A 72,089-nucleotide genomic window follows, 5' to 3' on the forward strand; every position below is an offset into this window, starting at 1 on the left:
AGACATGGGTTCAATTCTTTGTAGAAAACCCTGTTTTTCATATATTACCAAAGGCTAAAACAGATACTACACACATCCCAGTTGAAGGGAAAGGTAAAAGTATAATGGATACCACATCTACAATTTTGAAAAATATTAAGATATTAGATATTGAGCCCCTGATAGAATCTAATGTATAGAACACAGAGACAATACCAACAAATGTAGATATACTGGCAGATTCAAAGAGTGTACAGGCTACTAATGTTGAGGACAATAGTCCTCTGGATCATAATGTATAGGTTGGAGACCTAGTTCATAAGGAGGAACTGACAGTTACTATTACTACACCAAGTGGCGAAGCCATCGATGCAAGTGAGGAAGCTATAAAAGATAAACCATCAAAGGAGAAGAAAGGAGAATCCGGAAAGGAACCAATAGTGAGCCCATCATTGTTGTCAATTGACACCTCATAGGTTGAACATAAAAGAATTACTGAGATGAGTTCTATTAAGCTCGTGATGATGGATGCACAAAAAATGATGAAGGAAGGATCTATGGACAAAGGAGTCATTGATCAGTCAATCACAGTATTGCATAGACATGTCTCGGAGTGCAAATTTGATAAAGAAGCAAGCCTATCCGACAAGTTTAAAGTAATTACAGAACAAATTTCAAAGGACTTTCAATCTTTATAGGAAATATCAAACCAACAAGCACTGGAAAGGTTTACACGGGCCAAGAGAGCAACTTTTGATCAGATGATTGAATCAGAGAGGAAGGAGATTAATGATAAGATGAAGTTGATTGATAATGCATTAATGCAGTATAGTAATATCTACAGAGTATATTGTAACATAAGTTTACTTTCAGCATATTTAGATAAAAGGATTAAGGATACTTAGGAGGAGATTGTAGGTATAGTCAATTCTTTTGACAATTCACATTCATTGACTACATCTATTGATGGTTAGATTTTGGTTTTGGAAGCTCAAGTTTGAGCTCTTGAGAGGGATAAAGATAAAATTATAAGGAGAGCTAGAGGTCTTAGATGATTGGTGAGTCCCTGGTTGGATTCATTAAGTGTACATAAGGAGTGTATAGATTTGGTTGGTAAGCCTACACTGATAGAACTTAATGAGAAAGATTCATATGCCCATATGCTAAATGGACTTGTATATTTTTTGACACACTCAAATCAGGATGGAATACCTATCTAGAGCTTTTGGAGAAAGCCTATTTGGAAATCTTTTAAGTATATTCAGCTTCGGTAAGTTATTTTGGGATATTCTTTGTACAGTATTTCATTCTTCATCCTAGTTTTTGGTTTTTTTTTGGCATTGATGTCAAAGGGGGGGTATAGGTGAAAAATATATTCTTGGCATTAGGAGATATGGAGGTATGGATTATTTTGTATTGATCGTGATCTCATATGGATATTTAGCTCAGGGGGAGCAGTCTCAAGATGAAACCGGTAGATGGAAACCACTATCATTTTTCACATGAGTGTTGCCATCAATGCCAAAGGAGGAGATTGATAGCAATTGACACTCAATTGATTGGTTTTAATATGTTGTCATTGATGGAAACATGTCTCGGCTTCATATTTTTGTTTGGTTGATTATCGTTAGACACTTCACCGACACCAACACCAGCACGGATAGGCATCCTCATTGGTTGGAAGGAATTCTTTGGGTACTGACATTGCAGGCTGACATTGTTCACATTCAGGTTATCGATATTGGAGGCCGACATCATTTTGGGGGATCTGACATTGGCAACTAATTTTGATATTCATGTATTTATGTAATTGAGCTGACATGTATATTCATATTGTAATTATCTTTTAAGCCGACATAAGGCATGATGGATTGTAAAGGGGTATATAGGTCAGTTGATTAGATCATTTTGTAATATATAAGGTTATGGATATGTAATGTTATGGAATGTAATGGAGATGCAAAATATTTGAGAGAGATCAAGTATGTGAGGATATTTATGTAAGAGCATATTCTGGTAAGGGTTTAGGGTTTCAAACCGGAACAGACAGAGCTTAACCAGAACTGTTTCAAGCATAGAAGATGTTATCATTGCAATTCAAGCATTTCTCCAGATTGTAGTCTGGATTTGTATGTAGTCAGTGAGGCTCTTTTTGTGATTGAGTAGTGTGCTCTAGGCTGTAAGTCTTCCTACAAGTGTAGGCCCCTATATTTTGTAATATCTTTTCATATGTCTAGTGGAATGATATTGTGGATCACAAATCCCACCATGGTTTTTCCTCTTTGAGGTTTTTGAAATATAATTCTTTGTGTTATGGTATTCATTTGTGTGATTGGCTTGTTGGTTTCTTTACTTCTTTCAATCTTATACGTACCGGTATACCGATTGGTGAATGCATATTTTAATAAGGTTAAAATTGATCATTTCAATAGAACACTGATTCACCCCCCTCTTAGTCTTCTTGGATTCCAACATTAAATCCACTCGACATAGTCTATTGGTTTAATGAAACCCACGTCTAACAACTTTTGTAGCTCAACTTTGACTAACAGGGCTATTTGAGGATGCATTTTCCTAAGCTTCATCTTGTAAGGTTTTGCCCCAAGAAGTAGCAGCAAATGATGTAAAACAAGTTCGAGATATAATCCAGGCATGTCAGCATAGGAGTAGGAAAAGTTTATCTATCGCTCCTTGAAAAACTGCATATATTTCTCTTTCTCTGTTGGTTTCAAGGATTATTCCAAATAGATTTTACATACTATTTCACCCTCACCAAGGTTGAATTCTTTTGATTTCTCAACCAATAGTGGTGATCTTTCTTGCTCGATAGGTAAACCATATAATTTATCTTTATGTTTTATTTTGAGTTTTTTGCAATCATTGTGACTAGAGGAGGTATTTGCTTCCCCAAAGTATGTCATTCTTTCTAGATCAATTGCAAATTTGGCCTTATGATCACCATAGGGTAACCCTTCACATGCACAAATAAAATTTACTATTACTTTGTCATTCTAAAACCAATCTAGGTGTGGTCTTTCCCATTTCCCCCAATCTACGAGGTCTGGAAATATGAGAGGTAGATTCTACCTTCATCCGCATAAGAGACTATGGTTATAGCACATATATGAGCATTAGTGTTATCTATCAATGAATTTGGATAAATATTTTGTCTTCACAAGGAATGTTCTCCTCTATCTATGTCTATGTATCTGATGTTTCTTCTTCATTTGAGTGTGCAATAGGTCATGATGAAGGTCTTGTGTTTACTTTGATCAAATTCATAAGATTGTGATTGATCGATCCCAATTCTATTTAAGTGATAAGAAAATTATGATGTCTTGCATGATATTCCTTCTCCAAATCTAGATTTAAGCCATCTGATTCAATCAACTCAATAGGGATCACATAAACCATTAATGCAACTTCTGCTTGGTGTCTTGTTTTTTAATCCCTTATGATACCTTGGTAATTCCACTAAATTTGTGGTGTATGAACATGTATACCCTCATCAGCATCTTACTCTTGTTGGCATTCTACACTCTAGTGAGAATTAAAGGTGTTGTCATTGATGGCAACCTTGTGGCATTAATCTAGTAAACCACCGGTAGGCATCGGCACCGGTAGACACTTCACCGGTAGCGGCAACAATCTATACCAGCACTCCAGTCGACATGAACAAACTTTTGTTTATTGTATTTAATTGTAAATATATTTTGTAAAGCTGACATGGCATATTGTAATAGATTCATATATGTATGAGATCTTGTAAATCATTTTGATATGAGAGATATGAGAGATATGAGAGAAGATATATAAGATGAGATATATGTGAATGCATAGGACAGATTTTGTATAAGGTTTATGGTTATAGTATGAGCTTAAACCGGTACTGAACCTGGCATAGTTGATGCTGATTTGAAGCAAGACATTGATTCTCATTATCCATTTTGTAAGTCAATGAGACTTCTATTTTGTCGATTGAGTAGTGAGCTCTAGGCAGTTGGCCTTCCCACATGTACAGGCCCCTCATTGTAAGTAATATTTATTCATTGGCCAGTGAGTGAATATTGTGGGTCACAAATCCCATCGAGGTTTTTCCCACACCGGGTTTTTGCTAGTATTTCAGTAAGTTTGTTGGTATGAGGATATTGAGAAGGTTGTTGGAGATTAATGATATAATTGATAAAGGATGATTACTGTCTTAATATTATTATTTTGTCATTGATGTCAAGCAATTGATTTTCTAATTCTGTATGATGTCGCCATATCTTAAAGAGTATGTGTTGATGAGTATAAAGATGTCGGTAAGTGACACTAAAAGAATGTGAAAATGAAGGGGAGTAATAAGTTATTCAATGGGAAACTATTACCAAGTTAGATAGTGATGAGATTATGATATTTTGATTGTTTTGATATCGTATATATGTGTGTTCGAAGACTGAATAAGAAGGAGAAAAAATTTCATGCAATAGAATGAGTAAAGGTTTGATACTATTCTATTTTACCGAGCAAGGAGCCAGTCGGTAAACTCCAAGGTTATCGATGTCAGTTAAAGAAGGAAGAATGTCTACCGAGTAAAGTTCAGAACTAACCGAGTATCAACCGAGCAGTAACAGAATGCATTGGATGAATAAATACATTATTAAATGAAGGATGCCAATGAGATAGAGATTTATAGAAGATTGGAATGTCGTGCAAGAAGTTTGTTAAGGATCAAGGGCAATGAAAATTTATAGAGTTAGATCTAGAGCACAGATTGAATGATCATAACCGAGCACAAGTACCAAGGAAGGAATACAAGTTTCAAGGCAAGATAAAACATTTTTCAGTTTGAAGGATTCAATGAACCTAGTCAAGTTTGAAGATCTGATGGCTAAGATTAATCATGGGAAATGTGATTAAGGAGATTAAGCGGTTAGGAATTGCTTATAAATAAAGAAAAGTTGAAGAACAAAGGATGCGGGCAAATAGAAGAATAGTGATGCTACTGAAGTGATAACCAAGTACATAAGATTGAAGATCTAATTGAAGAATAGAGTGAGAAGCCCAGCATGGAGGAAGATAAGTCTTATGACAAGATTATTTTGAGCACATAGAATCTGCTATAACATTTCAGATGTGAAGTTGCAGATATATTTTATTACTATTATTTATTTTTGTAAGTGATAGGAAATCTCCTAACCGAGTGGACCTAACAGTCTTATTTGTAAATCCTCTAGAAAGGTAACATTCTAATTAAGTGTTTGAAATCCTTTGACAAGGTCACTTCTAACAAAGTGCAAGATTCTAATAGATCTGAGGGAAATCCCTTGACCGGGTCACATCTAGCAATGTGTTTATGTAATCTTTAACATGATTGGCTTTTAACTGAGCATACTCTAGAAGAGTATATTTTCTTAGTGGGTCTGAAATCCCACATTGGTTTTTCCCTATTTGGGTTTCCATGTTAAATCTGGTGTTAAATGTGTTTTGATGTTTCAAGTTTATCTGTTTATGAGTTTGAATGATTTATAGTCATAGTTGCATATCAAGTAAGTTCTACCAAGGTTGAATCTAATTAGAACATTGTATTGTGATTTTATCTGATTCACCCCCCCCTCTCATTTAACTAACACTTTCCTCGTTAAACATCTTGTGTTATGGTGTGTTTTCTATGTTGTCTTTATTGTTCCTATTTACTGCATTAATTTTTATTTACCGATACACTATTTTGGAATGCAAAATAATCAATAAGGTCAAATATTCTGATAACCGGTTAGATACTAATTCACCCCCCCCTCTCATCTTGGGGACTGCCATCAATCCTAACAATTGGTATCAGAGCTTGGTCCTCTATTTTCAAAAGCCTAACAACTTGAGGAAGATTTTGACACCAGTACACATGGAGAACTTAAGAAAGTAATTGGAAGGAGCTCTTGTAGACTATGATTCAGATAAGTTGAAGAATATCAAACTTGAAGATGATCTGAGGACTGCACATGAATTCATTCAAGGAATTCAGGAGAATCTTACTATTGTGAGAAATAAGAGAAAAGAACTTCATGAGAAGATGCAGAATGACAATGATGAAAATGAAACTCTTAATGATGTTGTGAACAAATTGAGGCAAGAAAATAGTACTATGAGGAATGAAATGCAAGACATGACTATGAGATTTTGTAAAGACATTGAAGACAAAAAGAAGAATGAAGATGACTTGACTAGGAGACTCAATGATGCTGGTAATGAAAATCTAAGACTCAGTCATGAAAATGATATGTTAAAGACAGATTTGATTCACATGCAACATGATAAAACTGAACTTATGAGAAAGATGGGAATTCTGGAAAATGAGTTGGCTACTGCAAATCAACATAAAGAGAAATTCAAGAAAAGTTCAGAAGAACTTGATGATATATTGAAAAGTTGGAAACCTAATGGAGATACTAATGGACTTGGATTTGAAGTTGGTGAAAGTTTCGGTACTGCAAACAATCATGATCACAGTAAACTGGTAAGACAACCTAATGCTTATAAATTTAATGGGAAATGCTTTAACTGTAACAAGTATGGTCATAGAGAAAATTAGTGTAGATCTAGAAACAATCAGAACATTAATGCACCCACCGGTCAATGTTCCAAATGCAACAAAGTTGGTCATAATTCAAAAAACTGCAGAATGAATGTGAGATGTTATGTTTGCGGAAGATTTGGGCACTTATCTAATCAATGTAGAACATAAACTGGCATAGGATATGGAAAGGCTATTCAAAAGAATAATGTGACTTGTTATGCTTGTAACAAGATTGGACAAATTGCAAAAAAAATTAGAAGTAAGACTTCACCGACAAATAATAAAGGACCCAGTTTGAAAGGCAAAGAGAAGGTAGATGAGGTAAAGCAAGAATTTTCAAAACCATGGATTAAAAAGAGAGATCAGAATGTTGATGAGTCTATTCCTTCATCGATAGAACATAGTATTACTCCACCGGCAGAAGATTCTTCATCCAACTAAAAACTAACCCTTTGGGGGTATTGCAACAAGTTGAATATCATGCAGTTTACCCTCGGTTGATGGTGTGAAGATGAATTTCTTCTCTACCGACAAATGTGTTAAGTTTCACTTAACCAGTGAGCATTTAATGCGGTTGTTGAAAGAAAAGACATTATAAATCATCAATTTTCCCTCTTTTTCGATTCACCGAGCCTTCAAACTTTCAGAGAGCGTGAAATCTAAGCGAAGGCATTCAAGGCAAAAAAGTGAAGCGGTTTATTTCAAGCACTCAACCTTTATCAGACAACTTAAGGTATTTTTCAAATGGCTTCCTCTTCTGCTCTAGAATTTATTGAAAACCCTACTATTGTGGAAGTTGTAAAATGCCCTAGGCCCATTTTCAAACTCATTCCCAAAATAGCTAAACAAGATGATTCCATAGGCGCATTTTAAAAAGTTCCTAAAGGTGTAGCTTATGTTGAAGACCCTAGAATTTACATTCACTGCAATATTGAGGAATTAGGTTCTGAGGAAGTATTAAAGATGTTTAGAACTGTTATCTGTGATGAAAATGTCAATGTCAAACCCGAGAATAAAATTATTGAGACCTTAGGTTTTATGGAAATCTTGGACATCGTTGATTTCCTAAGGAGGTAGTGAGAATTGTCCTTAGCAGGGTACATGGAAAATTTCTTTGGCTAGATTCAGTTTGCAAACTCACCAAGGAAGCAATTAGGATAGTGACAGGTTTACCCTCCACTGGTAGTAGGCCAGACAAGACAAAGAAGGTACCTAACAACACAGTCATGACCTTAACAGGAGCAACATCTGATAGTAGATCCCTGAGAGTAAATGACATCAAGGATATAAATGTCAAATTCATAAGTATGATCTTAGGTTACAAAACCACACATGCAAACCGATTCAATTTAGTTTCTAGTCTTTGCATTAAAAGTTCTTATGATATAGTAAATAATGATGCAAAAATAGATGTGTGTGAGTAGATAAAGGATGAATTAATAGACAACCTAAAAAAGATAAAAGGTGATAGGAAAGGAACATTTTGTTTTTGGTAATCTTTTGGTATGTCTTATATTATATTTCTCAAAAGAAGTTCCTGGTAATGGAAAGAAAGATTTTGGATATGACATACCGATAGGCAAATAGTTGCAAGATGCCTTCACCGGCATGGGTACTGATAAGGAAAACAATATAACTGAGTATTTCAAAACCTTGCAAGCCAAAATGAACACAAGAGAGAGACTACCACAAAGTATAGTAGACAAATATGATAAGGAAATCTGCTTTGTGATTAAAAAGGATGAAATATGGATGGAAGCAGTTCTTCCTAGAACTGTATGGGTAACTAAAATGGGGTATAAGGCTGATGTAAATATTATTGAGACTTATGTTAAAGCCCTATTAGAAGCACCTAGAGAACCAACAAAAGAATTTTTTGGTAATGCAGAAACAATTAAAAGCGGTGTACACACATTGAAATAAAGAAAGAAAAGAGAAAAGTACATAAGGAGTGCAACAAAACAAGTAAAGAAAATCAAAGAAAACATCATGAACATTACTGGAATAAAGGAAAGTGAACTAGAAGGATTACAACCGGAGGCACATATCTCACTAGTTGGTACATCATCTGAAAGTGAAATACCTGTTGAGTTTAAGAGAGTTGATAGGAAGAGAAAACCCTCACCGGTACCCTCTCCTTCACCAAAGAAAACAAGAAAGAAGCAATAGGCAGTAAGACAACCGGTAAAGAAGTTGACACCCAAGAGGAAACAAAAATAGTTTATACTACCTTTGGATAACTTACTGAGTGAAATCACTGATGAAGGCAAATTGGCAAATGTGAGCAAACTGTACAATACATTCACTAATTCTAAGAAGGAAAGTATTGAGATCAACATAATTCTACATCTGGACATTTACAAGAAAGTGCTAATAGAAGTTGTAGATGATTTGCCAAATGAATTGTATAGAAGGTTAGATGCAAAGAGGATTGCAGTTATGGAGTTAGATAAGAAACTTAAGATTGAAAAACTACTAGATGTACATCCGGTTAACTCTAAAGAAGAGATTGATGAACTAATTAGTGAAGATAATAGATCAGTTTTTGTAAGCGGCCACCGACATGTGAGCCTAATGACTAGAAGAGTCAATGAAATTACAGAGGAAACAACAGATAAATGGGATCTTTTTTGTAGAAAAAAAAAATAGGAAGAATTGAACAGACCCAAGAAAACTTTCAAGGTATATCAAAAGGACAAAGACAAAGGAAAAGGTAAAGTTGGTGGAATACCAAACATAAAAATAATTGACAACCTACCACCACCCTTGGCTACTACATTGGTAAACACTGATGACATATCGGCTACTAAAAATATTGGCACAACACATGAGGACACTAACCCTGAATTAGAAATTCTATTCATAATGAATATTGATACTCAAGAAGTAAACATTGTTGTGGATAAGGATAGCATAGAGGTGAAGAATGATAATATTAGAAACGTTGTTGAGAAACTGACATAAAATATTGAGGTTGGAATACAAACAGAGAAAGAAGAGCAAATAGAGAAAACAGTGCATACAGAGCAACCTTTGGACAGTGGAATAAATGCTGGTAGTGTAGATGCTGGCACAAAGAAACCCAAAGAGATAGAGATATCGGTAGTGGATAACATAGAGAAACCAACAGAGAAACCGACAGAAGCACAGATACATGAGATAGTAAAATCAGTAATCACTGAGAAACCCAAATCATTGCTAATAGAAATGCAAACTCAGACTGATCAACTGGAGGTTGATACAAGCAAATTGGTTACTAATACTACAAGCACTGAGATAGTTAAAGAAGTTGGTCAAACATCAGGTACTTCACTAAGTGAATTCAGACCTACAAATGTGATTGAAGTACTTCTGGACTCAATCAAAAAGATAACTAATTGTAATTCTTTGGCCTACAAGGCAATTGATGATACCATACCTATTCTTAAGATGATTGCACCAAAATGCAATATAGATAATGTAAAGGATTCTTTAAGTCACTTAGACACATTGTCTAAATTCATTACTGGAAATGTAATAATAGTTGATCAACTAAATGAGGAATCATTCAAAGAGAAGATGAAAAAAGAAATAATAAAATTCTCTAAGGAAACAATAAAGAAATGCACGAAACACATTAACACACTTTTACCGGCACTGAATACAACAATTTTGGAGTATAAGGAATTGTATAGAGAAACATGCAAGCCACATTTGTTTGTTGGGAAAAATGGTGTCTCAACCTTGCATTTATGCGAGGTTACTATTTATAGTAAGTTTTCATTTGAGCACGAAATGGTGCGAAACTCTCCCTGAAGCTTCTGGTTGGCTAGATAAGCATTCCGGTAAAGTTGCGTCGCAAGGTCACAGCTAGTTTTGAAGATATTAAAGTTTTCGTCTTGGAGGGGTGCGATAAAATGTTTAAACTTAATTTTGGGGGCTTTAGAGGCTCCGAAATGCCCTAAAAAGTGGCTGTAACTAGCGCAGCGGGTTACGAGGTGATAGAGCACTTCGCGAGCTTTCCGGCGCTTCAAACGGTTCGTCAATCGGACACCCGGTTCTCAAGTTATGGCCTCCGGAAGTTTGTACTCCTGAAATAGGAAAAATAATTTGTATCGGATACATAAATGAGCTGTAAAAGGGAGCGAAACGTGTTGATGTGTGCTTTAACATGTCATAGGGTGTCTAGAAGGGAGATAAGGTCGGCTACACCTTATTGGGTGGTTTTAGCCCATGGTTTTGTAATACCGTTTGACGGTTTCTTGTATTGTATCTCCTATTTATGAGGTGTGTGAGATAGAGGTTGTGTGTAAGAGTCTTATGGCTATTGAGTTGCCTCTGAATCTCTGATTAATGGTACTCCTGCAAAGAGCTTGCTCTGCAAGTATGTTGTAATCTGTTTTTGATTGCTGAATAAAATATTGAGCTGCTTTTGGAGTGTGGGGTTTTTCTCCCGAAAGGGTTTTCCCCACGTAAATCACTGTGTTGTGGTATGAATGCTATTATATCTATTTCTATTTTTCTTTAACTGTTGTAACAATCTGAAAATTTTTTGCATTACCCTCCTCTCAAGGTTAGTGTAGGAAGTTGTTTCCGCTACTTAACTTCCTTACAAGTGGTATCAGAGCCTGATCACCTTTGGTTTCAATTGTGGGCAGTTGGGTTTTTTGAACTAATCTAGATTTGAGTGGGAGCTTGTGCAGAAGACACTTTTTGATCTTGTTGCAGGAATATTCAGATGGCAAGTTCGTCAGGGAGAATAGAGGTGGAGAAATTTAATGGAAGTAATTTTGAGATGTGGAAGCTGAAGATGGAAGATCTGCTAATAGATCGAGATCTTTGGGATGCTGTTGATGCGAATGTCCAAAGGCCCTCAGATCCTACTGCGGCAGCTCAGTATGATGTTATGGACCGAAAAGCCAAGGGTCTGATCAGACTGTGCCTGGCAGACTCTGTTCTAATCAATGTCCATGAAGAAAACTCTGCAAAGAAGCTATGCACTAAGCTTGGTGAGATGTATCAAGTGAAATCTTTATTAAATCAAATTTTCTTAAGAAAGAAATTGTATTCCTTGAAGATGGAAGAGGGTGGACGAATTGCAGACCACCTGGAAGCATTTAATATGTTGGTGGCTCAATTAGTATCTGTCGGTGTTAAGATGGACAAGGAGGAGAAATGTCAGATCTTGCTTTGTTCTTTGCCTGATTCGTGGGATTCTCTTGTTATGGCTATCGGTAGTACTTCTGTTGTTTTGAAATTTGAAGATGTGGTGGGTGCCCTACTCGGTGAAGAGATGCGAAGGAAGGTATCCATTAGTTCAAAGGAAGCCCTAACCATTCATGGAAGACCTAAGGAGAAAGGCAAGAAGAATGAGAAGCGTGACAAGTCCAAATCCAAAGGGAGATCGAAATCTCCTGGAAAGTCCAAAGTCATTTGCTGGAACTGCGGTAAACTGGGTCACATCCGTAAGGACTGCAAAGAAGAAAAGAAGAAGAAGAAAAAGAAAAAGTTCGATTCTGATTCTGAGTCCGACAAGGAAGATGGCGATGCCTTTATTGAGGCTTTGGTGAATCATGCAGGTAATGATGCCTGTCTAATTGACTCAAGTGCATCTTTTCATATGACTTCCAATAGAGATTGGTTTTTTGAATATGAAGGATTTAATGGAGGTAAGGTGTACTTGGGTGATGATTCACATCTAGACATTGTTGGTCGAGGTAAAGTTAGAATCAGGTTTTCTGATGGTAGAATAAAAAGGATTAATGGTGTGCTGCATATCCCTGGATTAAAACGAAACTTGTTATCTATGAGCAAACTGATAGATGCAAGTGTGCAGGTAGTCTTTTCTGAAGCAGGATGTAAGATGATTAAGGGTGCTATGGTAGTTGCTAGAGGTGTCAGGTTTGGCACTTTGTATAAGCTTGAAGCATACACTGTTGAGTGTAATAGCACTTCTATAAAAAGTAAATCTGCGGATACTTCACTGGAAGATTTGAAGGTTTCACCTTCAGTAGATGGAAATGGTTTTTGGGCACCTAAGGGTGCTCTTTCGTCTGAAGCAAAGTTACCTGCAGAGAAGACTATGTTATGGCACCAGAGACTTGGCCACATTGGAGAAAAGGGTCTAAGGACCTTGAAAAATAAAAACCTTGTTGAAGGTTTGAATGACTGTAATCTTGACTTTGATTTATGTGAGCATTGCATTTATGGAAAACAAAACCGCGTTCAGTTTTACTCGAGTTCTCATAAAACTTGTGGTGTTTTGGATCTTATCCATTCTGATGTGTTTGGTCCAGCAGATGTCTCTTCGATTGGAAAATCCACATATTATGTTTCATTTATTGATGATTTTAGTAGAAGGACATGGGTTTATTTTCTAAAGAGTAAATCTAAAGTTTTTAGTCATTTTAAAGAATTTAAAGCAATGGTTGAGTTGCAGACTGGAAAGAAAATAAAATGTTTGAGAACTGATAATGGCGGTGAGTTTTGCTCTAATGATTTTGATAGATTCTGTAAAGACTGTGGAATTAACAGGCAGAAGACAACTCCGTATTCTCCACAGCAGAATGGAGTTGCAAAAAGAATGAACAGGACACTGATGGAGAAGGCTAGGAGTATGTTGAGTGGTGCTGGTCTCGAACAAAAGTTTTGGGCTGAAGCTGTTGCCACTGCTTGCTACTTGATTAACAGGTCTCCTACATCAGCTCTTGTTGATAAAACGCCTATGGAAGCATGGTCAGGTCACAAGCCTTCATTGAGACATCTTAGAGTTTTTGGTTGCGAGGCATATGCACATGTGCCAAAGGAGAAGCGAACAAAGTTGGAGAACAAGGCTGTGAAATGTATCTTCATCGGGTATAGTTATGGTGTGAAAGGATACAAGCTTTGGGACCTTGTTGCACAAAAGGTAATTCACAGTAGAAGTGTTATTTTTAGAGAAATTAAGTCTCCTTCTGTTACATTGCAGCCAGAATAGACTAAAAAAGAAGATGTGATTCAACTTCCTTCTACACCTGAAAGAGTTGAATCGAGACCCCTAGATAGGCAAGAAGTTGAGGAGAGCTCGTCTAGCTCTGAATCTTCAGAAGAGGAGGAAGAACCTCCAACTCAGCTTGTTCGAAGGTCTACAAGACATAGACAACCACCTGAAAGGTATTCACCTAATGATTGGAGATGTATTTTTGCTTTGAATACTAGTGTGGATGAACCGAAATCTGTAGAAGAGGCATTAGGTATGAATGATGCAGAATCCTGGAAGATTGCTATGGAGGAAGAAATGGCAGCTTTGAAAAAGAATGATACATGGGATCTTGTACCATTGCCTAAAGGACAAAAACCTGTTGGTTGTAAATGGGTGTTCAAGAAAAATATTGGTTCAGATGGAAGCATTGAGAAGTATAAAGCAAGGTTGGTTGCAAAAGGCTACTCTCAGGTTGAGGGTGTTGATTACGGTGAGATATTTTCTCCTATTGCAAAAATGACGTCCATTAGATTTTTGCTTTCTATTGCTACTGCTTATGATTTAGAGGTTGAGCAAATGGATGTGAAAACTACTTTCCTTCATGGTGATTTGGAAGAAGATATTTATATGACATAGCTGGAGCACTATGTGGTGAAAGGCAAAAGTAATTTGGTCTATAAATTGAAGAAATCTTTGTATGGCCTCAAACAAAGTCCTAGGATGTGGTACCAGAAATTTGATACATATGTGTTGAGTTTGGGATTTGAACATTCTAAATCAGATCACTGTGTTTATTATAAATCTGATGGTGATCATTTCTTATTCATTGCATTGTATGTTGATGATATGTTATTCATTGGTAAAGGGAAAGGTATGATTTCAGAACTGAAGTCTCAGCTCGCTGCTAAATTTGAAATGAAAGATCTTGGTGCAGCAAAGCACATTCTTGGGATGGAAATTAGAAGAGATAGGGTGAACAGAAAGCTATGGCTAGGCCAGAGTAAGTATGTGAATTCAGTGTTACAGAGGTTCAACATGCAGAATTGTAGACCATTGAGTGTTCCTTTTACAGTTGGAATGAAACTATCTATTTCACATTGTCCTACATCCCCATTGGAGATGGAAGACATGAGTAGAGTGCCTTACCAGAGTGCGGTTGGAAGCTTGATGTATGCTATGGTCTGTACTAGACCAGATATTGCCCAAGCAGTGGGAGTACTTTCTAGATATATGTCTAATCCTGGTAGAGTTCATTGGGATGCAGTCAAAAGAGTCTTCAGATATTTGAAGGGTACTTCAGAGTATTCTTTGTGTTATCATGGTAATTCAGTTGGAGACATGACTTCCCTTGATATCCATGGTTATGTGGATTCAGATTGGGCAGGTGATATTGATAGCAGAAGATCCACCAGTGCTTATGTGTTTACTTTGTTTAGTGGTGCAATTAGTTGGATGAGTAAGCGACAGGCTGTGGTTGCTTTATCCACTACTGAAGCAGAGTATATGGCAGCTACTCATGCTTGTAAAGAGGCCATTTGGCTTAAGAGACTGTGTTCAGATATTGGAATAAAACAAGGTACAATGACAGTTTACTGTGACAGTCAGAGTGCAATTAGCCTAGCTAAGAACCCGACATTTCATGCCCGGACCAAACATATTGATGTTCAGTATCATTTTGTTAGAGATATGGTCGAAGATGGTAGGGTGAAGCTAGTTAAGGTGGAAACTTTGATGAATGTTGCAGATACTTTAACTAAGGTTGTGAGTACAGAGAAGTTCAGATGGTGTTCAGAGTCTATGGGCCTTATGGCCCCTAGCAATTGATTCATTGTGTTGACATTCCCTTCCGCTCCTACAAGGTGTTCGACAAGTGGGAGATTTGTTGGGAAAAATGGTGTCTCAACCTTGCATTTATGCGAGGTTACTATTTATAGTAAGTTTTCATTTGAGCACGAAATGGTGCGAAACTCTCCCTGAAGCTTCTGGTTGGCTAGATAAGCATTCCGGTAAAGTTGCGTCGCAAGGTCACAACTAGTTTTGAAGATATTAAAGTTTTCATCTTGGAGGGGTGCGATAAAATGTTTAAACTTAATTTTGGGGGCTTTAGAGGCTCTGAAACACCCTAAAAAGTGGCCGTAACCAGTGCAGCGGGTTACGAGGTGATAGAGCACTTCGCGAGCTTTCCGGCGCTTCAAACGGTTCGTCAATCGGACACCCGGTTCTCAAGTTATGGCCTCCGGAAGTTTGTACTCCTGAAATAGGAAAAATAATTTGTATCGGATACATAAATGAGCTGTAAAAGGGAGCGAAACGTGTTGATGTGTGCTTTAACATGTCATAGGGTGTCTAGAAGGGAGATAAGGTCGGCTACACCTTATTGGGTGGTTTTAGCCCATGGTTTTGTAATACCGTTTGACGGTTTCTTGTATTGTATCTCCTATTTATGAGGTGTGTGAGATAGAGGTTGTGTGTAAGAGTCTTATGGCTATTGAGTTGCCTCTGAATCTCTGATTAATGGTACTCCTGCGAAGAGCTTGCTCTGCAAGTATTTTGTAATCTGTTTTTGATTGCTGAATAAAATATTGAGCTGCTTTTGGAGTGTGGGGTTTTTCTCCCGAAAGGGTTTTCCCCACGTAAATCACTGTGTTGTGGTATGAATGCTATTATATCTATTTCTATTTTTCTTTAACTGTTGTAACGATCTGAAAAAGTTTTGCATTACCCTCCTCTCAAGGTTAGTGTAGGAAGTTGTTTCCGCTACTTAACTTCCTTACATTGTTGACCCAGGACATTGAGAAAGAAATAAGCAGAGTACAAAAGGAAATTGATGATATAGCTTATAACATCATTGGTTCATCCAAACCTATATTAGTTATAGAGCAAGAGATAGCAGGATTTGAGGAAAAGTTGGAGAAATTGGAGAAAGAAAAAGAAAGGATCAAGGCAAATGCCAGAGAGCTGAAGTATAAACTCAGTCCTAAATTGGACAACCTTATCTCTCTGAGGAATGACATCTCAAAGGCATTAATTCAAGGGGAAAGGTCACTAGAGGAGCATATGCATCATCTCACTGGTACAATCCAAAGAACTGAGGCAACCATGAATGATAGCAATAGATTCATGCAGAGTTTAAACTTGGTTTTGGCTGATATATTTCAGATTATAACCAACCGGTTACAAACCTTAAGGTGAAACTTTGCACTCGTTTGACAATTTTTGACAACCTTTTTCATTGATGTCAAAGGGGGAGTAGTGGATAGATAAAAATGGCTAATTAGAGGAGATCTTCTGCTCAGGGGGAGCACATATTTTTGGAAACAGTTTTTGATTTTTCTTATGAGTGTTGCCATCAATGCCAAAGGGGGAGATTGTTGGCATTCTACACTCTAGTGAGAATTGAAGGTGTTGTCATTGATGGTAACCTTGTGGAAACCTGTAGGCAACCTTTTGGCATTCATTTGGTAAACCACTGGCAAGCACCGGCACTGGCAGACACTTCATTGGCACCGGCAACAATGTATATCAACACTCCAGCCGACAGGAACAAACTTTTGTTTATTTTATTTAATTGTAAATATCTTTTGTAAAGCCAACATGGCATATTGTAATAGACTCATATATGTATGAGATCTTCTAAATCATTTTGATATGAGAGATATGAGAGAGGATATATAAGATGAGATATATGTGAATGCCTAGGACAGATTTTGTATAAGGTTTATGGTTATAGTATGAGCTTAAACCGGTACTGAACCTGGCATAGTTGATGTTGATTAGAAGCAAGACATTGTATTGGATTCTCATAATTCATTTTGTAAGTCAGTGAGACTTCTATTTTGTCAATTAAGTAGTGAGCTCTAGGCAGTTGGCCTTCCTGCATGTGTAGGCCCCTCATTGTAAGTAATATTTATTCAATGGCCAGTGAGTGAATATTGTGGGTCACAAATCCCACCAAGGTTTTTCCCACACCGGTTTTCCTCATTAAAAATCTTGTGTTATGGTGTGTTTTCTATGATATCTTTATTGTTCATGTTTACTGCATTAAGTCTTATTTACCGGTACACTGTTTTGGAATGCAAAATAATCAATAAGGTCAAATATTCTGATAACCAGTTAGATACTGATTCACCCCCCCCCCCCCTCTCAGTATCTTTGGGATTATCATCAATCCTAACAATTCTTGTTATGTATTATTAGTGACTTTTCTAGGAGGAGTTTGTGTGACCAAAGCATGATTAGGTGGGATTTTTTCACTATCTTCTCTTGATATTTTTTCCCTGCTCCGTTGTATCCCAAACCTTGATTTTTGGGATTTTTTGATGGTAAAATTGGTTCTACATGTTGGACACAATGGATCACTGAGAGGGGGGTGAATCAGTGATTTAAACACTTTTTCTTAAACTGGGATATACTGGTACAATATAAAACAAACAGAGTGATGACCAGTAGACCAAACAATGCAAACTAAGTGTGTGAAGGGATTTGTTATAACATCAATATAATTCATACACAATAATGCATTACTTAGCACTAGATATATGAGGAAAAACCTTGGTGAGAATAGTTGTTGGAGATCTTTTGCTCCAATCTAGCCTCACAATGTAAATGATCTGTGTATGTGAGGAATGAGGGCAAAAAAAGCATAAAAGTCGGATTCAAAAGACCCACAAACCAATGAGACTCTTGGTGCAAGTTATAAGAACTATATTGAAATAGCTCAACTTCCCAAGGGGTGTCCCATTGTTCTCTATCTCACAGGATCCCTAAAGTCAATGTCTTTGCTCTCAGATTACTAAGCAAAGTGACTTAGGAATGAAAACTCCAAGAATGAGTGATGTTTGATTATTATGCATGTATGCATTCCTAAAACATCTATGATATATAAATTATTATGATTAAGATAGTATGAAGATGATGCTTATGATAAAGGATTAATAAATTTATCCTAACATGATATAGTAGTCTAACATGGATATTCTATGATATAAAAAGTGCTTCTAAATGCTATTATGATTATTTAACAAAGAGAAGCTAAAATGTTTAGTAATTAGACTATAATTTTGATGCATAAAGACTTGGATATATGAAAATGAGAGAATGAGAGCTCTATTTATAAGGAAAATAGGGCAATGGATGGTCAAGATTGGATAATCTTAACAAGGGCCAAGATTGGAAGTTAATCAGTCCATGTTTACAATTATCACCAATGAAATAAATTGTCAACAAGAGGTTGCTTGAGAGGAGATGAAAGAAGAATTAAATGCTTGAGAATAGATGAAGGTTACCTTAGGAGGTAAGGGTTAAGGTTAAGTTATGGTCATCCATTGGATAAAGCTTATATCCAAAGGATAAACTCTTGTGCAAGAGTTAAAGGGTAACCAAGGTTAAATCCATGAATGTTTGATGAGACCCTTGGGTTAGATGAGGGTTGCGTTAGAGAGAAAGTCTCTAATCATGCAAGAAGGTTGAGTTAACCATTAATGGTTATGTAAGAGCCTTAAATGGTTTGGAAGACTTTGGAGGCTTTGAGAAGTGACTTCTCTTTGCTTAGGATTGTGACAATAATTAGGAGATGGATTAGGATAAATTGGAAGGGATTAGAAGAATCTAGAAGGGGGTTTAGGAAGCAAGTGGAGGGAAAAGGATTTTAATTAAAATAAAATTACTTTATTTCAACTAAATAGATGAAACTTGTATAAATACAAGTGGGGGATTTAAATAAATAAATTAGATTTATTTATTTGCAAGGATCAATTTAAATAAATGTAAATTTAATTAAAAGGGGAGAAAGGGTATTTTAATTAAATAGAATGATTTTATTTAATTAAAAGCTAGAAAAGGTTCTGGTGAACTTAATTTAATAAATTGAGTAATTCATTTAATCAAATAGATGAATATGAAGAAAGTAATTAAATAGAATTTAATTAATAGGAGGAATGGTGTTAAAATAAATATTAAATATTCATTTAGGAAAGTGGTCAAATTTATACGTCCACATTTTGCCCCTCTTTGAAGTGACGTGTGAGCACATGTTGATTCAAAGAAAATTTGTCGGATATGCTATCAAAATTTGATCAATATGATGTTTGTGTGTCGAAATGTCGATATGATGCCCCAGATTTGATGAACGATATTGATGATGCCCCCTTGGGAGATGAATCAAGGTTTTAGTGAAAAATTGTCAAGTTCATGAGCATTTTTGGATTAATTGCATTTTGAGAATATTGACTGCGTTGAATGTATGTTATTCATTCATCTCCTGAAACCGATGTTGATAAGGTTAAAAAAATGAAAAATTGAGGAAAATGCATGCCCCACCTATTAACCTTTTTTATTTTATCCTATAAAAAGGTAAAAAGTGACATTGGAAAATCATTTGCACACTTTTCTCTTTGTGATTGTGATATTTGGAGCTCTGACGATGATGCCGATTCCATACTCCTCGCACCTATTTGAGCGCATCAGGTGACATCGAAGACCCGTCGCCTATGGCCCACCAGTAAGTGGTTGAAATTTCTTTGCGATTTTGATTGATTTTGTTCATTTTGATCACGCTTTGCAAATTTGGGTTGATTTTTGTCGGGTTAGCACATAGGTTAATTATCTTAGCGCATATGATATGAGTGTTAGTGCATAGGGTTAACCTAGGTGTTTTAGCATCTAGGGAGCACACGGTAGCGTGAACGGGGAATAGGCTAGCACATAGGTTGTTCTAGTGCTTGGGGCCTACATAAAAGTGCAATGGGTAGGTTGGGTAGTGCATAGGATAGTTTAGTGCATAGGGTTAAGAGTGTAGCGCGTAGGAGGTTCCAGTTAGCACGTGGGAAAGGGTTAGCGCATAAGGTTGTATTGCTAGCGTATTGATAAAAAAGGCTAGTGTGTAGGTGGCAGTGTAGCACTTAGAAGCCCTGGTTTAGAATGTAGGGTCCAAAGTTGATGAAAAAAATATTGTGAGGAATGCGACGTGAGTTTAATAGATTAGATAGATGATGTAGATGTTGATATTTATCTATTGATTGTTCTGATATGGTTCCTAATCCAATGTGAGTCCTGCTTTGTGATGATGTATAATTCTGATATGCTGGGATAGGATGATCTGAGTCTGTTGCTGTCAATATGCATTGCTTTTGATGTGGAGTGCCGAGTTGATTAATTTTTGATGTGGATCCTAATTTTGAGTTTGATATGGATCTTGATGTTGCTTTCGATATGAGGCCTAATTTGATTTCTGATATGATTCCTAATGTGATGCTTGTGATACAAATTTGATGTTGCTTTCAATATGGGTATTTGATGTTGTTTGCGATATGATTTCTAATTTGATGCTTGCGATATGGATCTTTGATTATACTTTTGATATGGGTTAGTGATTCTCGATATGGATCTTGATGTTGCGTGATTTTTTGATATGGGTCTTGGTTTGATTTCTCGATATGGGTCTTGGCTTGATTTCTTGATATGGACCAATGATTCTCGATATGGATCTTTTCTTGATTTCTCGATATGGGTCTTTGATTCTCGATATGGGTCTTTGATTCTCAATATGGATCCTTATTTGATTTCTTGATATGGGTCTTTGATTTATTCAAGGATTGATGTGAATATGTTTATGATGTGTTCTTGAGATGTTTCACTATTTCAAGTTGATTTTGGTTTGATTTGATATATCAAATGGATTTGGGAATTGATGGTGGATACTTGTTATTTTGTAGGCAGATCTTGGCGTGCTCCAGTCTTGAAAGTGGTTTCTGAGGCCATGGACATTGATTCTCCGTTTGTCACAGGATGACAGAGATGTGATCAAGAGATTTGGGTTGTCTTCTTTATTAGACATGCCTCGGTATATCATTAATTGAGGTCTATTGATAGCATTCCCAAAGAGGTGGCACAATGATACAAACACCTCTCACTTGGCTACAGGCGAGATCATGGTCACACCAGAGGACTGTTATCAGATTTTACGGATTCCTATGGTTGGGCCCTTATTACCTTATGAGAAGACTAAGGAGGGTGGGACAGAGGCTCTCTATCACATCTTCTAGGATGATCAGATTAGCAGGTATGAGATTCCATGGTAGGAGTTTTTGGATTTTGGTTACGCTCTGCCACCATTTGTATTAGCGGGTTTCATTGGTGGGTTTCTATGTCCCGACCATAGGTCGAAGGGACTAGTTGTGGGATGGGGATTGGTGTTGGAGGACATGGTTATGTAGGGACATAGGTTTGCATGGGGGTCTTGTATGTTGGCTCATCTATACAAAGAGCTTCACTAGGTGGTATATCTGGGACATAGTAGTTTATCATCTGGGGTGACATTTTTATAGGTGTGGGCCTAGGAGCATATTTTTGTGTCGAGACTGCAGAAAGGGATAGGCCAGTTAGTTGGTCTTATGTTTATGGGTATATAGGTGTAGTTGTCCAGCGTAAGCTGAGAAAACTAGAGAATTAGAAGAGGGCACTGGATGATATTGATATGATCATTTGGAGACTGTACATCTATTGTGAGGTGTGGGTAGACGATAGGCTAGAGATTCCCTATGTATATATGTCGAGGTATCTGATTGGGCGGACACCCTTTATTATTGAGTGATTATTGCATAGCCGTGTTCAGTGGCAGTATGGTAGAAAGTAGGGGATGCCATAGGGAGCCTATTTATATGCTCATCGGTGATAGGATGTGTCAGAGTGGGGACCTACCCTAGATAGAAAAGCAACTATGGAGGAGTACATGTCGCTAGGAGGAAAAATTTGGGATTATGGGGCTGGGGTTGTGGATGCTGGGATGACAGAGGAGTTATCCACCTACTTCATGGCACATGCAGTGGCACGTATATCTGATTCGATAGAGATGCTACTTACTTTTGATGATGAGGAGGATGAGCAGCAATAGAGGTGGGGGGAGTTAGATGGAGAGATGAGGAGGGAGAGGAGGTAGGAGAGGGAGGTGGAGATGATGGAGGAGGTGGTGGAGGAGGAGGTAGAGGTGGTTTTGATAGATGGAGAGGAGATAGAAGAGGTGGTGGAGGAGGTGGGGCATTAGATTGTTAGGATTATTGACAATCCCAAAGATACTGAGAGGGGGGGTGAATTAGTATCTAACCGGTTTATAGAATATTTAAACCTATTAAGAACTTTGCATCCCAAAATAGTGTACCAGTAAATAAGAATTAATGCAGCAAATAAGAATAATAGAGACAGCATAGAGAACACACCATAACATAAGATATTTAATGAGGAAACCTAGTGTGGGTAAAACTTCGGTGGGATTTGTGACCCACAACATTGACTCATAGGCCAATGAATAAATATTGTTTACAATGAGGGGCCTGCACATGCAGGAAGGCCAACTACCTAGAGCACACTGCTCAATAAGAGTCACACTGACTACAAAAGTGGATTACGAAATCCAATACAATGTTAGGAATCCCACAGATACTAAGAGGGGGGGTGAATTAGTATCTAACCGGTAATTAGAATTTCTTTACTTAAAACATGCAGAACATATTATAACAGTATACCGGTATGCAAGAAATAATGTAATAAATAGAATTAAGAACATCCACATGAAAAGAACACCATAACACAAGGATTTAACGAGGAAACCGGTGTGGTAAAAATCTCAGTGGGATTTAAGACCCACAATATTCACTCACTGGCCAATAAGAGAATATTACTTACAATAGGGGCCTGCACATGCAGGAAGGCCAACTGCCTAGAGCTCACAGCTCAATGGAAAGTCTCACTGGCTTACAATGTGGATTATACAAATCCAATATCTTGTATTGATTTACAATAGCATCTATAATGCTCGATCCAGTACTGGTTGTTGCTCTGCTTCTTATATAAACCCTTCAACCTATATTTTGCATAATAGGTCTACCTTAATATTTTTCCCTTATCACTTACTTCTCTACTTCAAAATGTCTACAATGATCTCTTTTATATATAAGAGTCATTTTACAATTTGCCAAGTTGGCTTACAAAGTTTTTACAATAATAAACAAAATATAATATTGTAGGTCCTAGGGACAACTGAGAGGGGGGGGGGGGGGGGGTGAATTAGTTGTCTAATAAATTCAAACCAAAATCTTATTAACCAACATAATGCTTAGTACCGGTAAGATAGTTAAGTATGCCGGTAAACAGTGTTAACAAAAAATTGCTATACCGGTAAGAATTAATGCATGAAACATAAACATAAAGTCATCCACAACACATGACACAAATATTTGTATGTGGAAACCCTGTAAGGGGAAAAACCATGGTGGGAAACCTTACCCACAATCAAATGATACTATTGCAGATAGTAAGTGTACAAAGAGGGGTCTACACATGCAGAAAGGCCAACAGCCTAGAGCTCACTACTCAATCACAGATGGGAGTCACACTGCCTATAGTTGGATGGTTAAATCCAATGAGAATGTACTGCACAAAATAGCATCTTCATATGCTGGATTCAGTACCGGTGTAATGCTGATATGCTTCTACAAAAACCTAACTTCACCTTCAAATGATATCTTCGTGTATATCTCTTCTTGATCTCGCATATACCCTTCCTTAAATATTTTTCACATTCCACACTTGATCTTACAAATAAGATCTTACATTTATACCATACCCTAAGACCAATTTTAGTAGGTCGGCTCTACAAGATATTACAATAAAACATTTTACAAATAATATAATATCCAATGCAATAACCGATTGAACATGTCGGCTTAATGCATTTACAACAATAATAAATCATCTCCATAGCATGCCATGCTGGTCTGGAAAAGATAAACCTGTCAGTGTAACCCTAGATAACCTGGACCTATTTGCCGATAAAAGAAAATATGCAAATAAGAATATGCCAATAATTATTACTTCAAAGAAAAGTGTCCACATGATGTCTTCAACATTACCAAGTGTCTTCCATGTCAATGCAGGTACTGGTGAACATTATATCCCATCGGTTAACCATATACCAGTGACTGTTGAACAGTTTACTGATTGCCGGTGAATGTTGCTGGATCTCCAAAGTAGGTGTATTTAGTAGGTGTTGACATCAATGACAAAACGATACCAAAATACCAACAATCTCCCCCTTTGGCATTGGTGGCAACACAAGATGGAAAAACCATCAAAGTGCCAAAATAAAAATGCCAAGTACAAAAATCAACAAACTCCATTTCTCCCCCTGAGAGTAATTATACCAAACACTCATACCAATCTCTCCTCAAAAAGATAATACATTTTTCAATATATCTTTCCTTAATGTTTTTCCATATATCTCTCCCCCTTTGACATCAAATGCTAAAGTCACAAAAAGTCAAGTTCATACAAAATACCAACCAATTCAATATGCCAACTACTCCCCCTGAGAAGTAGCTTCCTCATCAAATACCGGAATAAAAGATTTGTCTATTTAATTCTGTCGGTTGATGAAAATCATCAACTGTCTAAGTCTCTACCAATGGAGGTAAGACTCGGAGCTGATCTCTGAGATACTCAAAAGTTTCCTTAGGCAAAGGTTTTGTAAAAATATCTGCAAGCTGTTCTTTAGTATTCACATAAACCATTTTTATTTCCTTTTCTTCAACTTTTTCCCTTAGAAAATTTAGTTTGATAGAAACATGTTTTGTTTTAGAATGTAATACTGGATTCTTAGATATATCAATTGCTGCAGTGTTATCACAATATATAGTAATAGGTTCCTTTCATTTTACCTTTATGTCTTTCAACATTTGCTTAAGCCAAAGTACCTATGTACAGTTTGTTGCTACTGCAACATATTCTGATTTTCCTGTTGATAAAGATGTACAACTCTGTTTCTTACTTAACCAAGAAACTAATCTCTTTCCAAGAAAGAATGCTCCTCCAGTGGTGCTTTTTCTATCATCCACATCTCCTACCCAGTTTGCATCTGTGTATGCATATAGATCAAAATTTTCATCTTTAGGATACCATAATCCAAGATTTGTTGTGCCTTGTAGGTACCGAAAAATCCTTTTTACTGCTGATTCATGATTTTCCCTAGGATTACTCTGAAATCTAGAAACTATACATACTGCATTCATAATATCAGGTCTGGTTTGTGTCAAATACAATAAACCTCCTATCATAGATTTGTATCTAGTTGGATTGACAGGTGTAGATTCATCCCTTTGAGATAATTTGTCATTTGTAGTCATAGGTGTGCTTACCGGTTTAGAGTTTTCCATCCCAAATTTTTAAAGTAGCTCTTTCAAGTACTTGGATTGACTCAAAAATATACCTTTATCAGTCTGTAAAATCTGCAATCCTAAAAAGAATTTAATTTCTCCAATCATAGACATTTCAAATTCATGCTGCATTTTAAGAGAAAATTCTTTGCATAATCCATCTTCTCCTCCAAAGATTATATCATCAAAAAATACTTCCATAATCAAGATGTCATCATTAGTTACTTTGTAGTATAAATTGTTATCTACATTTCCTTTAATAAAACCAATTTTTAAAAGATACTTATCCAATCTTGCATACCAGGCTCTTGGAGCTTGTTTTAGTCCATACAGAGCTTTTCTTAATCTGCAAACCATATCATTGTCATCTATCAAAGAAAAGCCATCAGGTTGTTCAATATAAACTTCCTCTTCAAGATCTCCATTCAAAAATGCACATTTAATATCCATTTGATAAACTTTGTAATCCTTGTGAGCTGCAAAGGCCAAGAATAATCTAACTACCTCAATTCTGGCTACCGGTGCAAAGGTTTCATTGTAATCAACTCCTTCTTTCTGAGAATATCCCTTACACACTAGTCTTGCTTTATTCTTGACAACCTTACCATCTTCATTGAGTTTGTTTCTAAATACCCATTTGGTTCCAATTACATTTTTATTTTCAGGCCGGGGAACTAATGTCCAAGTATTATTTTTCTCAATTTGTCCTAATTCTTCTTCCATAGCTTTAATCCAAAATTTATCTTCACATGCCTCACTGATAGATAATGGTTCAATTTGAGAAATAAGACATACCTCTTCATTTGCCAATTTTCCTCTTGTCATGACTCCTTTAAATTTGCTTCCAATTATCTGAATCTTTAGAATGATTCAGTCTTACATACCGGGGTGTCTTAGTCTGTTGTTGTTCTTCAATTACTATGGTATCCTCTAATGATACCGGAGTAACTAGATCATCATTCTGTACCGGTGGATTTACTGTTGGTTCATTTGTAATAATTTCTATTACCAATTCAGAGTCTATATACCTTGAAGTTCCTCTGAATTGTTCATCAATCTTTACATTTGTACTCTCAACAATTTTTTGTAATCTTTTATTAAAACATCTATAAGCTTTACTCTTAGATGAATAACCAAGAAATATTCCTTCATCACTTCTAGGATCAAACTTGCCAATATACTCATCTCTTCTAATATAACATTTACTTCCAAAAATTCTGAAATACTTAAGAGTAGGAGTATTACCAAACCATAGTTCATGAGGGGTCTTACCGGTTTCACCTTTGATGTGAACTTTGTTGAATGTATAGACAGCAGTGCTTACTGCCTCTCTCTAGTACACATGTGGTAGATTTGCTTCTGATAACATACTTCTTGCTACATCCAAAATAGTTCTGTTTTTCCATTCAACAACTCCATTCTGTTGTGGTGTCCGAGGTGCTGATAACTGTCTTTTGATTCCATTTACTTCACAGAATGTATTAAAATCTCTGGATGTGAATTCTCCTCCTTGATCTGATCTTAAACATTTAATTTTCTTACTGGTTTCATTTTCAACCATTGCTTTGAATAGTTTGAACTTCCCAAGTGCTTCTGGTTTTTCCCTGAGAAAAGTAACCCAACACATTCTAGAATAATCATCAATGATTAGCATGAAATATCTATCACCTTGTAAGCTTTTAGTTCTAGCCGGACCACATAAATCAGTGTGAATTAAATCAAGAGCATTATTGGATTTTTCTGGAATACTTTTGAAACTAGCTCTAACTTGTTTTCCAAATTGACATTCCTTGCAAATTGTATTATGAGGTTTCACAATTTTAGGTAGATCTCTAACTGCCTTAGAAGTATTGATTTTTACCATGCAATCAAAATTTACATGACATAGTCTTTTATGCCATAGCCAACTTTCATCTATATGAGAAATTAAGCATGCCTTTTCACTATTATTCAAATGAAAGATATTACCTCTAGTCTGATTACCGGTTGCAATTTCCAAACCAATTCTATTCATGATTTTGCATTTTCCATTTCTGAATTGTAACTGAAAACCTTTCTCAACTAATTGACCAACACTTAAAAGATTATGTTTTAATCCTTCAACATAGTAGACATTGTCAGTGTTATGTTTACCATCAAGAGATATTGAACCCTTACCTTTGATTGAACAGGCTTTGTCATCTCTGAATCTTACTAAACCTCCATTGTATTCTTGAAAGTTCAAGAATTTACCTTTGTCTCCAGTCATGTGATGTGAGCATCCTGAGTCAATAATCCATTCATCCTTTGATTCCACTTTAGCTACTAGGGCTTGTTCTATCGGTTGAGCAATAGGTACCAGTTGATCTTCTATTATAGCAACAAAGACCCATCCATTGTCTGCTGGATCCTCATCAGAATCATCAGTCACACCTTCATCAGCAATGTAACAAGATTTGTCTTTGTTTTTCTTAAATCTGTATCTCTGATATTCAGGATTAGGTTTGTATGTCCTTCTAGCTTCTTCTCTTAGTCTAGCATGTCTATCAGGGCATCTTGACGCCATATGACCAATCTTATTGCAGTTGAAACATTTAAAGGGTGCTTTACCTTCATACTTACTTCCAAATGGACCTTTTGGCATTTTTCTTGCAAATAGTGCTTCAAGTTCTTCAAGCTCTTCATTCTCCTTCCTGGTTTCTTCAAGTTCTCTTGCATAAAAGGCTCTCCAGACTGATTTATCAAAAGATGGAGCAGATGATGTTGACGCTTTGAAGGCCAAATCAGTTTTTATAGTAGCAACAGGACCAAATTCCTCAATTTCAAAAGCTGAAAGTTTTCCAATCAATGTATCCCTAGTTACTAATGTATTAGGCATTGTTCTCAACTCATTAATAGTAGTAACCTTCATTTTATATGCCGGTGGCAAACCTCTTAAGATTTTTGAAACAATCTCATCTTCACTCAAGGTTCCTCCACAACATTTGATACCTAAAACAATTTCATTTACTCTTTCCATAAAAGTAGAAATTCTTTCATCTTCTTCCATTTTCAGATGTTCATACCTGACTCGGAAGCTTTCAAGTTTTGCAATTTTGACTGTGGAATCCCCTTCATTCAGTGTTTCCAAATGATCCCAAATAGCTTTTAGAGTTGATCTATCTGATAACCCCATGATTTGTTGATATGATAATGCACTCAAAAGTGCTTCTCTTGCTTTGCAATCATTTTCTTCATCTTTAGCTAAAGTAGTAGGAGCAGTCTAACCAGCTACAGCAACAGTATAACCATTCTTAGTAACTTCCCAGATATCTTTACCAATGCAATTCAGATGTGTCTCCATTCTAATTTTCCATATTCCATAGTTGGTTCCATCAAGTTTTGGACTATCCTTTCTGAAATAATTAGTAGACATTAGATCTCCTCAAGTTGTTAAACTTCTGCAAAAAGAGGACTAGGCTATGATACCAATTGTAGGTCCTGGGGACAACTGAGAGGGGGGGTGAATCAGTTGTTTAATAAATTCAAACCAAAATCTTATTAACCAACATAATGCTTAGTACCAGTAAGACAGTTAAGTATGTCGGTAAACAGTGTTAACAGAAAATTGCTATACCGGTAAGAATTAATGCATGAAACATAAACATAAAGTTATCCACAACACATGACACAAATATTTGCACGTGGAAACCCTGTAAGGGGAAAAACCACGGTGGGAAACCTTACCCACAATCAGATGATACTACTGTAGATAGTAAGTGTACAAAGAGGGGTCTGCACATGCAGAAAGGCCAATAGCCTAGAGCTCACTGCTCAATCACAGATGGGAGTCACATTGACTACAGTTGGATGGCTAAATCCAATGAGAATGTACTGCACAAAATAGCATCTTCATATGCTGGATTCAGTACCGGTGTAATGTTGATATGCTTCTACAAAAACCTAACTTCACCTTAAAATGATGTCTTCGTGTATATCTCTACTTGATCTCGCATATACCCTTCCTTAAATCTTTTCCACATTCCACACTTGATCTTACAAATAAGATCTTACATTTATACCATACCCTAAGACCAATTTTAGTAGGTCGGCTCTACAAGATATTATAATAAAACATTTTACAAATAATATAATATCCGATGCAATAACCAATTGAACATGTCGGCTTAATGCATTTACAACAATAATAAATCATCTCCATAGCGTGCCATGCTGATCTGGAAAAGATAAACCTGTCGATGTAACCCTAGATAACCTGGACCTATTTGCTGGTAAAAGCAAATATGGAAATAAGAATATGCCAATGATTATTACTTCAAAGAAAAGTGTCCACATGATGTCTTTGACATTACTAGGTGTCTTCCATGTCAATGCAGGTACCGGTGAACATTATATCCTGCCAGTTAACCATATACCGGTGACTGTTGAACAGTTTATTGATTGCCGGTGAATGTTGCTGGATCTCTGAAGTAGGTGTATTTAGTAGGTGTTGACATCAATGACAAAACCATACCAAAATACCAACAAATATAACAAAATCTTGTCGGCCTCTGTGCCGGTATACTTCCTTTCTTTGTGTCGGTGTCGGTGTCCTGAGTGCCGGTGTAGAGTGTGATCTCTTGATGCCGATGCACTAACTTGCTGATGTAATGCCTTGCCAATATAATGCCTTGCCGGTGCCATAGGATTGCAAGGTTGCCATCAATGAAAAAACCTTCAATCACCTACAATGTCTCATTGGAGTGTGCATATGGCAACAATCTCCCCCTTTGGCATTAATGGCAACACTCATGAGAAATTTCAAAAGTGTATCAAAAATGTGAAGTCCAAAAAAATGTTACCAAAAATGTGTGTGCTCCCCCTGAGCATATGATTCTTGTGATGTTGAATTTTCTCATCCCACTACTCCCCCTTTGGCATCAATGACAAAGGTTGTGAAGATGTCAGTAGAGTTTGTAGTTTCAACCTTGTAACTGGGTAGTTAGAATTTGAAATAGATCCGCCAAAATCAAGTTTATACTCTCCATAAACTTTTTATTATCTCTTATTGTTGTCTCTATTCTCTTAACTGTACCGGTGAGATGCTGCAAATGCTCTGCCAGTGATTTCTGTCCCTGTACTAGTGCCTTAGATATTTCATTCCATAGTGATGCTTGATAGTCCAATCTTGGACTCAGTTTTAATCTCAGATGCTTTGCCTTATTCACTATTCTCTCTTTTTCTCTTTCCAATTTAAGTAAATCTTCCTCAAAATTTGTTATCTTCTGTTCAAAAACTTATAGTGTATCAGGTGAGTTGACAAAATTATCTACAAGTTTATTGATTTCATCCTGTACCTTGCTCATCTTCTTATCTATATCTATAGTCAAAAAGTTTGTCTTACAGGTGTCTTTGTACAGAGTTTTGTACTCTTTCAATAAATTACACAGTTCCGGTAGAAGTGTGCCAAAATCTCTGTTACACTTCTTTATTTTCTCATCAAAGAATTTCTACTTTATCCTTCAATGTCTCTTCCTTTATTTTCTCAATGTTTTCTATGATATATTTACACAAGGTATCAAGTTGTCCTAAAGAATCTTTATTGTATATATTACAGTTAGGAGCAATTACCTTCAAAATTGGTATGGTATCATCTATTGCCTTATAAGCTTGTGAGCTGCAATCTGTTATCTTTTTAATTGAATCTGATAGTACCTCAGTCACATTAGTTAATTTGTAGCCTGATGATGAACCTAGATTCTGAGTACCACCAGTGGAAGTAACCAAGCCTGTATTTACCTCTGGTAGGCCTGTTTGTGTCTGCATTTCCTTAAGCAATGGTTTTTCTACTTCTCTAGTTGTTGGTGGCACTGTTTCCTTTTGTTCCTGTTCCTGTTCCTATTGTTGTTGCTGTTTTGGAGCCTTTTTCTCTGTTTGTTTCTCAGTCTGTTGCATTGTCTCAGTCTGAGTCTGAGTTTCTACTTTTTTCTCTTTGCCATCTCTGGTTTCTCCTATGTGTTATCAGTTTGCTTAGCTACCGGAGGCTCACTAGCCATTTCAGTCTTATCAGCTGTATCTTTGTCTACCACAATGTTGATCTTTTGAGTATCAACATCCATAGTATATAAGACTTCAGGATTAGGATTGACATCCTCTACATCCATACTTTCAACTATCGGTTGATCTTTTGTAGCTGTTGTTTTTACCGGTGGAGTAATCAAAGGTGGTGGGGGTAAGTTGTCTTTAACCTTGATACTAGGTGGTCCACCAACTTTACCTTTACCCTTGTCTCTTTCTTTCTGATATACCTTTATAGGTTTGTGGCTCATGTATTCTTCTTGTTTTTCTTATTCCACTAGAAAAATGTCCCATGCATTTTCTATCTCCTCAGTCACCTCATTAACTCTTCCAACCATTAAAGCAATGTGCTGGTGTGCAGTAGAAAATACTGACCGGTTGGCTTGAGCAATTAAGTCATCAATTTCTTTGGGTGAATTCACCAGATATACAACAAGTAGCTTTTCTATCTTTATTTTCTTGTCAAGTTCTATTACTGCTTATCTTCTTGCTTCCAGTCTCTTAAATAGTTCATCTGGAACTTCATTTACTACTTCCATCAAAAATTTCTTATACATATCCATATGTAATATAACACTGTTTTCTACTTGTTCTTTTTCATTAGTTGTCAAAGTGTCATATATTTTCTCTATATTCTTCAATTTGCCTTCCTCTGTAATTTCATTCAACAATATATCAAGAGGGGCCAAGTCCTTGTTTATCCTCTTCTTCTTTTTGAGTGTCAGTTTCGTCTTCTTTGGTGTAGCCTTTCTTATCGGAAATCTCATTGCTTGTTGTTTTTGTCTTATCCTCCTAGGTGAGGGTGTGGTTGCCGATGAGGGATCTCTTTTCCTTACAACTCTCTTGAAAGTTGCAAGCATGTCACTCTCTGAAGAAGTACCTACCGGTGATAGGTGAGTTTCAGGTTGTGGAGCTGCTAACTCATCCTCTGTTATACCAGTTTTCTTTAACACATCTTCTTTAATAGCCTTTGCCTGTCTAGAACCTTTTCTTACAACTGCCTCAACCTTTTTCACTCTTTTCTTAGATTGTATTTGTCTTTCAATAGTTTCTGCACTACCAAATACATCCTCCTTAGGTTCTTTAGGGGCTTCCAGAAGTGCTTTAGCATATGTTTCAATTATATGATCATCTATTTCATAACCCATCTCTGTTACCCAAACTGTCCTAGGGATGACTGCTTCCATCCAGATTTCATCCTTCTTGATTACAAAGCATATTTCATCCTTATATTTGTCAATAATCTTTTGTGATAGTTGGATTCTTTTCTTCATTTTGGCTTTTAGTGCTTGAAAGAAATCATGGATATTATTTTCCTTATCTTCTCCCATATTATTGAATAGTTATGTTAACTGTTTGCCTACCGGTATATCATATCCAAGTTCTTTGTAGCCTATACCGGGAACCTATTTGGTTATATGTAGCATCAGACATACTAACAGATTTCCAAACCTAAAAGTTCCTTTCTTGTCCTTCTTAATCTTGCCTAAGTTGTCAATTAATTCATCCTTTAACCACTCACATACATCAATCTTTGCATTATCTGTGACCATATCATAAGCACTCTTTATGCATAAACTTGAAACTAAATTTAGTCTATTTGCATGAGTAGCTTTATGCCCTAATATCATGCTGATAAATCTCACATTAATGTTTGTTACATCATTTACTCTTAAGGACCTTTTATCAGATGTTGCACTAGTTAACTGAGTAACTAGGTCATTGGAAACCTTCTTAGTTTTGTCTAGCCTTTTACCGGTGGTCAGTAACCCTGTGACAGCTTTCACAGCTTCCTTAGTGATTTTGTGAATTGCATCTAGCCAGAAAAATTCACCATGTACCCTGCTTAAGACTATCCTAATCACATCCTTGGGGAATTCAGGAATGCTAAGGATCTCTATAAATCCTAGGGTTTCAATGATCTTATGTTCATCTTTTACATTTCCGGATTCATCACATATGACAATTTTAAACATGGTTTTAATCTCTTCATCTCCTAGTTCCTCAATGTTACAGTGAATGTAAATTCTGGGGTCTTCAACATAAACAACTCCTTTAGGAATTTGAGAAAAAGCACCTAAGGTATCATCTTTCTTTGCTATCTCGGGAACTAATTGAAATACAGGCCTAGGTCTTTTTATAACTTCGACAACAGTAGGGTTTTCTATATATTCAATTGCAGAGGTGGATGCCATGATAAAATACCTTTTACTACCTTTAGGATGGATGATTGCTTGGAGTGTTCTTGCCTCTTGCTCGAAATGCCTTAGCTCAGAATCTTTGCGCTCTTCATAGGTTTGAAATCTTGGTGAAATGAAATGGAGCCAAAACCTCAAATTTATAGTGTCTTTTCATCATCTACCACATTAAATGCATGTCAGTTAAGTATTCACTTAACATTGTCTGCCGGTAACAAGTAATTTCCAACTTCTTATCTCTAACCAAGGGAATAATAACACATGTGTCATTAGATTGCCAAACCCTCAAGGAAACTTTCTTCAATTAGATGAAGAACTTCCTGCCGGTGGAGCACTGCTCTGTCCTACCGATGAAGCATCACTTTGTCCTGTCGGTGAAGCATTGACTTGTTCTACCGATGGAGGAGTGTTCCCAATATTTAGATCAGTTTTTCTAATCTATTGTTTTGAGAATTATTGCTTAACCTCTTCAACTTTTTCTTTACCCTTCAAGCTAGAACTTTTGTTGTCTACCGCTGATCCTTTACTTCTACAGAATTTTGCAATATGCCCAATCTTGTTACATGCATAACAAGTCACATTATTCTTCTGAATAGCTTTCCCATAACCTATGTCGGTTTGTGTTCTGCATTGATTAGATAAATGTCCAAATCTTCCACAAACAAAACATCTCACATTCATTCTGCAATTTTCAGAGTTGTGACCAACTTTGTTGCATTTTGAACATTGTCCGGTGGGTGTGTTGATATTCTGATAATTTCTAGATCTACATTCATTTTCTCTATGACCATACTTATTATAGTTAAAGCATTTTCCATTGAATTTATAAGCATTAGGTTGTCTTACCGGTTTGCTGTGATCCTAAGTATTTGCAGTACCGGAGCTTTCACCAACTTCAAAGCCAATTCCAGAAGTGTCACCTTTAGGTTTTTGATTCTTTAGCAAGGTGTCAAGTTCCTCTGAGCTTTTCTTGAATTTTTCTTTATGTTGATTTGTAGTTTCTAGTTCTCTTTCTAAGACCTCTTTCTGTCTCATTAGTTCATTTGAGTCATTCTGAGTGTGCATCAGATCTGTCTTCAACATGTCATTTTCATAGCTAAGTCTTGTGTTCTCATTTGCTGCATCACTTAGTCTTCTGGTCAATTCTTCTTCATTCTTCTTCCTATCCTCAATTTCTTTACAAAATCTCATAGTCATATCCTGCATCTCATTCTTTGTGGTCATGTTCTCTTGTTTCAGCTTGCTTATCTGATCATTAAGTGATTCCTTTTCATCATTCTCATTTTGCAACTTTTCACAAAGTTCTCTTCTCTTATTTCTTGCAATAGTAAGATTCTCTTGAAGTGCCTGAATGATATCCTGAGCTGCCCTTAAATCATCTTCTAGTTTGATATTTTTCAATTTCTTTGCATCATAGTCTGAGAGAGCTCCTTCAAGTTGCTTCATCAGATTTTCCATCTTTACCGGTGTCAAGATCTTCCTCAAGCTATTAGGCTTCTGAAAATAGAGGACCAAACTCTGATACCAATTGTTAGGAATCCCACAGATACTGAGAGGGGGGGGGTGAATCAGTATCTAACCGGTAATTAGAATTTCTTTACTTAAAACATGCAGAACATATTATAACAATATACCGGTATGCAAGAAATAATGTAATAAACGGAATTAAGAACATCCACATGACAATCACACCATAACACAAGGATTTAATGAGGAAATCCGGTGTGGGAAAAACCTTGGTGGGATTTGTGACCCACAATATTCACCCACTAGCCAATAAGAGAATATTACTTACAATAGGGGCCTGCACATGCAGGAAGGCCAATTGCCTAGAGCTCACTGCTCAATGGAAAGTCTCATTGACTTACAATGTGAATTATACAAATCCAATATCTTGTACTACTTTACAATAGCATCTATAATGCCTGATCCAATACAAGTTGCTTCTCTGCTTCTTACATAAACCCTTCAACCTATATTTCGCATAATAGGTCTGCCTTAATATTTTTCCCTTATCACTTACTTCTCTACTTCAAAATGTCTACAATGATCTCTTTTATATATAAGAGTCATTTTACAATTTTCCAAGTCAGCTTACAAAGTTTTTACAATAATAAACAAAATATAATATAACAAAATCCTGTCGGCCTCTGTGTCAGTATACTTCCTTTCTTTGTGCCGGTGCCAGTGTCCTGAGTGCTGGTGTAGAGTGTGATCTGCTGATGTCGATGCACTAACTTGCCGGTGTAATGCCTTGCCGGTATAATGCCTTGCCGGTGCCATAGGATTGCAAGGTTGCCATCAATGACAAAACCTTCAATCACCTACAATGTCTCATTGGAGTGTGCATATGCCAACATACAATGTACTACTTCAAATTAGCATCAACTATGCCAGGTTCAGTACTAGTTTAAGCTCATTCCATTACCAAAACCTTTGTTGTCAACTATATCACCTTATACATAATTTTCATACATACATACATACATACATCTATGACCTATAAGATCTCAGAGATATATATGAGTCTTTTACAATATGCCATGTCAGCTTTACAAAAGATAATTACATTTAAATAAAATAAACAAAAGTTTATTCCCTGTCGGCTGGGGTGTCGATATGCATTGTTGCCGTTGTTGATGAAGTGTATGTCGATGTATGTAGATGTCTATTGCCGGTGCCGATAACATCTGGTGGCTTACCAGATGAATACTAGTTGGTTGCCAGTTGGTTGCCAGTTGGTTGCCTGTTGGTTGCCATCAATGACAACATCAATTATTCTCATAAGAGTGTATAATGCCAACAATCTCCCCCTTTGGCATTGATGGCAACATTCATGAGAAAAATCCAAAAAATTTTCCAAAAATTGAAGTCCAAAAAGATTTGCTCCCCTTGAGCAAATGATCTCTTTTGAATAATCATTTTTCTCTCTCCACTACTCCTCCTTTGACATCGATGACAAAGATTGTCAAAAATAGTCAAATGAGTGTAAAAATGTAACCTCAAAGTTTGTAACCGGTTGGTTACAATCTGGAATATATCTGCCAAAACCAAATTAAGACTCTGCATGAATCTATTGTTGTTGTTCAGGGTTGCCTCAGTCTATTGAATTATGTCGGTGAGATGATGCATGTGCTCTTCCAGTGATCATTCTCCTTGAAGTAATGCCTTAGAGATTTCATTTCTCAGAGAGATTAGATTGTCCAACTTAGGACCAAGTTTGTATCTAAGTTATTTGGCATTTGAATTAATCCTTACCTTTTCTTTCTCAAATTTCTCCAATTTCTCCTCAAAACTTGCTATTTCCTGCTCAATAACTGATATAGGTTTGGATGAACCAATTATGTTATCAGCTATGTCATTTATTTCTTTCTATACTCTATTGATCTCCTTTTCTATGTCCTTTGTCAAAAGATGTGGTTTGCATGTTTCTCTGTACAGCTCTTTGTATTCCAAAATTGTAGTGTTCAATGTCGATAATAGTGTATTCATGTGTTATGTGCACTTCTTTATTGTGTCCTCAAAGAATTTATCCTTCTCCTTTTCAAGTTTATCTTTGAAGGTGTCCTCATTCACCTTATCAACCATTATTACATTGTTAGCAATGAATTTGGACAATGTGTCCAATTTACCTAAAGAATCCTTTACATGATCTATGTTACATTTTGGTGTAATCAATTTAAGAATTGGTATGGTGTCATCAATTGCCTTGTAGGCTAATGCATTACAATTTGTTATCTTCTTGATTGAATCCAGGAGTACCTCTGTTACAATAGTAGGTCTAAATTCACTTGATGAAGTGTCAGATATCTGACCTATTACCTTAATTACCTTTGTGCTTCCAACATTTGTAACCATATTTCTTGTGTTATCTTTTGATGGATCAATCTGAGTTTGCATTTCAACCAGTAAAGGTTTGTCTGATTATTTAGGTGTCTCACTGATTGCCAGTTTCTCTGCTTCAATATGTACATTTGCCTCTGTAGGTTTCTATGTATGCTCAACTGTTGATATCTCAGTCTCAGTAGGTTTCTCTATGCCAGCATCTATACCTTCAGTATTCTTCCCAGTATCCAATGGTTGCCTTGTTTGTAATGATTGCTTTGATTGTAATGATTGCTCTATTGGGATCTCAACCTCAACAGTCTCTACTAGTTTTTCAGAAATTTTGCACTGTCAATATTATCATCCTTAACCTTTGTAGTGTCCTTATCCACAACAATATTTGATTCTTGATTATCCACATTCATGGTGAATAGTATTTCAGATTCAGGATTAGTATCATCATGTGTGATACCTTCACTGTTAGTAAGCGGTGGATCAACAGTATGTATCGGTGCAATATCTAAAGATGGCGATAAATTGTCAGTGATCTTGATGTTTGGAATACCACCAATTTTACCTTTCCCCTTGTCCTTATCCTTCTGATACACATTGAATGTTTTCTTTGTCTGATTTATTTCCTCTTTTTTTTCTTTTTCCACAAAAAATATATCCCATTTATCAGTAGTCTCCTCTGCAATCTCATTTACTCTACTTGCCATCAAACTTACTTGTCGATGACCACTAGCAAAAACGGATTTGTTAGCCTCACAAATTAGATCATCAATTTCCTCTTTTGAGTTAACCGGATGTACAACTAGAAGTTTTTCAACTTTTAGTTTCTTATCCAATTCCATCACTGTAATCCTTTTTACATCTAATCTTCTATATAGTTCATTAGGTAAATCATCCACTACTTCAATTAAAACCTTTTTGTATATATCCAAATGTAAAATTATACTATTCTCAATGCTTTCCTTGTCTAAATATTTGAATGTGTTATACAATTTACTCACATTAGCCACATTACCATCATCAACTATTTTATTTAACAAATTATCTAATGAAGGTATGACCGGTTTCTATTTCTTCTTGGGAGTTAGTTTCTTAGCCAGATGCCTTACTGCCTATTGTTTCTTCCTTAAATTCCTTGTTCTTTTGGGTGAAGGAGAGGGTACCGGTTAAGGTTTTCTCTTCCTCTCAACTCTTTTGAATTTAATCGGTATCTCACTGTCAGAGGATGTCCCAGCCAGTGAAATTTTTGCCTCTGGTTGCAGTCCTTCCAGCTCACTAGCCATTATCCCAATAAAGTTCATAACATTTTATTTGATTTCTTGTACCTTCTTTAATGCATCCCTAACATACTTTTGTCTTTTCTTCCTTTGCTTCATTGTTTTCACACCACTCTCAATAGTTTCAGCACTGCCAAAAACTTGTTATGTTGGTTCTCTTGGTGTATTTAACAAGGCTTTTGCATATGTCTCAATAATGTTGAGATCTACCTCATAGCCCATTTCAGTTACCCATACATTCCTAGGAAGTACAACTTCCATCCATGTCTCATCCTTTTTTATGACAAGACAAATTTCTTTGTCATATTTGTCCACTACACTCTACGGTAGTCTTTCTCTAGTTTTCATTTTGGCTTGAAAAGCTTTAAAGTATTCAGTTATATTGTTGTCTTTTGCAGTTCCCATGCCGGTAAAAGCTTCCTGTAATTATTTTTCTACTGGTATGTCATATCCAAAGACTTTTGGTCCTATACCAGGAATTTCCTTAGTGAAATACAACATTAAGCATACTAAAAGATTACCAAAGTGAAATGTCCCTTTCTTATCTCCTTTAATCTTTTTCAAATCATCAATGAGTTCATCTTTTAGCCATTAACACACATCAATCATTGCATTGTTGTTGACCATTTCATAAGTACTATTAATGCAAAGACTAGAAACCGAATTAAGCATGTTTGCATGTGTAGTCTTGTACCCAAGTATCATATTTATGAATCTCACATTGATGTCTTTGATACCATTCACTCTTAGTGATCTATTGTCTGATGTTGCTCCAGTTAGGGTCATTACTTTGTTGTTAGGAACTTTCTTTGTTTTGTCTAGTCTGTTGTTGGTTGAGGGTAAACCAGTTAGTGCCCTAATTACTTGCCGAATAAATTTGCAGATAGAATCCAACCATAAAAATTCTCCATGCTCTACTTGGGACAATTCTCACTACTTCTTTCAGAAATTCAAGGATATTCAATATCTCAACAAAACCTAAAGTCTCCACAATCTTGTGTTCAGGTTTAACAATGCCATTTTCATCACAAATTACCATTCTAAACATTTTCAACAATTCCTTAGAACCTAATTCTTCAATGTTGCAATGAATATAAATCCTAGGGTCTTCGGCATAAGCTACACCTTTAGGAATTTTTGAAAAAACACCTATGGAATCATCTTGCTTAGCTACTTCAAGAATTATCTTAAACACGGGCCTAGGGCATTTTACATTTTCCACGATAGTAGGGTTCGCAATAAATTCGGGAGCAGAAGAAGAAGCCATTTGAAAAATACCTTTAGTTGCTTGACAATAACTGAATGCTTGAAATAAATTGCTTCACATCTTCGCCTTGAATGCCTTAGCTCCTTTTACGTGCTCTCTGCTGATTAGAATGCTCGGTGAATCAAAAATGAGGGAAATCCAATGATTTATAATGACTTTTCTCTCAACAACCGCATTAAATGCTCGTCGGTTAAGTGAAAACTTAACACATATGCCGGTAAAGAACAAATCTATCTTCTCACCATTGACCAAGGGTAATCTGTATGATATTCAATTTGCTACAATACCCCCAAAGGGTTACTTCTCAGTTGGATGAAGAATCTCTTGCCGATGGAGTGTTACTTTGTTCTACCGGTGAAGAAATAGTCTCATCAACATTCCAATTTATCTTCCTAATCCATTGTTTTGAAAATTCTTTCTTTACCTCATCTACCTTTTCTTTGCCTTGCAAACTGGATCCTTTATTATTTTTCGGTGAAGTCTTAGTTCTACAGAATTTTGCAATATGTCCAATCTTGTTACAAGCATAACAAGTCACATTATTCCTCTGAATAGCTTTTTCATATCCTAAGTTGGTTTGTGTTCTGCATTGATTAGATAAGTGTCCATATCTTCCACAAACATAACATTTCACATTCATTTTGTAGTTTTCTGAATTATGACCAACTTTGTTGCATTTGGAACATTGACCGGTGGGTGCATTAATGTTCTGATTGTTTCTAAATCTACAATTGAAAAAATTTCCATTAAACTTGTAAGCATTAGGTTGTCTTACCAGTTTACTATGATCATGATTGTTTGCAATACCGGAACTTTCTCCAACTTCAAATCCAAGTCCATTAGTATCTATATTTGGTTTCTGAATTTTCAGCATATCATCAAGTTCTTTTGAAATTTTCTTGAATTTCTCTTTGTGTTCATTTGCAGTAACCAACTCTTTTTCCAGAATTCCCTTTTGTCTCATAAGTTCAGTTTTATCATGTCGCATGTGAATCAGATCTATCTTCAACATATCATTTTCATGACTGAGTCTTATATTTTCATTTCCAGCATCATTGAGTCTCCTAGTCAAGTCATCTTCATTATTCTTTATGTCTTCAATGTCTTTACAAAACCTCATAGTCATATCTTGCATTTCATTCTTTATAGTACTATTTTCTTGTCTCAACTTGTTCACAAGTTCATTGAGAATTTCCTTTTCATCATTATCATTCTGCATCTTCTCATGAAGTTCTTTTATTTTATTTCAAGCTATAGTAAGATTCTCCTAAAGTCCTTGAATGAATTCCTGTGCAGTCCTCAGATCATCTTCAAGTTTTATATTCTTCAACTTCTCTGCATCATAATCTACAAGAGATCCTTCCAATTATTTTCTTAAGTTCTCCATCTGTACCGGTGTCAGAATCTTCCTCAAGATGTTAGGCTTTTGAAAATAGAGGACCAAGCTCTGATACCAATTGTTAGGATTATTGACAGTCCCAAAGATACTGAGAGTGGGGGTGAATTAGTATCTAACCAGTTTACTGAATATTTAAACCTATTAAGAACTTTGCATCCCAAAATAGTGTACTGGTAAATAAGAATTAATGCAGCAAATAAGAATAACAAAGACAGCATATAGAACACACCATAACACAGGATATTTAATGAGGAAACCCAGTGTGGGAAAAACCTCGGTGGGATTTGTGACCCACAATATTCACTCACTGGCCAATGAATAAATATTACTTACAATGAGGGGTATGCACATGCAGGAAGGCCAACTGCCTAGAGCACACTACTCAATAAGAGTCACACTGACTACAAAAGTGGATTATGAAATCCAATACAATGTACTGCTTCAAATTAACATCAACTATACTAGGTTCAGTACCGGTTTAAGCTCATTCCATTACCAAAACCTTCATTGTCAACTATATCACCTTATACAAAATTTTCATGCATACATACATACATACATCTATGACCTATAAGATCTCATAGATATATATGAGTCTTTTACAATATCCCATGTCGGTTTTACAAAAGAATTACATTTAAATACAATAAACAAAATTTTATTCTCTGTCAGCTGGGGTGTCGGTATGCATCGTTGCCGCTATCGGTGAAGTGTCTGTCGGTGTATGTAGATGTCTATTGCCAGTGTCGGTAACTGTCGGTGGCTTACCAGATGAATACCAGTTGGTTGCCAGTTGGTTGCCATCAATGACAACATCAACTATTCTCATAAGAGTGTAGAATTCCAACATAGATAGAGGGAGAGGAGGAGATAGAGGAGGTGGTCTTGTTCTTGGTTTTTGTGGGGTTGGTAGGGTAGGTGTGGTGCTGGCTACGGTGGGTGGTATAGAGGATGATAGACAAACTACCCAAAGGAGGAGATCTGATGTTTTGCCTCCACTAGTGCCTTGGACAGGGATAGGTGTGGGTGGTACCATGACATAGGTACCCATTCAAATTAGGGTACCCACCCATCAATAGGATTCACATATTAGAGCACTACAGGTCATGGTGTAGGAGCTGCAGGTACATGTATTAGCGTAGCAGCACCAGATTACGCAGGTTATCGCAGAGCGAGACATGGAGAGAGAGCATCAAGATTGGGCAGAGTATCTTGCTAACAAGTTGGAGAGAGAGATGGTCAGTGCCCTGACTCAGGACATACAGAGAGAGATATAGTACTTGGTTGAGTACTATAGGCGTCTATATGAGGAGGTGGTCCCTAGAGATCACAAAGCTCCTAGTTATGCTGCAATTGCGTCTACTTGATTTGGCTGCAGTCATACGAGGAAAGAGAGTAGGGGAGTTACGAGGCCTATCCAACGTGATCCACCTGGTGGAGATCTAGGATCTGGGACATCTACTGCTAGACCCTTAGCCTTGGGAGATAGTCAAATGTGAGAGACCTGTCTCTATTGTATTTTGATCACTTTGTTGTATTTTGACAGACATAATATCCCTTGTACATTTCGACCATTTTATATATATATATATATATATATATATTCTCTGATCCACATGTGATGTGTTATAGATGATGATTGATGAAATGCATTATGTTTTGATGCTTAGATAATAATGTTCTTTATTATGATGATGATGTGAATGTATGATTCATGATTAGATGAGTGAGAATGTGATGATGCATTGCATTGATTACTTTGATTTATGAGATGTATCTTGAAAATGAGATGTATGATAATGATAACGATGTGAGATGTATCTTGAAAATGAGAAGTATAATAATGATAATGATGTGAGATGTATGCTAATGATAATGATGCAAGATGTATCTTGTAAGTGAGATGTATGATAATGATAATGATGTGAGATGTATCTTGAAAATGAGATGTATGATAATGATAATAATGTGAGATTAAAAGAAGATTAAAATGGTATGCAACTAAATACAAAATTTACAATGATATGCAACTAAATGCAAATTTACAATGATTTTAAAATGATATGCAACTAAATGATCACTTTAATTATGTTGTTGTCATTCCTGTTTAGTCACTAGTTTGTGCTATGTTTTTGTTTGTCATCATTGATCTTTTGATATTTTGGAAGTTAATACAAGCATCATGGTATATTTGAACCATAATGACCTGAGTAAAACTTACATGGATTTGTTATATTGCAAGATGACACAAGCATCAAGGTATAATTGAACCAAGATGACTTGAGTATTGCTTGCATAAAACAAACAAGAGTTAACTATTTCCATGTGCAAAGTGGAAAATATCTTCAATGATATGTTTCCAATCATGTCTTGAGACAAATTTGCATTGTACGAATGATCGCCTCATAGACAGAAAACCAAAAAAAATTTAGATTCCTTCATTGCTTCTCCAGCTCAATGCATCCTTAAGTAGCTCAAGAGATCTAATGATTCAAAATAGTCAAAACTTCATGATATAGGTAAACAAATCATATTTCAGAAAATCATCCATCATGTGTGTGTTAAAGTTGCATTAGGATAATGGTCTGGTTTTCTAGCCTGATGAGCAATTATTGACATTAGTTCTCTTAGCATATTGCGATCCTGGTTTGTTTGTTGTTGTCAGAATGCTTTAAATGAGAGGAAATGTTGCCCCTAGTCACAAATATCTATCGATGTGGATATATATGTTGATCACCAAGCCATGGTGAGATATGATAGGGAGAATTGTTTTTGGATAATCAAGGACAGTGACTATGCTAAGTATGTTCGAGATAATGCTGTGAAAAATAAGTGTTTTGGTGATTTCTTTTAGCTGAGACTAGATGGATCCAAATATATAAGTACTAATAGATAGAGGAGTTGTTCTCTCACAAATAGCACCTATTGCCAGGTTTTCACTACTTGTTTTATTGCACTTTTTTTATTTATTTTTGATTTTTTTGTATTTTTTTATTTTTTTATTTTTTTGTCTTTTTTCACTATTTTCGTGCATTGAACGACTCTGTAGAATTTCTTCAGGTGGATACTATTTTTTGGTTCATCGAGCATGTCCCCTTCTATATTTTTTAACTAATATGTGCCTGATCCATAGGCTGATATGATGACAAAAGGACCAAACCAGTTAGGTTCAAACTTCCCCTTCTTTTCTTGATCCTGTTGATTTCTCGAATTTCCCTTTAGCACGAGATCACCGACTTTGAAAGCCCTTGGGATGACTTTGTGATTATAGCTTTTGCACCTTTGTTGCTGATATGCCTTGAGATGGTCATAGGCATGTTGTCGTTTTTCATCAAGAAGCTCTATTTCATGCAACCTGTTTACTCGATATTCCTCATCTGGTATGAGGCCCTTCAAAGATACTCTGAGAAATGGGATTTATACCTCAAGAGGTATAATTTCTTCTGAACCATACACCAATGAATATGGAATAGCCCCTGTAGGTGTCTGAATACTAGTCTTGTATGCCCAAAGTGTCGGATTGAGTTGTACATGCCAATCCTTACCTGCATCATTTACTGTTTTCTTCAGGATTTTCAGGATTGTTTTATTTGATGTTTCTGCTTGACCATTTCCTTGTAGGCAGTATGATGTGGAGAAGCGATGTTGTATTTTGAATCATTCACATAGCTCTCGCACATCTTGATTTTTGAAAGGACGTCCATTGTCTGTGATGATGGGACTAGGAATGCCATATCTGCAAATGAGATAATTGAGAATAAATGAGGAGATATGTTTTCCAGTTACAATGGTCATCGAGACTGCTTCAATCCATTTTGTGAAATACTTTGTTGCGGTGATAATAAACTTATGTCAATTTGAAGAAGAAGGATGAATTTTCCCTACTAAATCAAGTCCCCATTGACAGAAAGGCCAAGATGTGGTGGACGGATGCAACTCATATGCTGGTGCATGGATCAGATTACCATGAATTTGGCATTTAGGACACTTATTTGCAAATTGATAGAACTCTCTCTCCATTGTCAGCCAATAATATCCCATTCTTAGAATTTTCTTGGTGAGAGTAGGACCACTTGACTTCATACCACAAATACCCTTGTGAAGCTCGTGTAAGGCAGAGTCGGATTCATTATGATCGAAGCATCAAAGAAGAGTACCATCTAGACCTTGATAGTAAATTGTGTTAGCAATTAAGATACACAAGGCGGATTTCCAGATGAAGTTGCTTTTTTGGTTGCGAGATAGGTCGGGTGGAAGAGTATTGTTCTTGAGATAATCATAGATTGTCCCATATAGAGGTGAGTCTAAACCGGTTAAGGCATAGATGACTTGGGATGTGGAATTTTCATAGGTTGGGGAAAACAATTTCTCTACCAGGAACTTGTAACGACTCGATTTGTCTAGAATTTGTAGCAGTGAAGAAATAGTGGCCATTGCATCGACAACTCTGTTGTCCAATCTCAGTACTTTCTCAAAGGTGATGTGTACAAAGTATTGTTTGAAATCATCCACCACTCTCTAGTAGGGCATTAGCTTATCATCCTTTGTCTGATATTCATCATTGATCTGATTGATAACTAATTGAGAGTCCCCATAGACTCTTAATTCCATGATTCTCCATTCCATAGCCATTTCGATTCCTATTACCAGAGCTTCATATTCAGTGATGTTGTTGGTGCATGGAAACACCATCCTATAAGATCTTGGAATTGTGAGCTCTTCTGGGGTGATGAAAAGAATGTCAGCACCTGATCCATGTTGTGTATAGGATCCATCAAATTACAAGGTTCATTGCTTGGGTGTGATAGTGAGGACATCCATGTCTGAAAATTCCACCTGCATTGGTTGTTGATCTGGTAGTGGTGCTTCTACCAGTTGATTTGCAATTACCTATCCTCTGATAGCCCAGCGTTCTATGTACTGACTATAAAACTCACTGAGAATCATGACCCACTTAGCCAATTGTCCTATAAGAGCTACTTTGTTGAGTTGTAAGGCCCTCCCCAACCAAGCTTTGATTAACTTAGTTGACCATATTTGACCCTACTAATAAATGTTATAATTCAATAGGATGGGCTATGTTAGACAGATAGATTGGTGAGAAAAGTAATTGAACCAAGTTACAGAATCATTTCACCTTGAGGTGTACATTTTTATGCATTATGGATTTAGAACTTATAAAATTCCATGATTTGGATAACATTGATGTATGTTGATGCTTCATTTATATGCGTTATGATATAGAACTCTATATGATTCTAGAATAGGATAAATTTGAGATGATATATGTCATTATTGGATTTGCAGGACTTCACTATGATGATAGAAATAGAATGTATGTTTTATGTATGGATTAAAATAATGAGGATTATGATAATTGCTTATGTGGATTTATTTGGATGTAAGATGTATTGATTTGTTTAAATGTATATTGTATGCAGAGTGTTTGATGTGTATTCTTATTCATGTGTTTTATATTATATGAGGTTATTTAGAATTACTAATGTGTAATTGAGATGCGCAGGAAAATTATCCATGTGACCATGGAAACATAATGGAGAACCAAACCTAGACCTATGTACATTCGTAAAACCAGGGTTTGTCTATTTGGATAGACAACACCCCGTTTGTATCGTATTTTATTTGTGAAAGTAAATGTTGCATGTGTGTTAGATTGAATTTATTTATTTGTGTAAATCCAACAAGAGACAAAATTTCATGTGTAATGTTGTAAAGTATTTTATTGTGTCACTTGACACATGTGATTGATTTATGTCTTGATTTTTGAATTTGTCTCTGGGAGGGAGTTGTTTCAACCATAGCTTTTTCAAATAATTTAATGTGGTTTTATATTTTCCTTGGGTAGAGAATCTTTGGGGTGGTCAACTTAGGTTTGACCCGAAAGTTAACTTCACATGGGTTTAAAAGGGGTTAAATGGACTCTTAGGGGTAGTTTAAAGGTGTTTCCTAAAGCCCATAAGGTATACCTAAGGGTTAGGAGTAATTTTAGGCATGTGACAACTCCCATGTGGCTGTTTAGTCATCCTAAAAAGTGAGTTTTCTAAGATGTGCGAAAATTGAATTTAGAAGGCATCATCTAGGTTAGTTAACTTTCCTTTTTGATGTGAGATCCTTTTTGATCTTTTTGGGACTTTTTCCTTTTTCAATTTTAGAAACCTGTGAGAACTCTCACTGAGGTCTTCTTAGGCAAGAATGTGAGATTTTGTGGGTAATCACCCACTCTCCATTTTTTGAGACAAGGCAATTTTGAAAAGAAAAAAAAAAGATTCGGCATAGGAATTTGGCTAAGGATAGAGAAACAAGGATTGTGGAATTGGGCTGCTCATCCTCAACTAGATCTAGCATACCTTTGGGCAGTTGAAGGTTGGTTAAACTTTTTCTTTGTATTGTTTTCTTCATGTTGCATGTTATTGTGGAAAGATTGTTTTTGTGGAAAAGAGTTGTTCTCTTGCATTTTAGTTTGTGAAAATTATTACGCGTTGTCTTTGTTTTCTTGTATGCATTCTGTGTTTTGAGAGCAACCAAGGCCTCCTACTCTTGGGAGAGAGGATGGTCTTGTGGGTGGTAGAAGTTTGGCAACCCTTGAGTGAGAGGCTCTCGTTAAGAGAGTGATCTCAAGGGATATTTATGTGACCCTTGCTGCATGGCTTGTTTATGCATTTGGGGGTCATAAGGAGGGAAATAAGGCATAAATGCCTTGGGGGGCATAAGGATGTGGGGTTGTTATACTTATGATAGATCTTTGTTGCCATGAGGTGGCTTTGTGTTTTACCATACTTGTAGTCTCCTCAGGGTATTTGGTCCACTACCACCCGTGTAAAGACATCACATTGTGTGGTGAAGTGTAGCCTTGGTTGGGGATATGTTGTTGTGATTGTTTTCCCCTGTTTGTTGTATTTGCATGTGTGTTACCTGTCTAGGGCTTGGTTCTCCAAGCTCGGGGGTGGCTACTAGTTAGCCTAGGCTAGGAAGTGAGCACTCCATGGTCATAGCCTATGATTTATTTGCAAGTTGTTGAAAGAAAAGAAAGTTGCAAAAAAAGAATCAAAAATAGAATAGTTTATATTTTAAGTTGCAGCAACGTGAATGGAAAACTATATGTTGTAGTTACTTGGAAAAGAAAATGTATTTATTTTAATTAAAGGTCCTCCTTTAATAGAAATGAGAGCTCCCATTTGTATTGATGGCTATAATGTATTTTAAATGTACTCTAAAGAAATGCATTATTTTGTTAATTTTTATTTGTTGCAAAATAAATATGTTTATTCTTGGATTAAGTTCCCTATAGTTACTGAAATTATATTGTAGTATGCATGTTAGTTTTGAAAATGAAAATTTATTTTGCATGTGAATTCTGAAAATAAATGTTCAGTCTATTTCCTTATTGCATACCTCTAAGGTTAAATTCAAATGAATCTAGATAAATAAAGTTGTTGTTTAGAATTATTAAATTTTGTCAATTGCTTATTTGCAGAAAATAAAATCCAGAGTTAAATAGACTATTTGATTTAAATAATTTCATATTTCTATAGTTGTTGTGTGATTTTATTAGAAACTGTCATTTTATCTATTTGCAGAAATTAAAACCTAAAGTTAAATGACCTATTTATTTTAAATAATAACCTGTTTATATAGTTGTTGGATAAGTCTATTTAAATTTGTCAGTTAAATATTTGTAGAAAATAAATTTAAAGAAAATAGTCTATCTATGATTTTAGCAACAAGTATTCAAAAAATATATATATACATTGATCTAAATCTGAACATTTTATTTATCTGTAGAAAGTTTTAAAAAAACAAAACATGCATATTCCCATATTAATTTTGCGCCCTAAAATATCAACAGAAAATGCATATTTGAAAATATCAGATATATATAAATACATTTCTTTATAACTATACATTTATACATATATATATCTATCTATCTATATATATATCTATCTATCTATCTATCTATCTATCTATCTATCTATCTATTGTTTTAAAAAAAAATGCCATAAAATAAAACTTAAAAAAAAAAAGAAAAAAAAAGAGAGGGTTTCGGGGGTGGGGGGGGGGGGGTGCGGGGGGGCGAACCCACTGTGTGTACACACAATGGGCAGCGCCAAGGCCCGCCACTGTGTGTCCATACAGTGGGCGGCACCCGCGCCACCACTGTGTGGTCACACAGTGGGCATCGTCGTCACTGTGTGCACACACATTGGCGGCCGGGGAGAACTCGTCGCCGCCTCCTCTTCGATTCGTCGATCCTCTTTCATGGCCGCCATACCTTTTGTTTGGCCCTGCAACAAAAAGATTTGAAACCCTAACCCAGTTCGGGTTAGGGTATTCGAAAGATAATATAAAAAAACAAGGTATGAAAATAAGGTAAAGGGGCATTTTTATAATAATAAAATTAGGGTTTTCATGATTATTTATTAATAATGTGAAAACCTATTTATGTAACTATATATATACATAGAGTTTAAAAGATAAAAGATTAGGGCAAATTGGAGATAAAATATTTCCTTAATTGAATATAATTAATTTGTTTTATTAAACATATGAGTATAATTAAAAAGGATGTTTTAAATTAAATATATTTATGAAGTTTAATCTTTTAGGAAATTTAATTCTGTTGTAAATTATTTGACTATAGGGAATGATTTTAGCCCACCTACATATAGGTTTATGAGATGAAACTTTATAGGACATATGTCATTATGAATTTAATCGACCCTTTAGTCGATTTAATTTAAGCACATTTTAATTATTGATTAAAATGAATTTTAGACATTATAAACTAAGTGCTAGGACTAATTTAACTAGTTCCTAAAAGCAATTAATGATTATTGGAGATTAATAATACCTTCGTCAATTATATTTGAGAGTTTTGATTAATTTAAGTTATTGATTAAAATTGAGGAAATAATAAAATAATTCTTTCAGTGTTCCGCATTTGATTTAAAGTATTACCACTTACTTGAGTTAGTGGTTTGAGTTAACTCGAAACATAGTTATGACAAAACTTGCTAGTGCATTTCACATTTGCAAATTTAATGTTATTAAGATGTGATTTAAAAAAAATAAATTATCCCGTTCTTGCCCAAAAGTTTGGGCATGACATTTTGGTATCAGAGCCCTAGGTTCAAACACTGGTGAACATGGGCTACATTCATAACTTAGTTGAAACCAAACTATGGCTTGAAGTATAACACCTAGGTGAAAACTTGTGAAATAACAAAGTAAAACATAAGTGAAAATTCTTTTAAATCAATAGACCAACATATATCAATTCAAGGGGATTCCAAGGATCACTGTAAGCCCTGAAATTGAAACTTATTAGTCATAATATTTATGGCTTAAATAAAACCCCAAAGGCTACAAAATTTTCAATTATTTATTTATATGAAGTATTTTCGGTGTTTAATCACGGAATTTAGCTCTTTAGTACTTATGGGGTACCATTCAATTGTAACCTAAACGCAATAATTGCCCTAATCAAATCAAGTATGAGGAGTTAATTGTTCAATAAAATACTCTTGATGGTAACTAAGAGAATGCCTTCCATCGAGATATGTTCTTGACATGGCAAGTCAAGCAAGATAGTTAGACCTAAGATAAAGGCACAATAAACAAGATAAATAAGATCGAGACAGTTCAAGTTAAGTTTTTAAGCTATGTGGAATTATGATGGTTAAAAAGATCAAGGCCGCCATTGGAGACATAAATGAAAAAGAGTTAAAAGGAACTCTTGCGAATCTTAGATAGAAGCATTAACCTATCCTAATGACTAGGTACCTTAAGATTGTGGTCATGCTAGATTTCTTATTAAGAGAATTTGTTAGACAATTTTTATAGTAATGCAGTGAAGCTAGAGTTGGATAACCCTGAAGATTAGAACTAGAATGATGAATGGAAAACTCTGTGATCAGAAAACCCTAGTAATACTATAGATGAGTTAAATAAGGAGAAAGGAGGCATGAACTTCTTGGGTTAAAACACGTAATTACAATAAACCCTAAGTTCATCTGTGGTTATATAATTGGGGAAACAAGCAAGTAAAACCTCAACTAGTTCCTTTATAGGAAGATAATCTTGGAGAAATTAAATAATGGAAGAGAGAGTAGAGTTGATTTGGGAATCGTACAAAAATCCCCATTGAAGTGCAAGGAGTGTAAAAGTATTAGGATCTTATAATCTAGGAATAAGTAACTAATACTCGTTCAGAAAACTAGGAAGAAAAGTGCAACCCAATCATGGTTAGTCGCTAGGTACAAGACAATAGGTAACACAATTTAATTACTAGGTACAATCGAAGAAGTTTTGCAAATTATGGCACTCAAATGTAGAAGTATGCAAAAACATTAAGTATGGATGAAGCAACATGCAGATGGAAATGGCTTATGGAAAAATAGTATAACAATAATATAATACCAAAGTTTTAATGGGAATTAGTTGGCAGTATAAAAGATTTTATGAGAACATTGATAAGGAGCCAAATTTTGTGGTTAGCCAAGGGAGAACTTGGAAAATTATGGGAGTCTTAAGACATTGGTAATTATTGGACACCTTTAAGTTATACCATAATTAGGTAACAAAATATTATGATGATAAGGTGTTTATATTTTTCTTTTTTCAGATTGAAGAGATCGAAGGTTGTGATATGTCGGAAATGGGCTAGTAAGTAAATATAAATAAGTAATATGGAACGAGATAACTTCCCTTTACTAAATTTTAATTAAAAGGATGCGTGTTGGTCACTTTTCGAGTGCACACCCCCTTGATTTCATAGCTGCATAAGTGAAGTAGGAGAGAATAAATCCACTCTCCGAGTTGTTTGAAATATGTCATGAAATGTGTGGGTAGGAATTGTTGTCAACCGTTATCGATCTTACTCGACAATAATTCCACCCCAAATATGTTAGTAATTTGACAACAAGCTCCTACCTAATGAAGGTAAGTGAATGTTAGAGGTGAAAATATAAGGAGCTAGCATAAGGTGCTAAAAAAACAAATGATGTCCCTAGTAAAATTATATGATTACATTATACAAATCCTAAGTGGTTCTAAGTAAACAAGTGTCAATTTTGTACCGAACTATCAACCATGTGTGTAAGACATGGAAGTGTCGATACTCGAGCTACCATGTAACATTGAATCAAGGTTTAACATATTAAGATAATTAATAGAAGCCATATTAAATTAAGTTATTAAGGAAGGATGTATTAACAGGACAGAGGAAATTGGATATTTATTAAATAATTGATATTGAACCAAGTAACTATATAAATGTCTATTTAGTAGAAGATGATCTAATTAAGTACTATTAAACGCAACTGAAATGAAAGGGACTTTTGAGTGAAATTATTATTGCCCTTATAAAATTTATTCGATCCGCTTGATAATAGGAGTTATCGTAATTGTTATGTTAGTAATTTTCTAAATCCTATCGCCTAGGAGTTTTATCGAGACCTAAGGTTTCGTTGGATCAGCTTGTTAAGCTTTAACCTCTAATTAAGCATAGATTGCGTATAATTAAGTGTTCAAAAAAAATTAGTGCAAGAGGAATGGATGAAGAATGGTAGAGTTAGTGCAAGCGCCTGTTAGAATATAATTAAGGATGTTAATAACCCTAAATAGATAGTGGATTATATTGGAAAGTGTTGCTTGAAATAGTAAGCACGTGAAGGTTAAAATGGAACACGATTTATAAAAATGAATGCGATCTCTTGTGTATAAGAATTTATTTCATAAATCAATAAAGGATTATAAAGAATCTAAGAACCTTAAGAGTCTAACAATCACTTCCTAACACACTCAAGACATATGATCTTGGGTGATGTGTTGCGGTTACTCCCTAGGGTATGACCAATATGGTCATCTTGTTTCGAGTTTTGATTCGTTAGTATTTTCAACTTTCTTTGAAAAGTATATTGTGACCTAGGGGCTAGTACTTTCCTTTGTTTTTTTTTTGTTTTTTTATGAAGAGAGGACCACTAAATTTATGTTTCTTTTTATTGGAACTATGGCACTTGCCATGTTTCTAGTTTAATATCTTTCAATTGCCGGCATTTTTCTTCTTTTGAAGGGACTTGGTAAAAGTAATTTTTATTTTTATTTTGACCTTTTAAAGTGTCAAGTGGTCATTTTGATGGTTGATAGAGCTAGCCCTAGGGATGTGATTTGTGTAAATGGCTATCATGTTCATTGAACCACTAATAGTGTGTCAAGGGAGAATACCACAAGGAGTGAAATTAGGCACAAAGAATTAACAAAGAATATATTTTATCAAATTAAGAAAAAGGAAGGAATATCCTCCTAAGTAAAATTAATTGCGAGTAATCTGGAAGAGAAAGATTTATAACAATAGTGTGACCTAGACCTAATGAATTGCGAAAGTGATGATTGTCGACTGGTAAATTTGGCATGTGTATGGAGATGATTGCGTGGATGATGTCTAAAATAAGTATTAATAATTTCCATCACTCCCTTAGAATGGGATTGTTATGTACCTTAATGTTTGGAAATTGCGAATAATGTACCCTATGAAACTTAAACCTTGGTGCTTAGAAATAAAAACATTGTAATCCCTAGTGGTAGAAAACTACCCTATATAGGGGCGGATTTGAAGAACCTAAATTTGATTATGCCTTGTTGGAAGAAATTATGCACCTAGGATGGTTTAACAAATATTTTATTAACACCCTAATGACGTGCCTTGATGTAAAATAAGTAGATTCATTAAGAATAAACTATGATGTCAATTCTCTTTAGAGGCAAGCATAGATGACAATTGCGGTGGGATAAACATGTTCTACACGAACCCTTAATAAGTATGACTCCTAGAAATTAATAAGTAAACTACCATGTGTAACCTTGATTGTGGGAGTTGATGTGTGTTATTGATATAATTTGGATGGTGCATTAATGTAAGTTGTTGAAAAGTAGAACTTTGTAAACACCTACCTAAGATCGAAGGGAAATGTAATAAAAATACTAAGAATTTAACCTTGTGAAGATAGTAAGTTAATTACAGTAATAAGTTGATTTTGGTATTTCACCTTTCTAGTAGGCAAGATAAGATTTTGAGTAACTTATTGAAATTGTGGGAAATGTTATGTCCCTACTTCGTAAATCTACTCATGCGACTTCCAGGAGTAAGTCGAACTCTAGGGGAGGAGGATGTAAGGCCCTCCCCAACCAAGCTTTGACTAACTTAGTTGACCATGTTTGACCCTAATAATAAATGCTATAATTCAATAGGATGGGCTATGTTAGACAGATAGATTGGTGAGAAAAGTAATTGAACCAGGTTACAGAATCATTTCACCTTGAGGTGTACATTTTTATGCATTATGGATTTAGAACTTATAAGATTCCATGATTTGGATAACATAGATGTATGTTGATGCTTCATTTATATGCATTATGATATAAAACTCTATATGATTCTAGCAGAGGATAAATTTGAGATGATATATGTCATTATTGGATTTGTAGGACTTCACTATGATGATAGAAATAGGATGTATGTTTTATGTATGGATTAAAATTATGAGAATTATGATAATTGCTTATGTGGATTTATTTGGATGTAAGATGTATTGATTTGTTTAAATGTATATTGTATGCAGAGTGTTTGATGTGTATTCTTATTCATGTGTTTTATATTATATGAGGTTATTTGGAATTACTAATGTGTAATTGAGGTGCGCAGGAAAATTATCCATGTGCTCATGGAAACATTATCGAGAACCAAACCTAGACCTATGTACATTAGTAAAACCAGGGTTTGTCTATTTGGAGAGACAACACCCCGTTTGTATCGTATTTTATTTGTGAAAGTAAATGTTGCATGTGTGTTAGATTGAATTCATTTATTTGTGTAAATCCAACAAGAGACAAAATTTCATGTGTAATGTTGTAAAGTATTTTATTGTGTCGCTCGACACATGTGATTGATTTATGTCTTGATTTTTGAATTTGTCTCTGGGAGGGAGTTGTTTCAACCATAGCTTTTTCAAATAATTTAATGTGGTTTTATATTTTCCTTGGGTAGAGAATCTTTGGGGTGGTCAACTTAGGTTTGACCCGAAAGTTAACTTCACATGGGTTTAAAAGGGGTTAAATGGACTCTTAGGGGTAGTTTAAAGGTGTTTCCTAAAGCCCATAAGGTATACCTAAGGGTTAGGAGTAGTTTTAGGCATGTGACAACTCCCATGTCGCTGTTTAGTCATCCTAAAAAGTGAGTTTTCTAAGATGTGCAAAAATTGAATTTAGAAGGCATCATCTAGGTTAGTTAACTTTCCTTTTTGATGTGAGATCCTTTTTGATCTTTTTGGGACTTTTTCCTTTTTCAATTTTAGAAACCTGTGAGAACTCTCACTGAGGTCTTCTTAGGCAAGAATGTGAGATTTTTTGGGTAATCACCCACTCTCCATTTTTTGAGACAAGGAAATTTTGAAAAGAAAAAAAAAAGATTTGGCATAGGAATCTGGCTAAGGATAGAGAAACAAGGATTGTGGAATTGGGTTGCTCATCCTCAACTAGATCTAGCATACCTTTGGGCAGTTGAAGGTTGGTTACACTTTTTCTTTGTATTGTTTTCTTCACGTTGCATGTTATTGTGGAAAGATTGTTTGTGTGGAAAAGAGTTGTTCTCTTGCATTTTAGTTTGTGAAAATTATTACGCATTATGTCTTTGTTTTCTTGTATTCATTCTGTGTTTTGGGAGCAACCAAGGCCTCCTACTCTTGGGAGAGACGATGGTCTTGTGGGTGGTAGAAGTTTGACAGCCCTCGAGTGAGAGGCTCTCGTTAAGAGAGTGATCTCAAGGGATATTTATGTGACCCTTGCTGCATGGCTTGTTTATGCATTTGGGGGTCATAAGGAGGGAAACAAGGCATGAATGCCTTGGGGGGCATAAGGATGTGGGGTTGTTATACTTATGATATATCTTTGTTGCCATGAGGTGGCTTTGTGTTTTACCATACTTGTAGTCTCCTCAGGGTATTTGGTCCACTATCACCCATGTAAAGACATCAAATTGTGTGGTGAAGTGTAGCCTTGGTTGGGAATATGTTGTTGTGATTATTTTCCCCTGTTTGTTGTGTTTGCATGTGTGTTACCTGTCTAGGGCTTTGTTCTCCAAGCTCGGGGGTGGTTACTAGTTAGCCTAGGCTGGGAAGTGAGCACTGCATGGTCATAGCCTATGATTTATTTGCAGGTTGTTGAAAGAAAAGAAAAGGATAAGTAGAAGTTGATGGACTTTTGTGTTGCAGAAAAAGAATCAGAAATAGAATAGTTTATATTTTAAGTTGCAGCAACGTGAACGGAAAACTATATGTTGTAGTTACTTGGAAAAGAAAATGTATTTATTTTAATTAAAGGTCCTCCTTTAATAGAAATGAGAGATCCCATTTGTATTGATGGCTATAATGTATTTTAAATGTACTCTAAAGAAATGCATTATTTTGTTAAGTATTATTTGTTGCAAAATAAATATCAAAAGAAAATACATATTTGAAAATATCAGATATATATAAATACATTTCTTTATAACTATATATATATATATATATATATATATTTATTTATTTATTTTGTTCAAAAAATAAATGCCATAAAATAAAACTTAAAAAAAAAGAGAGAGAGAGAGAGAGGGTTTCGGGGGGGGGGCGAACCCTTTGTGTGTACACACAGTGGACGGTGTCTGCCCCACCACTGTGTGGTCACATAGTGGGCACTGTCGCCGCTGTGTGCACACACAGTGGCAGCTAGGGAGAACCTACCGCCGCCTCCTCTTCAATCCGCCAATTCTCTTTCATGGCCGTCATACCTTTTGTTCGACCCTGTGACAAAAAGATTTGAAACCCTAACCCAGTTCGGGTTAGGGTATTCGAAAGATAATATAAAAAAACAAGGTATGAAAATAAGGTAAAGGGGCATTTTTATAATAATAAAATTAGGGTTTTCATGATTATTTATTAATAATGTGAAAACCTATATATATATATATATATAGAGAGAGAGAGAGAGAGAGAGAGAGAGAGAGAGTTTAAAATATAAAAGATTAGGGCAAATTGGAGATAAAATATTTTCTTAAGTGATTATAATTAATATGTTTTATTAAACATATGAGTATAATTAAAAAGGATGTTTTAAATTAAATATATTTATGAAGTTTAATCTTTTAGGAAATTTAATTATGTTGTAAATTATTTGACTATAGGGAATGATTTTAGCCCACCTACATATAGGTTTATGAGATTAAACTTTATAGGACATATGTCATTATGAATTTAATCGACCCTTTAGTCGATTTAATTTAAGCACATTTTAATTATTGATTAAAATGAATTCTAGATATTATAAACTAAGTGCTAGGACTAATTTAACTAGTTCCTAAAAGTAATTAATGATTATTGGAGATTAATAATACCTTCGTCAATTATATTAGAGAGTTCTGATTAATTTAAGTTATTGATTAAAATTGAGGAAATAATAAAATAATTCTTTCAGTGTTCCACATTTGATTTAAAGTATTATCACTTACTTGAGTTAGTGGTTTGAGTTAACTCGAAACATAGTTATGACAAAACTTGCTAGTGCATTTCATATTTGCAAATTTAATGTTATTAAGATGTGATTTAAATTTTTTTTTTTATCCCGTTCTTGCCCAAAAGTTTGGGCATGACATGAGTAAATACTTGAGAGGATCTTTTTTTTCTACCAACTTGATTATATGAACTAGCATATAGTGGCGGAACTTTTGAGAGACAAACACCACTGCTAAGGAAGCCTTCTCAATGAATGTATAATTTAGCTCATATCCATTCAAAGTTCTGCTGATATAATATATAGCTTGTTCCTTGCCTTCTGGATCTTCTTGTGCTAGCAGTAACCCCAATGATACTTTGGTTGTTGATATGTAGAGAATGAGCGGCTTGCCTAGTATCGATGGTACCAAAACTGGCGGATTCATTAGATATTATTTGAGCTGGTGAAATGATTCTGCACACTTGTCTTCCCATCTAAAAGGTATATTCTTATGAAGTAGGTGATTTAATGGTAGACATTTATCTTCTAGTTGAGCTATGAATCGCCTAATGGATTGCAGTCGTCCCTGCAGAGATCTGAGTTGGCTAATGAGCTTGGGAGGTGGCATCTCCATGATGGCCTATACCTTCACTGGATCTACTTCAATGCCCCTTTCTGACACAATGTAGCCTAAAATTTTTCCTGATGTGACCCCAAAGACACACTTCTTAGGGTTTAGTATGACCTTGAATTGCTCCAATCTTTGAAAGTTTTTATCTAATATGTCTTGATGTTCTGCTCGAGTGAATGATTTTGCCAAAAAATCATCCACATAGTCCTCCATGAAGGTATCAATTATATCATGGAAGATTGTCGTTGTGGTTCTTTGATAAGTTGCCCCAGCATTTTTCAAGCCAAAAGGCATGATGTTCCAATAATACTCTCCCCATGGATAGGTGAACGCGGTTTTACCTTGATCCTCTAGGGCTATCTTGATTTGATTATAGCCAGAGAAACCGTCCATTAATGATAACATTGCATGGCCTACTGTTAGATCCATAATTATGTCAATGCTTGGTAAAGGAAAGTCATCCTTTGGACATGCTTTGTTGATATCTCTAAAATCTGTACATATTCTGATGCTTCCATCAGGTTTTAAAACTGGTACAATGTTTGAGATCCATTCAGCATAGTCTATAGGTTGGATGAATCTGACATCTAACAACTTCTTTAGTTCTTCTTTGACCACTAATGCCACATGCGGATTCATCTTTCTTAATTTTTTCTTGACTAGCTTAGCTCCTGGAGTGATGGACAAATGATGCGTGATTAGGTTTGGATCTATTCTGGGCATATCTGCATAAGAAAAAACAAAATTGATTTTCTTTTCCTTGAAGAATTTGGTAAAATATGGTTGTTCTTATTCTATGAGTGATTCTTCTAGGTGTATGGTTTTGACTGCTGCTTTAGTACCAATGTTTATTGATTGAGTTGGCTCAATCAATATGGGTGACTTTTCTTGATAATGTTTAGGAAGAGTGTCGAGTCTCCCATCCTTAGGTGCCTCAAAAAGGTTTTCACCTACAGATGCATCCTTTATTTTTACTTTTTTGTGATCTAATACTGCCATTGATTGGTTTTTAGCATTAGATCCCTTATTTCTTTCATTTTTTGTGACTGAGAGACTCAGCACTCCCATGAGTGCAGATATCGTTATTTTGTTCACTGGTAGAGCATATTTTTGGGTTAACTAAACATAGATACTAGATAATGGATTCATCATCTGGGAATATTGGTATATCATGGTTTTCAGGTTCTTCCCAGTCTATGAGATTAGGATATACGAGTGGTAAGGAGTCATTTGGTGGGTTGAGATCAATCGCGGTAAGTGTCATGATAGAGTCATTGTTATAGTTGTTTGGGATACTGGTTAGGTCTATGATGTTGTCAAGGTATTTGATGGTATTATATTCTATGTAGCCTTGTTCATATTGTTGTTTATCATTCTCACTAGCCTTGTAGATATGCTATGGTCCAAATTCAAGTGGTAGAGATTTTGAGCCTTGTCTCTCCTAAGAAAGGGATGTGTATGAGTGGATGGTATCTACCTCAATATCTTTAGTAACATCTGAACAACTACCCCATTCATAGTCATGAGAATTAGTTTCAGAATTAGTGTCCCAAATTATCTCGCTGCTTCTAACAGGTATGTTGTACGTTGAGAAAAGATCTCTGACAATTGATACCAGTTTTGTAGCTTTTTCTGATTCAGAATCAGAGCCTACTTGTACTCTTTGCATTTGTTCATACATTGTTTCTCTTCGGTGAGTAGTAATTTCTTCGGGTGGTGGCTTTACCTTGGTTTGATCAAGTTCTTACACATGATGCACTTTCTTATAAGAAGCTTCCTCCCTTTGAATGGCCAATTCTTCTTGTCATCTCTCTTTTTCTTGATGTTCTTTCTCTTTCCTTGTCGTTTCGGCTGCTTGGTGTAGTGCTTCTTGCCATGAGTTTTCATTATATTTTTTATTTTCTCTCCACTAAGGTTTATGATATTTATTTTTCATTTCCGAGGTAGTACATGTTGTCCATATCCCAATTCTATTTTATCTCTCGTAAATTGTGAATGAAGTTGCAAGGGTTCTATAATTCCTTCTTGGTGCTTGCCAACAAGTCCTTTGTCATTGTATCCCATATGTTGCATGATCCAGAACCCTTTTTCCATATTGTTGTGTTGGTATGACCACCTCTATGGTAGCAGCTCTAACTTCTTCTTCATCCTTGTATAGCCAACTAAGGATGTCTTTTTCTTTTGATTCATTGGCCAGTGTGCTCGATTGGATAGATTTTCCATCAAACTTGGTGATGGAATGTGTTTCCTGATGTGTTGATGCAGAAGGTTGTCCATAATATTTTGGTGATGTTGGAAATTTTGATAGACATAAGGGTTGAAAAGAGTACTCTCCCATGCCTTGATCCTTTATTTTCATCGTTTGCTTGAAATCTATGGATAAAGACTTGAGTTCTTCTTGGAGATGATTGGGTACTAAGGAAGCTTGGGCCTCCCTGTTGTATGGAACCAGGTTGTCTTGAGCTGCCCCCATAGCATTGCAATGCTGAAAAGGGTTATTATCTACAGATATGGAAATTTCATGTCCATTGTACAGGAATTTGATACATTAATGATATGTCGAAGGTACTGTTTGCATTTCATGTATCCATGGACAACCCAATAGAATATTGTATGTCAAGTCTATGCCAAGGACTTGGCACATGGTGTCCTTTTGTATTGGTCGAACCTGAATAGGTAGTATTATTGTTCCTTTGGATGACCTTTCTTCATTATCATAGGCTTTGATGGTTATCTTCTTGTTTGGCTCAATAGATTGCTCAGAGAAGCCCAATGAATAAATAAGTTTTAAAGTACAGATATTGAGAACAGTTCCCCCATCTATTAACACTCTTTTTACTTGATGTTTATAGACTAAGACTTCGATATGGAGCGGGGTGTTATGCGGATGATTCAAGGAGACATCATCATGTTCGGAAAAGGATATGTTATGTGGCCCTGTCATATGAGCCACCATGGCTTGGAATTGATTAATGTCTAGATCATTAGGAATGTTTGTTTCAACAAGTGCTTGTTCTAAGATATCTTTGTGTTTTGGCAAGAGTTTGAGTAACTCAAGTATGGATATCTAAGTGGGAGTTCTCTGCAGTTGATCAACCAATTTATATTAAGTCCTTGGGAGAGTTGTTGATGTTGATGTGTTCCCTTTCAAGACGTATGTTTGTGCTCTGGTTGTCATATTGATCGACGCATGTTCTTGTTTGTCCTTGATTTTTATGACATTTACTTGGTTGTTGTATGTTGATATGTGATTGATGATGTTTTCCTATAGGTGATTTATATGAGCTCCTCTGGTATCATTTGATGTTGAAGCTCCTCCCTTGTTGTAATTTGGAAGAGTATTTTTAAAGGCTTCACGGTCGCTATTCGTTTTGTGACCATCAACTATTAAATCACCTCTATCGATCATGTCTTGAATGATGTTCTTCAACCTCATTCAATCATTTGTGTGATGTCCTTTGTTTCGATAAAAATCACAAAAATATGAGTTATTTCACCAAGGTGGTTTGACCTAGGGTTCAAATTTGTTCATGGTTAGCAATGTGATGATCTTATTCTCCAAGAGTTCCTGAAATGCTGATTCTAAGGTTTGTCCCAATGGTGTGTAGATGCGTCGATATGGGAAAGTGTTGGTGTTGCCTCTCTGGTTTGTATTATTCTTTTGGTTAATGTTGTTGCCTTGGTTAGTGTTGTTGCCTTGTAAGTGTTGATTCCTTGGTAATTTTTGTTGGTGTTTGATGTTGAAGTTCCCTGATTGGTATTCTACTGATAAGTGTTAGTGCCTTGATTAACACTTTTTGGATCTCTGTTGGATGGTGGGTTACCTGATAAAGCTAACTCTAGTTGTTTAGATTTCACATTGTTGGCATCAACTACCCAAACATTAACAACGTTTTTGTTCCTTATCCAAAATTTGGATTTGTCTAAAGTGTTATTGTTTTGGTTGTTAAAGGGGTTAGTGCTTGATGAATTAACACCTTCCTTAAAGAACTTCAACATTCCTTTCTTGATGTAGGCTTCCTCTACTTGGATTCTGTTTTCTATCAATTTGGCAAAATATGGTATGCATTGGAGTTTGAGTTGATAACTCATCTCATTATTTAGATTATCAATAAATATTTCCATCTTTTCCTTTTCAGGTACGTCTCGAGGATACCTTGAAACCATGCGTCTACACCATTGAAGAAACACCATGAATGTTTCATTGCTCTTTTGTTTTGTGTTACACACATCCAGCATGGTGATTGTGTGTTGAATGTTATAGGAGTATTGTGTTATGAATTTTTTTACCAACTTATCAAATGATCTGATGGTAGGTGTAAGTTTAGATAACCACTCCATTGTTTTCCCTCCCAAACTTCTTGGGAATAATCTCATTAAGTAAGTGTCATCATGAGCAAACTCTAGGCTCATGGTACAAAATTCTCGAATGTGATATGGGGATCACTTTTACCATTGTATTTGTCATACTTTGGTCTATCTGGATTTGGGGGAAAAGGTACCATGTTCAATCTCCTATCAAAAGGATAAGGACAGATCTCGTCCAAGGAGTATCGTATCGTAGTTTCTTGTTGTATGTCCTGCATTTGCTTTTGCAGTGTTTGTATTTGTTGTGTAAGAGCAACCATGGGCGCATTCATCTTCCAAGGGAGAGTTTCCCCTCTTTCATTAAGATTATCTTGGTTGCGGGTATGGTCTTGTTCTTGTTCGCGTGTGTTTTTAGGACCATGTGTCTCTTCTTCTCTTTGTTGTTCTTGATAGGCATAATTTCTAGACCTTGTACTTGAAATTCTCTCATCTGTATTCCTTAAGTTTTCTGTATCAAAATTTTCAGGAATGTTGACTCCTTTTCTAGTTAGCATGAGTAGATATTTTTCTTTGTCTGCTTCGATAAGTCTTTCCATGAGTTTTTGGAATGTTGTGTTTTCTTGACATTCTTGGAGAAGTTCCTCAATGATATTTGTCTCGCCCATATTGACATACTCATCAAAAGGATTGGATAATCTACGACCCATACTCAATTCTGATTGTGATTCCTTTTGTTTGTTTCTTTGAGATAGAGTGACAACTGACATTTAATATATTTCTATCGTGATGAATTCTTCATCTTCTATGGGAGTTCTAGGTGGTGTTGGTGGCTCTGATCGAGCTTCATTATATGTGATACAGATCTATGGGAACAAAGTGGGGTTAATCCTTCCTACATGATTTAGGCTTTGGTTGAATGCCGCTTTCTAAATGTAAGCTCTACTTCTCAAAGGTTCCTTGTCAAATTCATTTGTTTTGCCTTGGAGATATAATCACATATGATGCAAGAATGCATGATGTGATGCAAAGAGTTGATGATTGATATAGAGAAATTTATTCTTTTTAGCAAGTGCCTTAGAACTAGGTTGTCTCTTCTTGAACTTAGTTTTGTGGTGAAGACTTGTTCTTCTCAAAATATGAGGAGTGGTCATACACGAATGATCAAAGGATGATGTTGATGTTGGATTTGGATACTTCGCTTGAATATTCAAGTTTACTTTATCAAGTAGAGGTTTAGTTAGATTCGCCTCCATGACAAAGTGTGTCAAATGATATGGATAAAGTCTCCCGATATGGAAACTTGATTTGACAACTTAAGGATTTAAACTAGGTATTTTTTTTGATAGAATCCGTTGGATGGTGAAACTTTGATCATTATTTCTGATACTTCTTGATCTTGTTGGATAAAGTTTGATCTAAAGCTAGTTTGATGATTTGAAAACTTGTTCTAAGAGCGCCTTGTTGATTTTGGAAATTTCCTCACTGATGATCGGATTTGAAGTTTGCTGCTAAGTTCGCTAAAGGACCTAAAAGGGTACTTGAAACTGTCGATAAATTTTTCCCAAACTACAGGATTTGCTCTTTGTTTTTCCCTAAAATTGATCATTCGCTAAGAAAGAGACCGAATGCACTAAAGAATGTTCAAAATGCACTACAAAATGTTCCCTATGCGCTAGGTTGCCTTTCCTATGCGCTAGTTTAGAAAAAATCATTGTTTTGGATAGGTTACGCGCTATTGTTTGAACTGAAAGTGCTATGAAATATTTTTGATGCGCTATGCTGATGTTTGAATGCGCTATACTGATGTTGATAAGTTCTACTAGCAATTTCACTAGTATGATACTGACTATGCGCTAAGTTGACTGATGAAAGTGCTATGTGTTGGTTCAAATGTGCTATTGAATATTTTCTATGTGCTAGGATGTTGTTCCTATGCGCCGACTCTCCTAATTTCTTTGTTTTTGCCATTTTGAAAATTAACACTTGTGATTTTGATGGATGATTTTCTAAAAAATAATGACTTGAAAACATGGCACATAGAAGAGATAACAATTTTACCTATGCTAAACAAGTAGTGTATGTTCTTTTGAGGATGTGTTCAAATCCCCGATGTTTTCATTGGTTTGGATGACAAATAAGATAAATCAAGCAAACTCTTTATTTAAGGGTCATCAATAATATCATAGCCCACTAGTCTCGATACTCTATCATCTCAAACAACCTTGTCACCCCCTAGGGGGTGCTCATTTTTTTGCCTTTTGCCATAAATTAACTCAAAGTGAATTGATTCACAATTGAGTAGTTATCTTGGGAGATATGTGGTGAGTGATCTTGGGGGTGGATTCTTCCCCACCCTTGCACTATGATATTGCCAATGTTTGGCAACTGACTCAGCTCAATGCTTCTAATTCTAAAGTTCTTAATCAGGGTTTTGTTCGGTCTTCAGTGATAAACTCCCTCGGGAGGCTTCCCAACCTTTAGAACAAAGGATTTACATATCTTAAGGATACTAGGAGAAGGATAATTGCTGAGAAAAACCGTTGAAGGGGACTTTCGTCAGCCTCCACTTTTGATTATAGTGGGTTGGAACACTTGGTGATACAGTCATTTCCCACTTATGTCGTTCTCCTTTCACCGATCATTAATGGTGCCCTAAGGGAAACTCGAGAGGGAAGACCTTCTAAAGGATTTAAATGCTTGAAGTAAAAAAAGCATAAGAGTGGTTTGGCTTTTTGGTCACCCAATTAAGGGGAGAGCATATACCTTCCACTTTCGAGACAAGGTAAACAAGGTTCTTTTTAGCCTTCAAGACAATGATTTCCTAACTTCTATTTGGAGATGTTTCTCCAACAATCATGGTGTTCTTTTTAACTCTTCATAGAAAAATGTGTATTTCCAAAACTTAAAAAAATAAAACCCGGTCAACAAATTAAATCGTGATTTCGGTCAACAAAAGGAAAATCGTGAAATCAATCCTTAATGAAAACTATTTTTGCCTTGTACAAAAACAAAGAAAGTGAGATTCATTTTTAACCTTTGCAAAACAAAAATGAAAGTGAGGTTTTGTTTTAAGCACCAAAGGATTAATGAAGTTCTTTTTAATCAGTACCAAAGGAAAAATGGGATCCTTTTTAACCTTTGCAAAAATGAAGTTTGTTTGTAGTTCTTTTTAACCTTTGCAAAAATGAACTTTGGTTTTGTTTTTAAGCACCAAATGAGTAGTGAAGTTCTTTATAACCAACAGGAAATGAACTATTTTTAAGCTAACTTGAAAAAGCTAGAAACAAAAATACTCAAATGCCTAAATAAAACTCATCCCACCTACAAACAAAGATTAGTAACCTGCAGCAAAATAAAAGTTAGTGAAAACAAAAAAATTAAAAAAAAATTAAGTCCTAGGTGAGCTTATACAAGCCTACCTTTTACTTCTATTAAAAATTATGTTTTCTTTCTGTCAGAGTCATGCACTGGACTTCTGCACAGATGCGCTACAGAAAGTTAAAGATACACTACACTGATTACCAAATGCCCTACACTGGTTACCAAATACGCTAAACTATTATCCCGACGCGCAGGAAAGAAATTGAACTATTATGCGCTAACATCAAGCTCATAGCGCTAGAAAAAGGTTTTGATGCGCTAAACAGTATGATGAATGCGCTACTGTTTGCTCCAGGTGTGCTAATAAAAGTTCCCAAAGCGCTAAAACGGTATTCCAGTATGCTTGTAATCTTTGTCCTGTATCAAAAATGATGTGATTTATGTGGATGGGCCCCACGGTAGGTTCCATAAATGTATGTGGGGAATGAGGGTGACAAAAGCATAAAAGTTGGATTCAAAAGACCCGCACAGCAATGAGACTCTTGGTGCAAGTTATAAGAACTATATTGAAATAGCTCAACTTCCCAAGGGGTGTCCCATTGTTCTCTATCTCACAAGATCCCTAAAGTCAATGTCTTTCCTCTCAGATTATTGAGCAAAGTGACTTAGGAATGACAACTCCAAGAATGAGTGATGTTTGATTATTATGCATGAATGCATTCCTAAAACATGTATGATATTAAAATTATGATGATTAAGCTAGTATGAAGATGATGCTTATGATAAAGGATTAATAAATTTATCCTAACATGATATACTAGTCTAACATGGATATTCTATGATATAAAAATGCTTCTAAATGCTATTATGATTATTTAACAAAGAGAGGCTAAAATGTTTAGTAATTGGACTATAAGTTTGGTGCATCAAGACTTGTATATATGACAATGAGAGAATGGGAGCTCTATTTATAGGGAAAATAGGGCAATGGATGGTCAAGATTGGATAATCTTAACAAGGGCTAGGATTGAAAGTTAATCAATCCATGTTTACAATTCTCACCAATGAAATGGTGACAATTGTCAACAAGAGGTTGCTTGAGAGGAGATGAAAGAAGCATTAAATGATTGAGAAGACATGAAGGTTACCTTAGGAGGCAAGGGTTAAGGTTAAGTTAGGGTCATCCAATTGGATAAAACTTTTATCCAAAGGATAAACTCTTGTGCAAGGGTTAAAGGGATAACCAAGGTTAAAGCCATGAATGCTTGATGAGACCCTTGGGTTAGATGAGGGTTGAGTTAGAGAGAAAATCTCTAATCATGCAAGAAAGTTGAGTTAACCATTAATGGTTATGTAAGAGCCTTAAATGGTTTGGAAGACTTTGGAGGCTTTGAAAAGTGACTTCTCTTTGCTTAGGATTGTGACAATAATTAGGAGATAGATTAGGCTAAATTGGAAGGGATTAGAAGAATCTAAGGGGGTTTAGGAGACAAGTGGGAGATGTAGGAAAATGCAAGTGGAGGGAAAAGGATTTTAATTAAAATAAAATTACTTTATTTCAACTAAATAGATGCAACTTGTATAAATACAAGTGGGGGATTTAAATAAATAAATTAGATTTATTTATTTGCAAGGATCAATTTAATTAAATGTAAATTTAATTAAAAAGGGAGAAAGGGGATTTTAATTAAATAAAGTGATTTTATTTAATTAAAGGCTAGAAAAGGTTCATGCAACCTTAATTAAATAAATTGAGTAATTCATTTAATCAAATAGATGAATATGAAGAAATTAATTAAATAGAATTTAATTAAAAGGAGGAATGGGGTTAAAATAATTATTAAATATTCATTTAGGAAAGTGGTCAAATATATACGTCTACAATCTGATTACAATTTTAGGGCACCAACCCAAGGAGCACCAACCCCTGATTTATGAGCACTGACTCAAAGGAGAACCAACCCTTGAACAGTTTATAGGCTACAACCCCTGCACTAAGAACCTGCTCATTGAAAACAATATGTTGATTCAAATACAAAAATAACTTCCCTATTGCAAATGAAGTTTTGCAACCCTTCAATACTTTGCTCTGCCAGTTTCAATCTTTCCGGTCTGTTAAACCTCTACACTCACTGCAACATTTCCTTTATGTTGGTTCTTCCTCTGTCAAAGAAACTACCCTTCCCTTGTTTGTTGAATTCTCCTCACACCTGCTCACACATTGATAGGTTATGTCTTTGCGAGTTTTTCTCTGTCAGTTCATACCTTGCCGATTTCTCTTCAACACCCAGTCACTAGAGATTTTCTTTGTTCTTCACTTAAATAAGATTTTCTCTCAATCTTTCATACACCCTCATAATCACATCTCATTCTGCAACATTCACCACATCGTTTTAGACTTGTATATTTAAAAACAAGTTTTCCCACCAACAACAAATTCAAACTTCAGGCGGTTAGGGTTTCTTTCCTTCAACCAGATTTGCATCAAATATTATTTGATCTACCTTGGATCATTCACCTTCTATGGGGAGATGCATCTATACACATTTTTATTCATCTGATGCATGTTTTCTAAGAATAGCAAACTATACCCTATTTTTCGGCCTTGATCTTGGTCGACCTCATTTCATCAAGTTGTTTCTAACTGGAGGTCAATCTACAATCCGATTTCATGCACTGATCACCATGCCAACAACTATTTGATCATTCTCTATTGTCCATTATTCCTTTAGCTACAACAGTCAGGTAATAGCCCATTATTTTTGGATTTATCATTTAATGACCACCAACTGCACAAACAGTCATGTCGATGAACATTTTATCAACCTCTGCATGTTTGTCATCTCAGCTCCCTATGGAACACATCGACATACATTCAAATCACCGACTAAGAGTTGGTTCAACCCTAAACATCTCTACTAGTACAAACCCTTCTACTGGTATAGACCTTTACCAGTAGGCCACATACAGAAGACAACCACTGTTATCGACATTACACAATACTAACACTCCATCTAACCTTCTTATATGCCTTCATGACATTCGTTTAGTTCAGCCCACCGAGTGTTGTTGTGATTCATCTAACATTCCTCCTCTTCATCACAAACAAACATCCAGCCTTCATACCAGTGTATACCTTACCGATTAATACTCAGGTATGCCAGCTCACTCCTGCATCTCATCTTATACCAGTGACATCATCTATCAACACATGATCATACTTCACTTCTTTATGTTGGTTCAATCTTCGTCATATCGAGTTGACACATCCTACCGGTAGCCTGCAATACAAGTTGACATCAATGACAACTCAATGCCAACAATCTCCCCCTTTGGTATTGATGTCAACATTTTTTGTTCCGGTTTCTCTCCCCCTTTGACAACAATGGAAAATTGAACCTTAGTCTGACACCAATCATATTGCTAGAGACTACCCATAATCTCTCCCTTGTATACATCTAGTTATGACACATTCTCCCCCTTTGTCCATGCTTCATGATTCAAGAGTCATAAGATGGTAACAATTGTTGACTCCCCTTGAACCATACATCCTCCTACACATTTAAGTGTTGTTGAATGGTGGGAAAACTCCCATCTTTTGTCTCAAGTACTCAAATGGGCCCAAAGGAAGTGTCTTGGTAAAGATGTCAACAATCTACTCACCGGTTGGAACATAGTCTACTATGACTTCCTTGTCTGCTACCTTGTCCCTCAAGAAGTGATACTTGATTGCAATGTGTTTTGTTCTTGAGTGTATTACTATATTCTTGGAGTTGTTGATTGAACTTGAGTTATTGCACCAAATTGGAATAGGTTCTAGTATCTCCACCTGTATGTCTTTCAGTGTCTGCTTCATCCACAAAACCTGTGAACAACATGTAGCAGCCGCTATATACTTTGCCTTAGTAGTAGATAATGACACTGAGTCTTGCTTCTTATTGTGCCATGATACTAACCAAGAAAGCACCTCCAATTGTACTCTTTCGGTCATCAATACATCCTGCAAAGTGAAGTCTCTTTTATTTGGATACCACAGGCCATAACTAATTGTTCCTTGCAGGTACCCAAAGATTCTCCTGACTACATTTAAGTGAGACTATTTAGGAGCAGCTTGGAATCTTGCAACCATGCAAACAAATTGTACAATATCTGGTCTAGATGATGTTAGATATAACATACTACCAATCATAGACCTATATAGTGTCTGCTCTACTTTTGGTGACTCATCTAGTTTGCTCAATTTATAACCGGTAAACATGGGAGTACTTACCAGTTTGTTGTCCTCCATTTGAAACTTTTTCAACATGTCTTTAAAATACTTGGTTTGGGAGATGAAAATTCCTTTCTCTTTCTATGAGATCTGCAAACCAAGAAAATAGGATAACTCACCCATCATGGACATTTCAAATTATGTCTTCATCTAATCTACAAATTCTTTGCACATAATTTCCTTGTCTCCACCAAAGATAATATCATCCACATATACAACAACTATAATCATGTGGTTGTTGGTATTAAACACTCAGATGAGAAGAGTTAATGTTGTCATTGATGGCAACCAACTAGTAATATGGTTCATAGGTTACACCGGCAACAGGCATCATTTATCGGCACCGACAAACACAACAAGGTTATTCTCACTAGCATCCATTCTACACCGACAGAAGATCTTAACGGCACTCTAAGCCGGTATGGAAACTATATTGTTTTGTTTTGTATTTATAATGTATAGCCAACATGATGTATTCTAAAGAATCATATATGTATGAGATCTTGTAGGTCATTTTGTAAGTAAGTAAAATGTAATTAGGTAATTAATATAAGTGATATATGAGAGCGAATATCTGTATATGCATTATGATGTAATTATTTTATGAGCGAATAGGAGCAAAGAAGAGAGAAGCAAGGTTTATGGCAGAGGTATCTAACAAATCTTAAACCAGTACTGAATTCAACATTGCAGATGCTATTTTGAGCACCACATTATCATTGGATTTAGTCATCCAATTGTGTAGTCAGTGTCACTCCTATTTTGTGATTGAGAAATGAGCTCTAGGCTGTTGGCCTTCCTGCATGTGCAGGCCCCTATTGTATAAGTAATATTTATTCATATTGGCCAGTGAGTAAATATTGTGGGTCACAAATCCCACCGAGGTTTCTCCCCTACCGGGTTTCCTCACCAAAAATATATGTGTTATGGTTTGCATTGATGGTTATACTGCTATTTCTCTTTATTGCATTATTACTTGTTTACCGGTATATTAATTTGGGTTATAAAGTTGCAAACAAGTTTAAATATTTTGTTTACTAGTTAGACACTAATTCACCCCCCTCCACGCCCCCCCCCCCCCTTAGTGTCTTTGGGATTGTTCAAGTATCTAACAATTGGTATCAAAGCCTAGTCCTCTATTTGCAGAAGCTTAATAGCTTGAGGAAGATTCAGAAACTAGTACCAATGGAAAGTTCGAGACAACAGTTGGAAGGATCTCTTGAAGAATTTTGATGCAGAAAAATGAAGAATATCAAACTGGAAGATGAACTCAGGACTGCTCGGGAATTTATCAAAGCACTTCAAGATAACCTAATTATAGCAAA

The sequence above is a fragment of the Cryptomeria japonica genome, chromosome 1 (assembly GCF_030272615.1).
Source record: "Cryptomeria japonica chromosome 1, Sugi_1.0, whole genome shotgun sequence".
NCBI lineage: Eukaryota > Viridiplantae > Streptophyta > Pinopsida > Cupressales > Cupressaceae > Cryptomeria > Cryptomeria japonica.